Source organism: Neomonachus schauinslandi, chromosome 6, assembly GCF_002201575.2.
Source record: "Neomonachus schauinslandi chromosome 6, ASM220157v2, whole genome shotgun sequence".
NCBI lineage: Eukaryota > Metazoa > Chordata > Mammalia > Carnivora > Phocidae > Neomonachus > Neomonachus schauinslandi.
This window is the reverse complement of record NC_058408.1, coordinates 81,490,289-81,562,377: the sequence shown is the minus strand read 5'-3', so window position 1 is coordinate 81,562,377 and position 72,089 is coordinate 81,490,289. Positions and strand designations below refer to the sequence as shown.

Genomic DNA, 72,089 nt, shown 5'->3' with positions numbered 1-72,089 from the left:
TATATTCCTTTTAACTATGTTATATAAAACATGATGATTTTTTCTTAATCATTGCTCACAACTACACATTTCCCAAGTTGCAAAATTCCATAAATTAACACTCTTTGAGTGATCTGGGTTTATGCACATAGGAGAGGATTCATTTGTACCCTTGTCTCCACTGATTTTTCAACTTGTTCCTCCTTGCTCATTCTGTGAGGAATCTTGCTTTTTGGAGATCAAAGAAAAAGAAAAAAAAACCAAAAAACAAGTTTCCCCTATACTTCTGTCTTTTGTTTAGGTTACAAAATCAACATTGTTTTTTATATTTGCCCAAGATACACTATTAAAATTACTTCAAAGCCTTTTAACCAGAATGTGTACAGAGAAGCCTTGTGGCAAACTGCGGAACTATTTTATAAGAAATTAATTTGAAATGCTAGCAGAGACTATGGCATTTGCTTTCCAAAGTGACATTACTTTAATTCAGCAAGAATATCTTAGAGCCATTCTGAGTCAGAGAACAGGATGGTATTTTGATCTTAAAAGATAAGACGGTAATTCCAAATAGGTAATTATGCATAGGGTTCATTATCCTTAGTGGTAGAAGCATTAGGGTGAGTTTCCTCCATGAGTCAGTGCCAGATTCCTATCCCACTCTTACACACTATTAAACAGTTTTTCCTTCTGGTTTATACACAATGAGGTGAATATCTCTTTCCCCTGCTGAACCAGTGTTGGGTACGAAACCTATCATTACCTTCGATGGAGATGGCAGTCAGATACTCCAGCAACCTCATCTGATCCCTATAAAGTATTCAGCAGGGGAAGTCATGTTCCTCATAAAGTCAGAGGACCTGGTTTGGAATCCTAACTCTGTCACTTACTAAAATTATAGTTTTGGATAAGCTACTGAATTTCTCTGTGCCTCAGTTTCCCTGTCTTGTAGAATGTGAAAAATAATGACCGCCTCATTGAATATAATTCAGTAGGTGAAAGTACTTGGCATTAGCAGGTGCTCAGAGAATGTTAGTTTCCTTTCTCCTACAACCTAGCAGGACAAAGAGGTAGGGAGCTGTAGCTGTCAGCTGCTGCTGCATAATAAACCACACCAAAACAGGGTTCATTCTGGCACAAGCCTCTGCAAGTTGGCCGGGGGCACCGCTGTAGACTGTGAGTTGCCAGGGCGGCTCTACCTCTGTTGTCTTGTTCTGGGGCCCATGATGATGGGGCAGTCACCACCTGTTCCCATCAGCAGAGGCAGAAATGCAGGAGGGCCGACCAGAAACACATGAGGCCTCTTCTAGTTGAGGCTCAAAACTGGTGGCCGAGCCCGATGTCCACGGTGTGGTGAAACATATACACGTCCAGGGGGAGGAACTGCAAAGCCATGTGCAGAGGGCATGGACACAGGATGGGTAAGAATTAGGAAAAACATGCAATCTCTCAGAGAAGCAAGAACAGCCCCGAGACCTCATGACATGTGGACTGGACAAAGTCAGGCTAATAAAATGTCCTCCAGCCTATGAGTGGAGGAAGCAGGAAGGAGGCTTGTGTGGTCCAAAGGGACAGGGTGGTGTTAAAATGTTAGCCCTTTCACATTTACAGAGTCGAGAACAGAATGAACTGGGACAGTGAGGTTAAGACAGTATAGGATCCCCTGCAAAGTCAGATGAGCTCCTTAGTCTAAAAATACACACACAAATGAGGATGATGAAAATAACATCTGTGCTGTCACACCCATTTATCAAGTGACATTTACAAAGAGACTGGTGGTGAATATCTGTTTCCTGTGAACTCCAAATTAATGGACACACACAGATTCTGCCTCTGCTCATTTCTTCATCCACAAGTGGTGACCGGAACATCTGCTGTGTAGCAGGCACTGTGTAGAGGAATCAGCGAGCAAGGCGAAGACTAGTGGAGAGATGAGCTAATGAACCATCACGAAACAACGTGATCAGCACTATGGGAAAAGCACCACATGCAGCTGGAACATACGAGGGTTTCCTATCGAAGCCTTGGGAAGGGGACGGAAGGCTTCAAAGAGGAGGTGCGACCCCTAAAGTAGGTATGAAAGTTCAATAAAAGTTCTAGGTCATAAGAGAAAAAGGTGAAATGTTTTATGATGGTTTCAGCATCACTCATGCACACAGGAAATGAGAAAGTGATCCGGACAGAAGCTCTGACAGGCAAAAAGAAAAGGGACGCACTTGTAATATTCCCTGTTTAAATGCCTCTCGGGAAGGCAACTCCGCAGTGGTCAACAACGACGGGAAAGGGACTCTGTTTCCTGGCTACTTCTCACAGATTTAGCTCCTTTTAGTCACTGGACAAGTATTATGCGCCTGGATCCAGCACTGCATTAGGACAGACGTGGCTCCTGCCCTCGTGGAGCTCCGTCCTTATCAGAAAGGGTGCTGTGCCACGAGGGAGGGGGGACAGGTGTTTGCGAGCCTCTCGCAAGGGGATGTGACCCCGTCTGGAGCATGAGGGAAGACTGGCAGAGGAAGCAGGCACTGGGCAGGGGGGGCGGGGGCAGAACATCCCACGCAGATGGGCACAGCGTTACATAAGGAAATGCAATTCTGCCGTACAGGAAACAAGAAAAGCAAATGGGATGGGAAGCGCTTAGCTTGTGAGGCAGAGGTGGAAATGGTAAGATGTTTCAAGTAAATAACCCGTGAGACATGTTAAACAGGATGAATGAAGCACATGTGTGCTAAACATAGATAAGAAGCACGGAGCAAAGGAGAGTGTTAGTTACACACAGAAAGGGATGGAAGCACCAAGATCGACCTCCTTGATGGCATTGCCATGCCTACACTGGCCATATTTGGTGTCACCTACTCTGCCCCATGTAGGCTCTGTGCTCCAACTGCAGGTGAAAGGCCTGGTGGCTGGGCAGATCATCGGTGAGCTACACTGGCTGGGCATGCTGCCCCTTGAGTCTCTCTGAATAGGAAGTGTGTTGGATCCAGGCACTTTTCTTCTGCTGACCCCCCTGTCCAACCCCAACCCTGCTCCTCGTAACCACATCATCAGAAAGAAGGCTGGTGGGAAAACAACAGAAAAACTAGACAACCAAACACTGTTGAAGGCAGGGGCCACCTATAACCCATTCATAGTACGTTAACCTACCCTTATGCCTTCCCCCTGCTTCTTCTCGTGTCTTTTCAATTGCTCAGATAACCCACGTAATTCAAGCATCTTCAGATGGTCTGTGAGACCTTCTGTTCTGTGACCTCTGGGATAGTCTGCCTGGTGCTGAGCTCGAGGCTACCACTGCATCCGAGGTCGAGCTTCACGAGTGTCTTCTGCAGAGCTTAGAAGCCTCAGGGTGAAGGGCACCCAAAAGATGGACAGTTGGGTTTATCTGGGCTGGGGGTTCTGCCAGTGGGCTCAAAGAAAGTTGGGTAGGGGATCTAGGAAGTTGGCAAGAGGGAGGCTGACGTGATGGACACGGATGGACTTTAACTCGATTAGGGAGTGAACTGGGGGAAAGAAAGGAAGTAAGGGATGTGGGCAGGGTGTGGGGAGCGCACAGGAGGATGAGGAAGAGGGGCAAGTTCGGCTGGTATGAGCCACAAGCTAGAAGGATGGGAGGCTGTGGCGGGAGGGAGATATTTGAATGTGTGACTTCAGAAGGGATCCAGGTCACCTCTGCCTCAAGTTTGTCATATGACCTTGAAGTGATTGTGCCTTTGGGTTCAGAATCGACTTAACTGCACCTGCCTTGTCTTGCCCTTCAGTACTCAGCCCTCCTTCCCCGTCTCTGTAACGGCTGCAAATCCATGATGCTAAGAGACCCTTACATTTCCCCCACCCCGTGGTGACTAACCCAATGCACACAGCTAACCTGTAGCTTTTTGCACAAACTCGCGCCCGTTGGCAGATCGTTCTGCTTCATTACAAGACTATAAATGTCTTGACATTCAAACTGCTTACACATTTTACTACAGCGATCCTGTTCTTAAATTTAATTCAACAAGTGATCATTAAGGACCTGCTCAAGGCCATGCACAGGGGCAGGTCCTGGGCAGCAGTTTGGGGAGTGGGGGCAACAGGTATGGGCGGAGCCACTCCTCCAAGGTGGCCCGGCAGGCACAAGCCTGAAAACATCTCCTCTAGGGGATGCCAACTTTGTGCCAGATACAGGTGAAGTCTTCTTGCTCCCGTCCCAGTTCTCCTCTCCCATCCTCAGAGTTACCCAACACGGTGACTCGGGGAGTCTCCTCTGTCCCCTGCTTGTGTCTGTATGTCCATCAAAACATGGAGTATTGTCTTGCTTTTTAAATGTACCTAAGTAGTATATTTTATATATTGTTCTACAACCCGTCCTTCCCACTCAACATCTTTTTAGTATGAGACTGCACCACTGGATGACTATGCAATTCCCCACTGACAGGACATGTAGATAGTATTTCTTATCAGCCTGGCACAGTTCTACGTGCCTTCCAGATTCTCATTCACATATCCTCAAAACAGGCAGTATTACACCAGCCTGATTTTATACATGAGGAAATAGACACAGAGAGGCTAAGTAACCCAGTCAAGGTCACACAGCTACTAAGTGGTGGAACAAGGATTCAAACTCATACTATTTGTCACATCAGGTCTTCATCCATGACCCTTGTGCTATGGTGTCTCCGTCTTTCCCTATCACAGTCTTGCAACACTTATTCTCATGCCTACTACTAGATGCACATGAGTGGTTTCTCTCTGGTTTTTACTGGGAACTGGGATTGCTGGGTCCAGATGGTGTCTCTCATTGTGATGAGTTTTTATAGTGTTAACTAGACTGGAACAATTCTGAGGCTTTGAAGGAATTCAGAGCAATTAAATAGTTACTTCAATGTTTTATCCAGCTTTTAATTCCAGCCTTTTTTTCTGTCCCTGTGATCTTCCAAGAGGAGGTTAATAGAATATAAAAATACTTTGAGAGAAGAGAGAGGACAGAATGGCCTTTTTGAGTTGCTTATCTCATTCATCACAAAGGTACTTGAACCCAGCTGTGTGATGCCGTGTGATCTATCCAGGAACTGGACATTTCCTCTGTATAATTCAGCCCATAAATTTCCCTTAGTCTGCTAAACCACTTAGGGGATTCTGTATGTTGGCCTAAGCCAATAATTTTGAACACATTTTTGCAATATGATTATAGTAAGAACAGAACAGCTTTGGGTTTCACAACATTCCAGCATAATCGGTGTAAGTCTGAGAATATTTGTGGAAGTACTCTCTCCCTACTTTCTCATTCTTATTCGGGTCCGAACTACAGGATCCTCATTTGAAAAGCACCAATGTATGTGTTTCTGTAATAACCAAGGGCACTCATTAAATCCAACAAATACAGTTACCTTACAGATGAGATGTCCCCAGTGACTTTAAACGGCAAAGTGGAAATAGGAACCGGAGGGGGGGGCGGGGGGGCTTTTTGTTAACCCTCTCTGAGGGCCTTTTTTGCCCTGGCTGAGTTTGAAATAGCAAAAACACAAACCATAACATGCGCCTCAGAAACGGTGAGGGCCAGGCTTGCTCTTTCTCCCTCTCTTGTCCATTTGTGGGCCACTTTAGGGGAAATGGATATGTGTAATGCTATGGTGGAAATACTAATTTTTCAGTAGGTCGCAAGAGGCACAGTTTGGGTGAATAGTTTGATACTCCCTTTCTGAAGGGAGGACTTGTAAGTGAATTGGCACATTGACCAATGAAGTGACCCAGTGTGGAACATGGAAAAGAGTGCACCTGCTCTTGGGAGGGGGAAGGGAGGACAGAAGGGACCCTGCCCTGCACAGGGAAGGAGTGAGGGAGAAGCATCCTTGGATGACGGGACAGACGAATCCAAGGGAACTTGTAAGATCATGGGTGATGTAAAACCCTCCTCCGTCACCCCTATGAAGTCTCTAGCCAAACTGACATTGGCCACTAGTGCTTTTGGTGGGAATGGAATTCTCTCTGGAGCATTCAAAGTCATGACAATTACACATGATACAGAAGTGGTTTCCAAACTGCAGGCCAGGGTCTGCTGGTGTGTGTGAAAGCAACTTAGTGTTTTGTGCCCAGCATTTAACAAAGGAAATAGGACAGAATAGAAAAGATCAGCTTGCACAGAGAAAGGGTAAGGAGGCTTTTGGAAAATTTTGTATGTATTTTAGTCCAGCCGGACTACTATAACAAAATACCACAGGTTGGGTAGCTCATAATCTACAGAAATTTCCTCACAGTTCTGGGGGCTAAGAAGTCCCAGGTCAGGGTGCCAGCATGGTTGAGTGAGGGCCCTTTTCCTGATTCATAGCTGGTGTCTTTTGTTGTGTCCTCATGTGGTTAAAGGGGCAAGGGTCCCTCTGGAACCTCTTTAATAAGGGCACTAATCCCATGATGGTTCCACATGATTTAAGCATCTTCCAAAGGCCCCACCTCCTAATAATCATTTTTGGGGGTTATGATGTCAGCATATGAATTATGATTATGAATACAAACATTTCAGACCACAGCAGTACGTATGTCCTGAGTTATGCTATAAAAGGTGTTTCTTTTGTGGATCATGGTAAAAAAAAAAAGTGAGAAGCTCTGTATCATGTGCCAATTACAACAGTCATCTTGACAGCCCACTCAGCTCTGACAGATGCCTAGAGTCCTTATAAAAGCAGTCGTGACATCTGTTCATTGCAGCACTATTCGCAACCCCCAAGAGATGGAAGCAACCTAATGTTGAGGAGGGATGAATGGATAAACAACCTGCCGTATAGACATACAATGGAACATTATTCAACCTTAAAAAAGAAGGATCCTGTCAAAGACCGCAACATAGATGAACCTGGAGAACATTATGCTGAGTGAAATCAGCCAGTCACCAAAGGACACATACTGCATGATTCCACTGAGATGAGGGATCTCAAGTAAGCAAAGTCCTAGAAACAGAAAGCAAAATGGTGGCCGAGGGGCTGGGGTAATGGCGGAGATGGGAGTACAGAATTTTAGTCACGTAGGATGAGAAAGTTCTAGAGATGCGTTGTACAACAATGTGCATGTAATTAATACTGTTGTATACTTAAAAATTGTTAAGTGGGTAAATTCAGGTCATGTTTTCTAACACACACACACACACACACACGTCATGTTTTCTAACACACACACACACACACACGAGGAGTCCTGGCTCAAACGTGCCCAGGGTTGGGTACTAGCTCCTACCTTCCGTTCTTCCTGCTTCCTTGCTTTTAATGCCTTGCGGATCTTGTTTTGGCATCTCTGCTGAGCCCCTTTAGGCAACCCTCTTTGGCTGAGCCCACCTTGCTCAGGGGGCTGCTTCTGACTTGTGGAACTGGGCTCCACTTGGAGCCTGCGGGGCTCCCAGGTGGGAGCAGGCTTCCCCTCCCCTAGGCGGGTGAGAGCAGGAGCGCAGAGCCCTGCGCATGCGCTCATGCCACCCACCTCACTGCGCCTGCCCGATGACGGAAGCACTGGAAGGGGCCTCTGGGCACGTTTCTTCTTTCTCTCTCCACTTTCTACCCGCCGGCTGTCTTCTGGGAAGAGGCTCTCGGGCCACCAAAATGGCCGCGTGTGCCAGCCAGGGTCCTTCCTTGCTCAGAGGTTGCTCAGTGTTTGCAATGACAAGATGCTCTCAGTGGTCAAACTCTACTCCAGCTTCCCTCCCCTGACTTTTGGCCTTCCTCTTGTCTCCGCATGGTCCAGTTTTAGCAAGAATCCTCCTAAATCCGTTTATCCAGGACCCCCCACCCTCAATATCTGATCACCTTCCGAAACTGATCCTCCTCCCCATCCCCAGATGAGGTCTGATCACCCTGGCTGCCCTCAACAAGAATCACCCTACCCCTGATGTTTCCTCTCAGTGATTCCCATCCACTGCCCCCAACCCTGCTCCTCGGCTATGAATCCCCACTTGCCCATGCTGTATTGGGAGTAGAGCCCAATCTGTCTGCCCCACTGAAAGATCCCATTGCAGTGGTCCCTACGAGCCCCACCTCCCTTGAATAAAATCTGCCTAACCTCTCCAACAAGTGCCATGACTATTTTCTTTCCTTTTTTTTTTTTTTTTTTTAAGATTTGATTTATTTATTTGACAGAGAGAGACACAGCGGGAGAGGGAACACAAGCAGGGGGAGTGGGAGAGGGAGAAGCAGGCTTCCTGCTGAGCAGGGAGCCCAATGCGGGGCTCGATCCCAGGACTCTGGGATCATGACCTGAGCCAAAGGCAGACGCTTAACGACTGAGCCACCCAGGCGCCCTGACTATTTTCTTTCCTTAATAGTGCTCACGTGGGTTTCAAAGCTCAAGAGATCACAGACTCTGCAATCAACCTCCTCAATGTTTGGTCAAGGGGGAGCGCTCTTTTGTACAGACAGGAGTGAGGAGACAGCCAGCAGGACTGCTGTGGACTGAATGCAAATCAGACTGTGTCACATCCCTTCCCCAAACCCTCTATGGCTCTCTATTGCCCTTGACAAAAAGTTCAAACTCTCTACCTCAGTTTACCAAGACCTGCTTGCCCTTTACCACTCCTCCACTTCCGACTCCTCGTCCAGGCTTCCAGAACAGCGTGCAGCTCCCAGACCCTCTCTCCTGAGTTTTTTTCCCTGCCTTTGTCAAGTCCTGCTCTCCATTCCTATAGTTCTTTGGGCTGGCTAATTCCTACTTACTTTTTAAGTCTTAGCAGAAATGGAGCATTTACCATGAAGCTAACAAAGCTTAAGCTTCTGGGTCTGTGCCAAGCCTTCATACCTAATTTTGTAACCTGGGATTCCTCTTCTTAAATAGGGCCCCAAGTTGTATAAGCCTTAGACCTCACAAAATCTGAATCTACTTCTGAGTCTCAGCATAGACAATCCTGTCTCCCAAACTCCTTAAGATGGGGATCTTGATCTCACATGTGCTGCCCGCCCATCCCAACACCCCCGTGATAGCCCTGACTATGCTCCCCTGTGGGTCTATGGACTCAACAGTCTCTGCCCTGAAACTCAAAGAGAAAAGGTATTTTATCTTTGTCCCTCGGGTGCCGAGATTCAAAGTGCATAGTAGGTAGTAAATAAAAATGTGAATATATGATGCACTGCATACATTGATTTGGGGAAGCAATGTTTTTTATGTTTCTCAAGGTATTCATAAAACCTCTGACATGAATGAAGGAGTGAGCACAATCCAAGAAGGATGTTCAAAACACTGCCCTGGCCCTGTGTCTTCCTGATTCTGTCCCACTTCTTGGAGCTTGACAGAATTTGTGGCAACTTCACCAAATAAACGCAGCTTTATTGTCTGCCCTACCATCTAAGGATCTCTCTGAAACAGGACATTTTTATTAAAAAACAAACAGAAACAAAAGATACAGCATCTCTTCAAACTTAAGAGCTGTCCAATGTGTCCATTTTTCTTCCTCTGAGAGTTCATTATATTATATAATTTACTTTTCTTCCCTTTTCTTGCTGAAATCTCAGGTTAGAGCCATTGGACACTTGTCTACTCCTGACCATGACTCTTGCCCAGGTGCAGCCCAGGGAGGGCAGGTCCCCTTTCTGTGCCCTCTCTGCCCTCTTGGATTCTTGGGTGACATAGTGGTTGAGAACAGGCTCTAAAGTTGGTTTTCCTGAGTTCAAATCGCAGCTCTTCTATTCACGGGTTGTGTTCTGTGAACTTGAACCAGTGACTTAAAGGACTATTAACGACCAGTCGTTGAACTTTCAGGAACTCTGCACACCTGTCGAAGAACTTGAAATTGGCCTTGAGAGGAGTATCTACGCCACGGAAACTGGCAAATGTTGCAGATGGGTCCCTGCCCCCTTCCCTAACCTAGTTGTTGCCATGAACCAGCACTGTGTCTTCCTTATCTATAGGAGTAATAATAGTGCATAGCTCATGGAAAATTTGGGAGGGGGTTATGTTAAATATGCTTACTTGTGCATGCTGAGTACTCAGCAATTGTGAGCTACTCTGGGTGTTTCTCCCATTTCGCATGGTCCAAAGTCTTTCTGCTTCATGTGTTCCTTTCTGCCATAACATTGGATCAGCCAGATTCAGCACATACATTGGTAATAAAAATTTTAAAAATCACTTAGACTAATTAGGGCCTTAAAACAACTAGCTTGTAATTGATCGGAAATGTGTGGTCTGATGTTGTTTATGAGGCAGATGGTGATGGGATGACACATATATTATAAAATTAGAATTCTTCTAAATTTAGCCCTGATTACTTTAAAAAAAATTTTTTATTGTTATGTTAATCACCATACATTACATCATTAGTTTTTGATGCAGTGTTCCATGATTCATTGTTTGTGCATAACACCCAGTGCTCCATGCAGAATGTGCCCTCTTTAATACCCATCATCAGGCTAACCCATCCCCCACCCCCCTCCCCTCTAGAACCCTGTTTGTTTTTCAGAGTCCATCGTCTCTCATGGTTCGTCTCCCCCTCCGATTTCCCCCCCTTCATTCTTCCCCTCCTGCTATCTTCTTTTTTTTTTCTTAACGTATATTGCATTATTTGTTTCAGAGGTACAGATCTGTGATTCAACAGTCTTGCACAATTCACAGCACATACCCTCCCCAGTGTCTATCACGCAGCCACTCCATCCCTCCCACCCCACCCCCCACTCCAGCAACCCTCAGTTTGTTTCCTGAGATTAAGAATTCCTCATATCAGTGAGGTCATATGATACATGTCTTTCTCTGATTGACTTATTTCGCTCAGCATAACACCCTCCAGTTCCATCCACGTCGTTGCCAATGGCAAGATCTCATTCCTTTTGATGGCTGCATAATATTCCATTGTATATATGTACCACACTTTCTTTATCCATTCATCTGTTGATGGACATCTTGGCTCTTTCCACAGTTTGGCTATTGTGGACATTGCTGCTATAAACATCGGGGTGCATGTACCCCTTCGGATCCCTACATTTGTATCTTTGGTAGCCCTGATTACTTTTGCTATACACATTTCATTTGGCTAGATGTTAGAAAGAATTTCTTTTCTGAAATGTCTATTCTTTGTCTCCCAGTTTTAGGCAAAGACCGTGAAGATAGTTTATTACGGCATTTGGTAATTCAGTAAGCAAACATGTTCTAAAAAATTTAAATAGCTGTGTTGAAGTAAAATATGCTGAAAATTCACACGAATGATACACAGGTTAATAAAGACTTTGGTGAGGGGCACCTGGCTGGCTCAGTCAGTGGAGCATGTTACTCTCGATCTCGGGGTTGTGAGTTTGAGCCTCATGTTGGGTGTTGAGATTACTTAAAAATAAAATCTTAAAAAAAAAATAGACTTGGTGAGCAAATAAACTCTTGGCAATATATTGCTATTATCTGAGTGCTAAAAATATAATATAGAGAGACTCTGGAGGAAGATGGCAGAGTTAGGAAGACCCTTAGGCCGCCTTGCCTCACAGATACAACTAGATAACACCCACATCAGTGTATGTAAAGTATGACTCCATAGACCTAAAACATGGGGGGATAAGAGTAAGGAATGGGTTCAGACTTAAGTGACCATCAACTTAACATAGACAGCTATATGCAGAAGATGTTACATATAAACCTAATGGTAACCACAAATCAAAAACCAATACGGGATATCTGAAAAATAAAGAGAAAGGAATCCAAGTATATCACTAAAGAAAGCCAGCAAACCATGAGAGATGAAAGTTGGGAGAAGAAAGGAACAGAAAAGAACTGCAAAAAGGGGGCGCCTGGGTGGCTCAGGCAGTTAAGCGTCTGCCTTCTGCTCAGGTCATGATCTCAGAGTCCTGGGATCAAGCCCAGCACTGGGCTCTCTGCTCAGTGGGGAGTCTGCTTCTTCCTCTGCCTCCGTCTGTGCTCTCTCTCTCTCTCAAATAAATAAATAAAAATCTTAAAAAAAAAAAAAAAAGAACTGCAAAAGAGCCATAAAACAACCAAAATGGCAATAAGTACATACCTACCAATAATTACTTTGAATGTAATGAACTAAACGCTCCAATCAAAAGACCCATATGAGACTCATTTCAGACCTAAAGATACATGCAGATTGAAAGTGAAGGGATGGAAAAGCATTTCTCATGCAAATGGAAGTGAAAAGAAAGCCGGGGTAGCAATACTTAACATTGGACAAAATCGACTTTAAAACAAAGACCATAACAAGAGACAAAGAGGGACACCATATAATCATAAAGGGAACAATCCAACAAGATCTAACAATTGTAAATATTTATGCACCCAACACGAGAGCGCCCAGATACATAAAGCAGCCAATAACAAACATAAAAAAATTAATAGATACTAATCCAATAACAATAGGAGACTTTAACATCCCAGTTACATCAGTGGACAGATGATCTAAACAGAAAATCAACAAGGAAACAGTGGCTTTGAGTGACACATTGGACCAGATGGATCTAACAGATACATTCAGAATATTCCATCCTAAAACAGCAGAATACACATTCTTTTCAAGTGCACATGGAACATTCTCCAGAATAGATTACATATTAGGCCTCACTACTGGCTATTTACCCAAAGAACACAAAACACTAATTTGAAAGATATATGCAACCCTATGTTTATTGCAGCACTATTTACAATAGTCAAACTATGGAAGTAGCCCAAGTGTCCACTGATAGATGAATGGATGAAGAAGATGTGGTCTATATACAATGGAATGTTAACCATGTAAAGAATGAAATCTTGTCATTTGAAACAACACGGATGGATCTAGAGAGTATAATGCTAAGTGAAATAAGTCAGAGAAAGACAAACACCATATGATTTCATGGAATTTAAGAAATAAAACAAATTAATGACAACAACAAAAAGAGACAAACCAAAAAAACCAGACTCTAAACTCTAGAGAACAAACAGATGGTTACCAGAGAGAGGTGTGGGGGCGCGGGGGGGGCGGATGGGTGAAACAGGCGATGGGGATTAAGATTACACTTATCATGATGAACACTGAATAATGTATAGAATTTTATATGCCTGAAACTAATATAACACTCTATGTTAACTATACTGGGATTTTTAAAAAATATTTTATTTATTTATTTATTTATTTATTTATTTATTTATTTATTTATTTATTTTTTAAAGATTTATTTATTTATTTGAGAGGGCGAGAATGAGAGAGAGTACATGAGAGGGGGGAGGGTCAGAGGGAGAAGCAGGCTCCCCGCTGAGCAGGAAGCCCGATGCGGGACTCGATCCCGGGACTCCAGGATCATGACCTGAGCCGAAGGCAGTTGCTTAAACAACTGAGCCACCCAGGCGCCCCTAAAAATATTTTTTTTATTTAACATTTTATTTCTTTGTCAGAGAGAGAGAGGAGGGAACACAAGCAGGGGGAGTGGGAGAGGGAGAAGCAGACTCCCCGCTGAGCAGGGAGCCTGATGTGGGACTCAATCCCAAGACCCTGTGATCATGACCTGAGCCGAAGGCAGACACTTGACTGACTGAGCCACCCAGGCACCCCTATGCTGGGATTAAAAAAATATTTAAGTAGAAAATTGTACTCAAATACTCACCAGTTAAGATACAACTGTCATATTGAATAATCACTCATACTTTTATATTAATTTCTTTAAAAAAACCTATATTGTATAAAATGGATTTTAGCTATATAATATAATTAAGTGGAACAATGTGACAAATTAAATATATTTCAGGCACAAATAATATTTAATGGAGAGGTTTTCTTTTTTATTTAAAAATACATTCTATCAATTGTCAAAAAACTTGCTGGATACTTAAAAAATATATAAAAATAATATATATACATATCTGACTCACTTTGATTGCTAATGAATTAACCGCTTATGTATAAATATAAATATATGCCAGTAAAGCTTAAACTCATTGTTTTCTTAAATGAGTCCCTCATTTATCCCCAGTAGGTTTGGGGGGCCTTATTTTCCACTAGTCTGCATGGTTAACAGAATATGTGTATGTATATCTTAATCTAACTTTATCAGCATTTACAACTCTAGGAAGAAAAATGTTATTAATGCATAGTTGATCATAACAAAATCATGACAGATTCCATGCCCAGGATACTTTGTACTGGAGAACTCTTCAACCATGATGCTTAGAAGTTCATCCCAGGGTGGCACAGTCGGTTAAGCACTGGACTCCTGATTTCGGCTCAGGTCATGATCTCGGGGTAATAAGTTCGAGCCCCGAGTCAGGCTCCACACTCAGCATGGAGTCTGCTTGAGATTCTATCTCCCTCTCCCTCTGCCCCTTCCACTCATGCTCTCTTTCTCTAAAATAAATAAATAGCTCTTAAAAAAACCCCAAAGTTCATTTCCCTCTTCGGGAAAAAAAAATTGCCTGCCTGAATGATGTTTATAAAATGGCAGATGTCAACATGTGAGAAGACAAGGGCATTGTTGCTTGGATTGAGGTCGAACTCTGTGCCATTGATGCTCCTTCTCCTTCAAGAGGCTCTGATGTCAACAAATTCTTGGCCTCTGGGAATTCTTCCCCTTGCAGCAATGAACCTTTTCCAAGCCTTTCTCCATTACTGGGGTTGAGTCCAGTCTCAGCAACAAGTGTCAGGAAAATTAATATCAACTGGTGTTGCCCCCTCGTCAGGCAGGAAAGGACATTCCCAGAGGATGCTGGGGCTGCCCCATGGAGTTTCCTTCCAGCCTTCTCCGAGTGGGTTTCCTGAGTCCCATACCATCAATTGCAATCTATGCTCAAGTGGTACCCATAACGGGCTGAAACTCTGGAATGTTCTGACCACTGCCCACCACCTGTTCTGCTCCTGAGGCTTCTGCCCTGGAGTCTCCAGGCATGAGTTCTACAGCTTAACCTGGTTTGCAGGGGTGGGGTTCTACATTGTCTCTGCCCCAAGTTCTTTGCTGGCAAATTCTAGTTCTCTAAACAGTCCATGAATTCGGATCTTGCTCTGGCCAGGCCCATCGTGGCTGGGGCTTGGCCCCATGACCCTGTCCTGTGGCTTTGTTCCAGCAACGAAGGTTGGCAGGTTACCCATCGCCATGCCTCCTGCTCCCATGATGACTGACCACCTGTTGGGATTCTTCAGCACCACCTGCCAAATGCCCCAACACACCTCTGGTGCCCTGTTCAGCTGCCCACTAACACTCGCTTGAACCCTGAGTTCAACCCCGACTATTTCCCACCTATTCCAAGCAAAGTGGTTGAGAGCATGCCTTCTGGTATTAGAACCTCCGGGTGCCAACCTTGCCTGTTCCCACTCATGAGACTTTGGCAAGTCACTTGATATCTTTATGCCTCATTCTGCCATCTTTAAAATGGGTTTACTCCGATTCACAGGTTGTTCAGAGGACCTGTAAAAGTCATACTTGCAAAGTGTTTAGAAGGTGGATTGCCAGAACAAAGCACCACACACTGCAGCACCCAAACAGCAGACATTTTCTCATACTTCTGTAGGATAGAAATCCGAGATCAAGGTGTCTGCAGGGTTGGTTCCTTCCAAGGCCACTTTCGTTGGCTTGCAGATGGCCACCTTCTCCTGGTGTCTTCCCAGAGTCTTGCCTCTGCGTGTGTCTGTGTCCTAATCTCTTCTATAAGGACACCACTCATATTAGAGTAGGTCCCTTTCTGCAGACCTCATTTTAAGTTAATTACCTCCATAAAGACCCTAAATCCAAATACAGTCACATTCTGAGGTCCTGGGGGTTAGGGCTTTAGCATATGAATTTCCAGGGGGCACCGTTCAGCCTATACCAACAAGGAAGTAATTTGTGTAACAGCCTGACGGTGGGGACGGCAGGCAGACGCTCCGGACTAACCTAGCCTGAGCTGCAACAGTCATTGTGCAGCTCCCTGATGACCTGGCATCATATGGGTCCAGCCTTTGGCATCTTGGTCTGGCGCACATTCATTCCAAACTGTCTGAGGAAGAGAACAGATGGAGAAAAACCAACCTACTACAAAAAGATAGCACCACTTAGGAGTAGTTGAAAGTCATGTTCCAGGCAGAGAGCCCTTAATGGTTCACTTCCTTGGGTGAATACTGTGATCCCTTCAGAGACTCTGTTTTACCAGACAAATACTTTGACCTCCTCCAAATGAATGTTATCATCACCCCATCAGAGAACAATTGTGTTTTGGAAGTTTGCAAACTTACAACAGACTTGACCACCTGCCCCATTCTTGATTATCCTGAGGGCCTTCTTCCCTGCATATCATGAGATCCTCTGCTCCATGAGGTGGTTCCTGGAATGTGTGGGTCCTTGGTTGTCTTTGTGTATAATTTTGATGTGTTAAGGTTTGGGAATGTAATGGACGCCCAGTTACTGGCTGATAAGTTTTACCTTCTCTTTCTTTCAACGCATTTTGGTAAATGACAATCTTATTTTAAATTCTGAGTCTCTGTCTGGTCTTGTTTCCGCACTGATTGTGAACAGGGTAAATACAGTTTAGTCCCTATTTATCAAGCACGTGTTATATACCCCAGGCAATGTTAAATAACTACATTATTTCACCGAATCCTCTAGAGCCCCCTGTGAAACAGGTGCTGTTACCCTCATTTTACTAGAGGGAATGAGAGTTCAGCGCAGTGCAGAGCTAGTAAGTGACAGAGCCTGGATATGAACCTGAGTCCCTCTGACTCCAAAGTCATGTTCCTTGGCCCTCTGGTTTTGCTTTGCTTTGTTTTTTTTTTTTTTTTTAATCTAACAGAACTCCAGGCTTGATCCTTATTTGTCTACCAAGTGGAGTCCCACCTCTCCTCTTCCATTGTCTTGTTCCTACATAATTTTAGCTAAAGCAAGATGTGCCGGTGTGGATCTGTACTTCCAGTGTCAGGGACCAGCAAGGGCTAAGCTGAATCAAGTTCCTTGATCAGAAAGGAGGTCTGATAAGAGCAGCATCAGCTACAAAGCACTGACTTTATTGGGGATAATGGTTTCCTTTATTCTGCCCTAGGGATAGGCTTATTCTTGAATTGAGTTGGACGAAGTTTAATCTAACTTAAAAGCAAAAGAGAAAAGAAAGTATAATAAAAAATGTAAAAGTTCCAAGTAAATGATACAAATTTTGCCAAATAATTTGGAGAGAAAAGTCAGGCAATTAATACTTGTGCACACACCTGGCCATGGTAATAATAGGTTGCTTTTCTCACAGAAACACTTGAATACCCCCTACTCCCAACAATGGGCATTGGGAGTGGAGTAGGCTGACTAATGTGACCTTAATGGTTCATGGGATAATGTTTCCTTCCTTTTCAAGCTGTTCTTCCCTTGCTTACCCAGCCACAGCCCTACCCTGGCCTTAATAACCACAACGAAAGCAGTGTTCAGATACGCAGGGTGAAGGCGATTTTACAGCACGCAGGTGCTGCATGGTTTTTAAACAGCCACAAAGTGTGACCCTGTCGTAAAGTCAAGAGTTCGCATCATCTTTTCCTAGTGGCTTTTATTTTTTCAATGTGGGGTGGAGGAGAGGAGAGACTTGTCTCAGAGGCTCTTGGTTTGACTCCAGGCGGTAGTATAATGGAAAGTCAGGAGCACCGATTGGGATCACATTCACGCACATAGATCTTGTCTGGCTTTGGGCAAGTTCCTTAATTTGATTTAGCTTCCTCCTATACATACAAGAAGTACATATCTACAGAATGAGGGTCTTAAATCTTACACCACCATTGTTGCGAGGATTAAAAGGCGAGCTCCTTTGCTTGGTGCCTAGCAGAGGTAAACACTCCACAAATAATAGTTTCCCTCCCTCCTTCCCTTCACAGGGCCTTCTGAGGGTTCCTTCAGGGGTTAGTAGCTTACAGAGAACCCCAACAGAGAAGCGCTTGATGTCGAGAAATGACCAGCAACGACTTTCACGTATTTATTTGGATAATACATACTGAGTATGAGTATGAGCATGCCTCGCCTTCATGGAGTTTACAGCGTAGTCGGGGGAACAGATGGGGAACTGAGTGATCACATATACAAATGTAAAATTCCAACAATGACAAGCGTTGTAAGGAGAGCTTCACTGTGCAGGAAGAATCTATAAACACATTTGACTTGGTCAGAGAAGTCAGGGAAGGCGTGAACCCTCAGTGATGTTCGAATTGAGATCTAAAACGTAAGCAGACGTGGCAAAGAGAGGAGTGAAGAGTGTGCTAGGCAGAGGAAGCAGCAGGTGCAAAGGTCCTGTGGCAGCAGGGAACAGGGTGAGTGAGGTAGGCTTGGATAATGGCCAGGGTGGATGAACACAGGGCTTTGAGGGGGAGTGAGGTGTGAAGGCAAGTCTAGGGAATATGTGGGGGCCAGAGCAGGCAGGGCCTGGGAGGCCACTCTGTCAATGGTGAATCTTTGAAGGTAAGTGGTTAGAATAACAGCGGTATATGGTTAATTACCATACGTGGGCTTGAAAATTTTACAAGTTAGCAAATGACTTATAGCTAACACAGAATCAAGTGTAAGGGTTTTATCAGAAACCGGATGGGATGGCCGGTTCTGACCAGTGGTAGTCGACACTGGCTCATGCACACTTATCTCCAGAAACATTGAGACTGGGCAGATGCCCAGCTTATTGTCCCCCACTGCTGCTCTTGGCTGTGCCTCCTGGGGAGGGCAGAGTGGTGTGCTGCTCAGGAGACGAAGCTCCTGGGGACAGGTTAGGGAGCATCATTCTGGTCCTCCATAAAGGCCACCTGTGATCTGGGGTCTTTTCTCCACCCTGACGAGCTGAATGAAATGGAAGTGTAAATAGAGAGTCTAAACTATCTCCACAGTTCATATTCTTTCCAGGTCAAAATATTACTTGTTATTATTATTATTTTCATCTCAAATTTGTACAGTCATCAGAACAAAATTCCTTCAACCTGTGGCTTGCTCCCCTCCTGTGGTTCCCTCGGAGGGAGGCTGCTGACAATTCACAGACTCACTGTGGCGTTTCATGGGGGCTGGAGCTCAGAATCAAACGTAAGACCTTTTGACTCATGTAGCAGGAGTCCCAGCGTGAAGCTACTCTGTGATCAACCTGGGATTCCATATTCACTCTCTGCAAAGAGAGTGGCCACGTGATAGCTGAGAGCAAAGGAGACAGCACTGCAGGACCCTCAGGAAGGATCAGAGGCTTGGAAGGGGGCCTCGAGCCCCTGGGAGTGGGAGTGTAGTTGAAGAAGTCATGTCCACCTCCAGGTGTCCGTGGGCTGGGTGGCCAAGAGACCAGGGCTGCATTCAGAAGATGCACCAGCATGGAGCCAGCTGGTGCTTTTGCTGTGGTTTCTTCCTTCAAAGGTGGTCTGTGATTATAGGGTTTTGTGGCTGGCCACCCCCTCCGTTCCCTCCTGGCCAGGAGGCAGGAGGGGCTAAGAGGAGGTCACCTGCCTCATTTACAGAGAGGCTGATCCAATTGGGAAATCCCAGCAGGATTGCTAACTCTTTTCCCAAAAGACACAGATCCCACAGCATGGCACTCCCATATCCTGTTCCCAGGGATCTGCCTGCATTCTGCTGAAAGCCGATTCTCTGTTCAGATAGCTGTGGATTAGAAGTATTTCAAATTTCAAAATGTTGTCAAATACACTCTTAATTGCTCCATTAATGATGTCCTACCTAAAGAGGAGTAAAAAATTGAGCTAAGCATCCCCCAAAAGAAAAAAAACCCAGTAGGATTCTTGATTGCTAGCCACACAAACCAACTTTTATTGAAGTATAACATACATACAGAAAAGTACACAATCCAAAGTGTACAAAGAATTTTCACAAACTGGACACACCCACGTAACCAGCAACCAGATCAACACACAGAACATTCTAGAAGCTCCCCTTGTGCCCTTCTGGTTCCCATCCTCCAAAGAGTAACTAATATTCCCTACTTGCGACAGCATGGGTTAGCTTTGCTGAGTTTGGCCCTTGACATAAATGGAATCACGTAGTATGAACTTGCCCTATGTCGTGAGCCTCACACCATGCTGTGGGGTCGAGCTGCAGGATCGTTATTCCCACTGCTGCCCAGGATTTCACTGTGTGAATACACCAGAATTTGTTTATCCATTCAACGTGGGCACTGGAGTGCTTTCCGGCTTTGGGTTATTCCGAATAGCGCTTCTATGAACACTCTAGTACTTTTCTCTTGGTGAACACATATACACATTTCTGTAAAGTACGCACCCAGGAACGGGGTTTTAAGATCATATGATATGTACATCCAACCCAGGCTATTTCATGGAATAAGAAATTTACTGGATGGAGCTTGGAGGCTCAAAGAATTGACAGAAAGCTAGAAAGAAAGAGACCTAGGAGGATGTGGGGGGTGGGGCAAGATAGCTAGTGGGGCCGAGGAATGGACCGGGAATGGTCTACTCAGCACTCTGCCGTCCCAGGTCACTGTTAGCCATGGGCACAGAATCCCTGCCGCCGGCCAGGCTTAGATGTCTCCCCTTCTGGGCCAGTGCAGCCCCTGGATCACCGCAGCTCCCATAAAACCAGTCTCAGCATCTTCTCATTTCTCGGCCACTTGCTCCAAGCTCATAGGTCCAGGCCAAGGAGTCCAGGCAGTTCACATCAGGCCACTGGCCCCTCCTTGGCCGGCCTGGTGCTGGAAAGGGGGTACACCTGAGAGACAGGGAAGACCTCCCCCTTTCAGCATCCACAGTGAAAGGGAGTACTATTGCATCCCACTAAATGTACATGTAAGGGATGATTCCCTCCCCGTAGGAAGGGGGGGGTCAGATGCTGGACAGCCAAACTGCGAACACAAAGTGACAACAGTCCACAGCGGGTGCACCCACTTTGGTTCACTTCCTAGTGAGTGGCTAGCAGGGCGAGGGGCTCATCTATCTGTTTGGGTATCTTGGAGCCCAAGTGCATGACCTTGCCTTTAGGAAGAGGGCAGTGAGTTCAGGGACACTTTAGAAGGGACAAACCAAAAAGACGAAAAAGCATCTCACAGAGGAAGGTAAGGGAGAGAAGAGGAAAAGGAAAAAGCGAGGGACAGAGGGGAGGGACAAGAAAAGTGAAAACCAAGGAGAGAAAGTCTGGAGGAAGGCGGGAAGCACTGTTTCTTCCTGATCTGATTTAGCCAGCTTCCGTGCTGTCCCACTTTCTCGTGTACTCTGATGTGCTTTTATGAATTGTGCTTTGCTTAATCAGGTTAATGATGTTGACATGGACCACAGAAGAAAGAGCTCCTGGTCATCAACCGAGACGGGGAAGGGTTTGAAGTCTGATGATCACACACAGCCACACAATTCTGCTCTCATTAGAGCATACAGCTTCCTAACCTCACTGGTGATACCTGTGAGCTTTAATGAAGTGAAGAATCGCTTCCAACAAAAGAGGCAGAGAATAAAAATGCACTAAAACCATTTGCAAGGTGGCAAGTTATTAATTGATCTGAAATTATATTTGGCTCCTTGTGGGCAATTCTACATGAGTCCTCCAACCACGGTGTCTTTGAGGTCACGCATTCCTGCCAGTGTTATATTGGAGCTTTTAGCAATTTGTTTTAAATGATAATCAGAGCTTCCATCTATGCACACCTCTCTGTGGCCTCCCAGAGAGAAAGGTGGGAGGGGTAATTACCATTATCCCCAATTAGCAGGTTAGAACATTCCAGGCCCACGACGGCTTGTCCCATACCATGCAGCTAGCTGCTGTGAGAGCCAGGGAGGACGCCAATGGAAGGGCACAAACTTGGACAGGGAGCTCTCTGCCCCCGTGGTTTACTCTCTTTCATCATTTTTGTTTTAGGCGGGGCGTGCAAATTGGTCTCAGAAAACCCAAGGGCTGTCTAGTCTTCCACTGGGGCATCCACGTATCTGTCTTACCGTTTTCCACAAGCTATTTAGGCCCAACGTGCCTTCTCCTGGCAAAGATGAGGAGAGAGGTGTGCTGCACTTATTTATACTAGAGAGAGATAGAACGAGCAAGCGGGAGAGGGAGAGGGAGACTCTCAAGCAGCCTCCCCGCCGAGCACGGAGTCCGACACGGGGCTGGATCCCAGGACCCTGAGATCACGACCTGAACCGAAATCAGGAGTCGGCGCTTCACCCACTGAGCCACCCAGGCGCCCCTCAGTTTTCCTCTCTTTAAAACAGACAGACCTACTCTCGTGATAGTTATTAATTGCTGGGGCATTAAATTAGTGAATACGGTCAATGCTCAGATCATGGGTGGTGCAGAGAGATTTGCTGCCCTGTGGCTTGCTCCTCTGGGGCAGGAACCACTCTGGTGACACCCCACGGGGCGCCGTGCTGCACCCAAACAGGTCCCTACTAGTGCACCCAGGACAGAACTATGGAGGAGTCAGAGAAGGAGAAGCAGGAAGACGGGACATGTGGAGGGGGGACAGTGCCCTTGGCTGGTGCGGCCGGAGCGCACAGACAGCTCCCATGGTGTGCACGGACAGTGCAGCTTGCTACAATATTCCCCCAACATCGACATTTGTAGAAGGACCCTCTCCAAAGTGGTCGAGGGTAATCAGTGGGAAACAGGGACCTGTGACCTTGCCGAAAAGACACACATTGGGAAAGCCGTCTGATGCTGTGGATTATTTCCTTTCTAACAGGATGACGGAAGAGCAGGAGATAGAGAACTTCCAGATGAAAACGTGATCCACACATCTCAGTGGGTCCAAATGCTCTAATTTGCTACTGAATTATTGGGAATGGGGGGAGGAAGGGACCTAGTTTTTCTTTCCCATAAATTAGTCACTGAAATGTATGAGCTCGATGTCCTGAAGAGGGAATCGATGCTTTAAAAAATTAAACCCTTAACCCCATACTTATTTTTACTTGGCACGTGTTAATTGGCTACGAAAATGTCTATTTGCCAGTGATGGAAATGCCATGAGAATGAAAAGAAGGCGTGACATGGAACGCAACTAAGAAAAGCAGCGGAGGAAGGTGGCCCTGGCCATCCCGGTTGGGGAGCGGGGCGGGTGGCTGGGACTCCCTACGGCTAAGAGCATGCGGTCTCTGCCAGGGAATTATGGACAGAAAAAGAGCCACGTCATCACCAACGGAGTCAGAGGATGGTACAAAAGAACTTCTTCTCTCGGAAGGGGTTTTCCGACGCAGGCACTGGTATGATGAGAGGGTCTTCGCGCACGTGAGCTTCACAGTAGGCCAGGAGATCCGCGGCTGCCTGGGAGACCTGCAGGGGACACAGCAGAGGTACTGGGTTAAAAGCCAGTTCACGGTGGGTCCAGCACAGAGGTGTCCGTGTGGACACGGCCAAGGATAAGGCCATTCCCAGCCTGGAGACAGGGTCTGTGCAAACCCAAGGAGACAGGGTTTGAAACATGCCTGGGTGGAAAGAGGTCTGGCCTGGGGGTGCTAGATCAACCTCCAGAGAGGAATGAGAAGGTCCAGACATCCTTGCTCTACTCTCAGTTGAGTGATGAGTGGAGGCTCCAGGCCAGTAGCTTCACAATTACCCTGCTAAACCATGTCTAGATGAATAAAGCTGAGAACTGGGCCCGGCCAAACCAGTGATTGTGTTTATTATTGTTATTAATTGTTTGACTGCAATCCACTCTCATGACCAGCACAGAGAGACACTTCATTCTCCCCAAGAGAACACATATTATTAGCATATTATATAGATTACATACATGAGCTATGTACTCTCAGCACGTGTCTTAACTCACAATGGCCATTCCCCTGTGCAGGGAGTTGCTGCTGACCAGAAATCTCCTTCCCCTCCATTTTCCTTCCAGTCTTACCTGAAGCCTGAGGATACATGGTGGTGGTGCCCTGAAATATCCTCCTCGCTCAAGCCCAGGGGTTCTAGAGGAGGAGCTGGGTGGGAGCCGGCAGAGGGCCGAGACGCCTTCCCTAATAGGAAAATGAAGTTACCAGCTCGCTCCTTTCACCCGGGGTCTGGGTCATGTGCTCGGCAAATGAATGGCCTGTGCATTAATGCATCCTGCCAATTAGGTTGTTCTGTCTGCAAGGGCTTATTAGAGGCTACAGCGGGGGTAAGTATACAGCAGTCAAATGAGATCCTTTCGGTACATTCAAAGTCTAAATCTTCCCTAGAATGTTAGAAACATTCCACAAATGAATGAAAAAATGTCTTTGAGCCTCCAGTGTATACAAGTCACACACATTCCCTCCAGGTTTTAAAGACTGACCTATCTTCCAAAATTTCCCAGAAATTCTTCTGATTTCCAGCCCAGACCTATCTGATTTAGCAGTGGTTGGAATCCTACAAATAATTCTGGTAGAGATGTATAAGACATCCTCCCCACCCCCAATAAAACTAGAGGTTGAACAGATGAGGCAAGCTCGGAGCGCCTGGGTGGCCCAGTCCGTTAAGCGTCTGCCTTCAGCTCAGGTCAAGATCTCAGGGTCCTGGGATCAAGCCCCGAGTTGGGCTTTCTGCTCAATCGGGAGCCTGCTTCTCCTTTTCCCTCTCAAATAAATAAATAAATCTTAAAAAAAAAAAAAGAAAAGAAAAACTCTAATATACCTCGGTTTACCTTTTGACATGATCCAGCTGGCCCAAAGCTAGCTTGCTAAATTGTAATTGCAGTGTGACCCTTCCCGCGGGCCACACTTGTTCAGATGCTTAACATCCTTCATGGGTGGATTTGAATAGTTCCATTTCCTGAGAGCGACCGCAAGGGGGTGCCCCACTGGGCGCTGCTGCACGGTGACCAGGATGTCAGACCAAGGCATTGGAAGAAGGGGCCCCAAAAATGTAGCTCTGGAGGTGCCAACCTCCAGTTATAAGACAGTCACAGGGATGAAAAGTAAGCAAAGCGTAGGGAATATAGTCAAATAGTATTTTAACAACACTGTATAGTGACAGATGGTAACTACACTTACTGTATTTTGTAATGTACAGAATTGTGGAATCACTGTTTGTTTCACACCTGAAACTAATATAACACTGTATGTCAGCTACAGTTCAATTTAAAACAACAATGAGGCTTTCTAGGACGGCTGGGCGAAGGAGAGATGGGGCTGGGCTGTCCCGGCCTCCCATCCGTGTCTCTGCTGCCCACACAGCTCTGAGTCTATAGCACCCGAACAACTGAGCTGTTTGTGTCTGGCCTTTGCTAGTTTTCAGCAGATCTAATCTAGGGAATTTTCTATCACCTCTAAAGGTGATACTGCACTTGGTTCCACAATTTTTCTTTCAGGAAAATAGGCTGTTCTTCGATTGCCTCCTTTTGCTGCTGGTTTTAGGATCGCAGATGTGCTTGCTGAGTTAGAATGATAGTCCTCTGGACGGTGGAGTCCTGTCTGGTCACCTGTACAACGGGAATGAATACCTAATGGGGACTGTCTTGGTGCCAGGTAATAAGAGCCCAATTTAAGACCAAACGGGCAGATCTGGGTTGGTTCCATGCAATATTTATATCCTAGATGCCCTCATTTTGTTGAAACAACACTCGAAGAGCGCGTAAGTCATCCTACAATCAAAGAATCAAGGGAGGTTTCCAGCTCAGCCGTCAGCCCCCTTATTTCACAGAGCATGCGATGTTCCTTTATTTCCTGCATAAACAGAGTATTTGGATAACCCCCAAAGTTTGTTGTTATGTGATCTGTAAGGATAAATATAAGTAATGAACATCTTAATGAGTCTTACACATGAAAGGTGACATCCTGACACACAACTTAAGATCCAGGCATTACTTAACCCAAACCTGCTTGTTAGGTTGCGTGGGAGGTTTTTCTTAATCAGTCCTAGATTGATTTTTATAGTTGAAAGTTTCCTTCCACGCATATAAAATATGGGCTGCAGGCTTTGCCAAATTGCAGAAAACATCTGCCATCTTTGAAACAAAAAACATATGATTTGCTTTCAAAGAGAAAATTTTATTTGGGTTGGAAATTTAAAACTCCCTTACTGTTTACGCTTTCTCATCAAGCCTAAAGTCTGCTTTACCTAAAGACCTCTGTTATGAAATGCCCAGAGCCTCTCTGCCTCTGCTCCTTAGTATTGAACTGTTAGAAGACAACAGATGTTGAAAAGAATTGGCAGCCTGGGAGCAACTGTGGAATTTTACCATTGTATTTCAGAGTAAAAGAGGTGATTAAAACAGCCCAAGTTAGCACATAATCCTGTTAGTTACACTATAATTACAAGCTTCAATGATGGGAAAAAATGTTGCAATTACTATAGTCAAACTCTTCGACAAGACAGATGACATAATTACTATTCTGGCTGTGACACCCACTGCATTTATCCTTTGCATCTAAAGTAGAGCAACTCACACCTATTTCCCAGCAATCCTGGTCTATTTAACGATACTACTCGGAATCAATTTCAAGCATGTTTGATGGTTCTGCCTGTTCCTCCCTCCACCCCAAGAAAACAAAGCAGGATTATTGTCGAGAGCACAGCCAGGTTGCAGCCCCCGTGGTGCAACAACAGTATCTTTTACAAGGTCAAACTCGGTCCACGCTCCCAACAGAAGTCATATGCTGGTTTTCCCCAGTGGAACCCTCAGGACATTACAGGAATTATACCTCACCTCTAAAGTCTGAGCAGATGTCACAGGGTGAATCCTTGTGCATTTTTTCTTTCTTCTAATGTCAGGAAGTATTCGAGATCAAAACACCAGTTTCTAAGCACACGCTCAAGATACTTGCTTATTATGATGCCATGAACCAAATGTTTGTGTCCTCCCCCACCCTAATCCAAACAGGGAAGCCTAAATCTCAATGTATTTGGAGGTGGGGTCTTTGGAAGGTAATCAGGTCATGAGGGTTGAACCCTTATGAATGGATTAGTGCCCTTCTAAGAAGAGACACGCGAGAGATCTCTCTCCATCTGCCATGTAAGGTGGGAGAGATCTCTCTCCACCTGCTATGTAAGGTCACAGCAAGGAGGTGGCCACCTGTAAACCAAGAAGAAAACTCCCACCAGAACCTGACCACACCGGCACCGTGATCTTGGACTTCCCAGCTTGCAGAGCTGTGAGAAATGAATTTCTGTTGTTTAAGCCACAGGTCTGTGGCACTCTGTTATAGCAGTATGAGCTAGCTAAGTAAACATTTGGCTTCTACTGGATCCCAGCAACTACTCTGTATGGATACAGATCAATATAGGCAATTTTCAATCATTGGGTCCTAGGCCACAGATATAGCAGCTAGTTGGGAGTGGGGAAGGTTATCCCTGGAGGATACAAGGTGGGAGGGGGCTGGAAGATATATGGGAATACACGAATAATATAACAGAGAGTCCCTCTCTGAATTCTAAAGTCAAATGTTCATAATGGTGGATTAGCTATCATTGCATAAGGTTTTTTTTTTTTTTTTCCCACATGAGAAGTTGACTGCACAATGAGCGGTAAATCCAAGATACTTGCAAGAGAGTTTAGTATCTCCAGTTAACCTAACTAAGAGCTGATATTACATGGCCTTCACTGCCGGAAGAGCTAAGCCCTCACTGAGCTTGATTAGAATGATTAACCAGATCCACTGTGGACCTCAACCTAACCAAACCCTTTCAACAGGTTGGTACATGTCCTATATGATTCTGACCACCTCTTAGTTTTGACATATCCCAATTTTCCACAAAGGAACCCCTAATTCAATCATTTTGCAAGTTTACTGAAAAGAGTAATTTATTTGGTGACAAGAAGTAGTGAGTCACTCAAGAGGTTTCTGGGGTTTACTTAAAGGTGAAAGATGGATGTAACAAGAAGGTTCTAGGCTCCAGGGATTCTAGAAAGCCAGCGGCATCTCTTAGAGAGGAAGCGTTGGATTGTGAGTCAGGAAACAATGTCTCTGACCGAGCTGCACTCAGCTCTAATGAGCTGTGTCATTCTGGGCAAGACAAACACTCGGGCACTGAGCATCAGTCCCGTCAACGGGAATAGCAGTAGCTGCTGGTCTGTGATGAAGCGACATAATGGATGCTATTATATATATGGCATATTATTATTTCATTATTCATTTGGCTCCTTTCTGGGAGGGCGTTGAGAAACAGACATGAGGAAGTTTCTCAGAAATTATTAGGGCAACTGGATGCCCACAGTGCCCCGAACCCAAATCCTCATGAATTGGAAGTGTCCCTCACCTTTTTCAAACGCACCTTTTGTCTTCTTGTTTTCCTGCTTATGTTCTCTTCTTTGATTTAATTCAAAGATTTTTCTCCTTTGATCTGACAGCTATTCTAGAATCGCTCATTCCTAGCCCCGTCTTTGAATTTATTTCTAAATCTGACTGTAGACAGTTACCATCTGAATCGGTCTGGGTGAGAGCTATGAACGTTTCTGGGAGAGGATGAGAAACCGAAGAGAAGGTTTAAATTGCTAAAGTAGCAGAAGGAGCAACGAAGGGGTGGGACCTAGAGTTCAGACTGGACACGTCGGAAAGGCAAAATCTGTTTGCACTGCCTTGACCTTGGGCTGGGTCACAGGATGTCATTTATATTTATTTTCTTTTAGACATGTCATTCTTTCAACCTTCACATCATTTATCATCTTGATTATATCCCTTCCCTGGACTTCTCCAGACGCTTTTAATTGGCTGTGAGTGACCTATCAGAACACGACGGACTCCCTGATTTTGTTCTTTTTCAATTTTCCACAGGAAACACCATGATATTTGAGCCTCACTCATCTTCTGTTTTAACAACAAGTGGCTTTCACTTTAGAATCTTCTCGTTTGGCTTCGGAAAACACAGCGTGTTTTATCTTGTAGAGAAATGAAACCATAAAGAACACATGTTGTTCTTTTAAAAGAACTCACAAACTGGCAGCACTGTCATGACTCTTAGAACGGCTAGAAAAAAAATAAGGGTAAGACACGTGAAAGACTTATCTGTGAGAAGAATATGAGGAAGACTGGTTCAAATATAAATGTGAAGCAAGAGCCAAAAGGCTGACCCCCAAAGGTCTGTCCCAGCAAACTTCTGCACACTTACTATTCGGTTCCACTCAACAGCTTGTGTTATCCATGCTGATGGGCAGAACCAGTAGAGAAGATAAACCTGACCTCATTTACACTTAAATTTGGAATATAATTTATGATTTTTATGCAGTGTGTTTCCATGAAAATATGGTCATATTTTGCGTTTGGCTACTGGTCCCTAAGGGAATGAGGAGGAAGATATAGATTGTATACAAAATGGACAGTGTACATGCAGATAATGTGGGGGTGAGATCCTATGTGGGAAGGACAGAAAGGGTCTCTTTTTCTGCTTACTATACCACATGGTCACCTCGCATGGCACCCTCTTCCCCCTTCACGTATCATCATACCATATAAATGATAATAAAATCAGAGGAGGGAGTGAGTAATTGGGTCCTCAGGGGATGGTGGCATCTCTGTGGAAGAGGTGATTCCAATGAAGAACTTTAATTTTGAAACAGCTTTATTGTCTTTACAATAATAATCCTTATTTATTTGTAAAATTGCCAAAAAAATTCAAAGCTGGAAGCAAAAATCAACTGCCACTTGGAGACAGTGCTTTGGTGAACATCTTTTCCGATATCTTACTATTCATCTTTCTACATACAATTTCATATACCGTTCTGTAACGTGCTTTTTTGTTAACTCAGTACCCACAGATGTGTGTCATTGTTTAGGATGATAATGAAGTGTAACACTGTCTCTACCTAACTTACTTAACCAATACCTATTGATGGACAGTCGAAAATTACAATTTGTCGACATTATAATAGGGCTCTGATGAAATTCTTACTTCCCTTCATTATTTGTGAGATAGTCTCTGGATAAATTTCTAGAAGTGAGAATACTGGGGTCAAGAGTATGCACAATAAACATTTTGATACATACCCCAAACTATCCTTCTGGAAGACTATATCAGTGTCCACTCCAACCATCAAAAACCTCTCACTTCACGGCCAATGAATGACAGTGGATTTCATCAAAGATTAAAAACATCAACAGTCTTACAGTAGCCAAGATATGGAAGCAATCTGAGTGCCCATCAATAGATGAATGGATAAGGAAGATGTGGTATATATATATATATATATATATATATACCTACACAATGGCATATTCCTCAGCCAAATAAAAGGATGGGATCATGCCATTTGTGACAAGGTGTTTGGACCTAGAGGGTATTATGCTAAATGAAGTAAGTCAGACTGAAAAAGACAAATACCACATGATTTCACTCATATGTGGAATAAGAAAAAGCAGCAGAGTCAACGAGAACAAACTGATGGTTACCAGAGGGGATTGGGCAAAATGGATGAAGGGGAGTGGGAGATTCAGGCTTCCAGTTATGGATTGAATAAGTCAAGGGAATAAACGGCAGAGCATAGGAAACATAGTTAATGGTACTGTAATAGTCTTGTATGGTGACAGATGGTAGCTACACTTGCGGTGAGCACAACATTACATATAGAGAAGTTGAATCACTATGTTGTACACCTGAAACTAATGTCACATTGTGTGTCAACTATACTAAGACAAAAACAACTGTATGGGTCTCGATGTGTGTGTGTGTGTTTTTTTAAGCAGATCTTAATGTTGTTTTGAGCATAATTCTTTTATTATTTATGGAGGTAAATGTCCCTTCATATATTTAACCATTTATATTTCTCCATTTTAAACTGCCTAGTCATTTGTACAGTTAAAAAAAAGAGGATCTTTTCTTATTGACTTTTCAGAGAAATTTCAGAGAGGTTTAGAGAAATTAACCCTTTGTTACACAAGCGCAAATGTATTTATTTTGTTGATTGGAAATTTTTACCATATTGAATTTTTTAAAATACAGTCAAAACTTTTATGTTATGAACTGTGGAATTTGTGGTATATCTGGCCTTCCTGAATATTTATAAAAACAGTTGTTCCTATTTTCCTAGTACTTTTATGATTTTATTTGTTATATTTAAATCTTCGATCAGGGGCACCCGGGTGACTCAGTCTGTTAAATGTCTGTCTTCAGCTCAGGTCATGATCTCGGGGTCCTGAGATGGAGTCCTGTGTTGGGCTCCGTGCTCAGCTGGGAGCCTGATTCTCCCTCTCACTCCACCCCTCCCCTCCAAATAAATAAATAAATAAAATCTTTTAAAAAAATAAATCTTTGATCAAAGTTAGGGACTGAACCATGTCCCCCAAACTCGTATGTAGAAGCCATAAACCCTAATGTGACTATTTGGAGATATGGCCTTCAGGGAGGTAATAATTAAGGTTAAATGAGGTAAAAAAAAAAAAAAGGGGGGGGGGGATTCCCTAATCTGATAGAATTGGGTATGTTTAAAAGAAGAACAAACACCAGAAAGCTCTCTCTTCCCCTGAGCACAGAGGGAAGGCCATGTGAAGACATGGTGAGAAAGACAGAGGCCTCACCAGACATCAACCCGACTGACACCTTGATCTTGGACTTCCAGGCTCGAGAACTGTGAGAAATTAAATTTCTGTTGTTTAAGCCACAGAGTCTGTGTTGTTTTGGTAGCCCAAGCAGACACATACAATCCATCTGAAGTTCTCTGTATAAAATTAGTGATGTATGCAGCTTTATTTATTTTCCAAAGGGCTAGCAATTTCCAGCAACATTTATAAATAATGTGTTCTCCACTGATTTGAGATACCATCTGGATCATATTCCAAATTCCTAGTACATTTGAATCTATTTAGGACTTCCTATTCTGTTCTATTGATCTAATTATAAAACTTTAAATACTCTGATTTTATAATAAACTTTAATACCTCACAGGAAATTTCTACACATCTTCTTCTTTGAACACAGATATTTAAAAAAATTCCTGGATACTCTCACACATTTATTCATCCAATTGAACTTTAGAATAGTTTGAAGTTTGCTTTCTCCAAAAACAGAAATAGAACTTTGATTAGATCTGTGTTGAATTTATATATTAATTTACAGAGAATAGACATTTTTACAATATTGACTCTGCCTATTCAAGAAGAAGGTGTCCACTTTCCTTTATCCAAATTGTCTCCACCTTCCTTCTTTCAAGTCTTTTATGCCCTTTTATGTTTTGAGTGTTTTTTAAAAAATACACGTCTTACACATTTACATATGGCATTCTCAAAGTCAATTTCATTGTTTAAGAGATGGTTTAAAAAGGATACTGAGGGGGCGCCTGGGTGGCTTAGTCGGTTAAGCGGCTGCCTTCGGCTCAGGTCATGATCCTGGAGTCCTGGGATCGAGCCCCGCGTCGGGCTCCCTGCTCAGCGGGGAGTCTGCTTCTCCCTCTCCCTCTGCCTGCCTCTCTGCCTACTTGTGCTCTCTATCTGTCAAATAAATAAATAAAATCTTTAAAAAAAAAAAAAAAAGGATACCGAGGCTGACATTTACTCATACTATTACTACCATTTTACTGCACTATGGTCAAGGAATGTGGTATGAACCATTTCTACTTTTTAGAATATATTAAAATGTTCCCTGATTGGTACCTACAGAAAAGTGTTCTTATTATTTTCTGGAAAAAGATATATGTCCCATCATCCATCTACCTATCAATCAATCAATCAGATCAACCTAATTAATTTTATTATTAGTATATGCTTACCTCTCTTTTATCTAGTTGATCCACCAAAGACTAGGAAAGACATGCTATACTCTTACACAACTTGTCCATCTTGACATTTTGTGAGATTTTTCTTTGTCTATTTTTGTTACAATTAGATCGAATGGTAAGACTATGTTTAGCTTTATAAGAATCTGCCTTCCAAAATGGCCGTACTATTTTGCATTTCCACCAGCAACAAATGAGTTCCTATCCCTCCACATCCTTGTCAGCATTTACTTTTGTCAGTTTTTTGGATTTTAGTCATTCTAATAGTTGTGTAGTGATATCTCATAGTTCTTTTAATTTGTAATGCTCTAGGGGAATATGATGTGGAGCATCTTTTCATATGCTTCTTTGCCATCTGTATATCTTCTTTGGTGAGATGTCTGTTCAGACCTTTGGTTTATTTATTTTTTTAAGATTTTATTTATTTATCAGAGAGAGAGAGAGCACACAAGCAGGGGGAGCAAAGGCAGAGGGAGAAGCAGGCTCCCTGCTGAGCAAGGAGCCCCACACGGTACTCAATCCCAGAATCCTGGGATCACGACCTGAGCCGAAGGCAGACGCTCAACCAACTGAGCCACCCAGGCATCCCCTTTGGTCTATTTTTTTTAATGGGGTGGTTTGTTTTCACATTGTTGAGTTTTAAGAGTTCTTTGCATATTTTGGATACCAGTCCTTTATCAGATATGTGTTTTGCAAAGGCTTTCTCCCAGTCTCTGGCTTGTCTTCTCATCCTCTTAACAGTGTCTTTCACAGAAAAGTTCTTAATTTGAATGAAGTCCAGCTCATCAGTTTTTCTTTTGTGGATTGTGCTTTTGGTGTTATAGCTAAAAACTAATTGCCAAACCCCAAGGTCACCTAGATTTTCTCCTGTGGCTTTCCTCTAGAAGTTTTATAGTTCTGCCTTTTATGTGATCCATTTTGAGCTCTTTTTTGTGAAAAGTATAAGGTCTGTGTCTAGGTTTATTGTTTTGCATGTGGCCATCTAGTTGTTCTCACAACATCTGTTGAAGAGACTATCTTTTCTCCATTGTATTGCCTTTGCTTTTTTGTCAAAGGTCAGTTGACTATATTTATGTGGGTCTATGTCTGAGCTCTCTATTCTGTTTTATTGATCTCTTTGTCTATTCTTTTGTCAATATCACATTGTCTTCATCAGTGTAGCTTTATAGTAAGTCTTGAAGTTGGGTAGTGTCAGTCTTCCAACTTCCTCTTCTTCAATATTGTGTTGGCTATTCCTTTTTTTTTTCTTTTTTTCCCTTCTCCATATAAACTTCAGAATCAGTTTGTCAGTATCAACAAGCTTTTTTATTGGTAGTGTCCTGAATCTGTAGATCAAGTTGGGAAGAACTGACATCTTAAGAATATTGAGTCCTCCTATCCATGAACATGGAATGTCTTTATTTATTTAGATTTTCTTTGATCTCTTTCATGAGTTTTGTAGTTTTTCTCATATAGATCTTGTACATATTGTAACCAGTGGTTAAAAAACGATTGATAGGAGATGGTGAAGGTGAGTGGATTGAATCTGAAGCAATAGTTGTAGACCCTGAAATCAATTGTGTTGAATTCGATGGAGAGAAAAGTTGTGATCAATGTGGCTTATGATACAGGAAAGAGGGTGGGTCCTATTTCTGTTAGAGTTGGACCTGTGATAGTTGCAAGTTAATGCACAGCATAGTAGCTCTGGAGAAATTTGGGCCAGGAAAGTGGACTATTCAGTTGAAGCAGCTTAGTCTCAAATAACACTTGTCCCAAGTGATATTAATATAATACAATCTTGCAAACCAAAGCCCATTGGTAACCTGCGCTTGAGAAGATGGTTTTCTTTCTAGGTAGAATTGTATGATCAAACTAAGATTGAGTTTTTCTTAAACACTAGAATGCCCAAAGCACCAATCTAATGAAAAATACACAGTAATGACTAGAAAAGCCCAAACTTTGAGAGTAGAGAAAAGAACACCACAATGGGCTGGTGTAAATTCTTTGTCAGATTATGCTTGCTTATATTCAACCCATGTTAGGGTCTAACTTTTGGAATAAAAGGTCATGTTGAAGGAAGTAGACTCTCAGGTCATTCCTATGGAAGAGTTCACCCTCTGCCTCACTGGTGACATTCACTCTACAAGACACCTAATATTCTTTTTGCTGCAGCTGTTGTTGTTTATACATTCCATGAACGGACACAGATGGGCAGAGATCTCTTTAACCATTTGGTACCTAATGGAGTAAAAATGTCTGATGCCCAAATCTGAAGTCTATAAAGAGTAAAAATTGAAAAGACTGATGACCCTATTGTACTAACAGATAAAGAATCCAGAAGAATTCCAAGACTGAATTGATCTAGAAACCGTAACCTGGTAAAGACTTTGGATACCAGTGATAGCTTCCTGAGGCAGATGACCTTTGGAGTGATGGCTCAGAGAGACTTTCTGTGGTGAGTGAAGTGCCTGGCTCTCACTAGTTTCTAAAAGATGGGAAAGAGAGACTGGGCAAAATGGCACTATCCTAGTAATGTTGAAGATCTGGGTGTGAGTGGTGCTTTGACAGTGCCTACGAAGAATGCATCAAGTCCAATCTTGTGCAGATATTAGAGGGCATGCCAATATTTATTCCTGATGGACATGAACTCCTCTAGCATAGCAGACTCAACTGTACTAAAGCTTGTTGGCTCTGAAGATTCTATGGTGATTGAAGCTGGATTGGAAGCAAACTTTGTATTGAAAAAAAATTTGTTAAAAAAAATTTAAATTTTGGTAAAACGCACATAAAATTTACCATCTTAACCACTTTTAAGTGTACAGTTCGGTATTAAGTATATTCACATTGTTGTGCAGCCTACACAACAGAACTCTTTCATCTTGCAAAACAGAAACTCTGTACCCATTAAAAAACAACTCCCCATTCCCTCTCCCCCAGCCCCTGGCAACCACCACTCCACTTTCTGTCCCTATGAATTTGACGATTCTGGGTATTTCATATAAGTGGAATCATACAGTTTTTGTTCTTTTGTGACTGGCTTAATTCACTTAACATAATGCCCTCATGGTTCATCCGTGTTGTAGCCTGTGTCAGAATGTCCTTCCTTTTTAAGGCTGAAAAATATTCTATTGTATGGATATACCACAATTTGTTTATCCATTCATCTGCCGATGGACACATAAGTTGCTTCTACCTGTTGGCTATTCTAAATAATGCTATGAACTGAATGTACAAATCTCTTAGAGACCCCGATTTCAGTTCTTTGGGATATACACCCAGAAGTAGAATTGCTGGATCATATGGTAATTGTATTTTTAATTTTTTGAGGAACTACTATACTATAGCTTTCTATCACGGCTGCACCATTTTACATTCCCACCAACAGCGCACAATAGTTCCAATTTCTTCACATCTTCACCAACACTTGTTATTTTCTGTTCTGTTTTGTTTTGATAGTAGCTATCCTGATGAATGGGAGGTAATGAAAAAGGTTTTTAACACTAAATGTTGTTATTCTAGTCCCCTCTCTCCTGTGGTAGAGCTCGTTGCTACAGCTGGGACCCTTAGAACGCAAGAGAGAGCCCAAAGAGACAGCTGGATGAAGTCCACTGAAGTGGCCCTAGCAGCTCAGTACAAAGTTAGGGACCTCACAAGGCAAGAGTTTGGACATCCGCCAAAAAGCAGGGCCTTTGTTTCATAGCCCTGATCAAAAAAGGTGCTCCTGCAGGTGTTGCTTATTTGTGATGTATGAGCCAGTGTTTATAGCTGTAGGTTTCCTATGCCCTTTTGGGGGAACAAGGCCTGTGATGCATGGTCTGCCTCACATGACCCTGTTTCTATGATACTGATTTGTATCTCCTTTACTGAAATCCAATTATTGGAAATGAAATAATATTGCTAAAGAAGCACACATTTTACATTATATTTGACTTTCTGCATAATTGGGAATAGTATTTCTGTTGCCTAGCACAGAAATGACCCCTTGGCTAGTAGAGAATTCTTTGCAGAACTTTAGAATTTTTACATAATCTTAGGCTGGCCACTTCTGAACTGTGTGATGCATTGTTGTCCAGACTGATATTTCTGCCCTTTGTAGGTAGGGCACTGTGGTTTAATGATTAGACTCGAGGTTCGGGGTTGGTATCCCCACTTAATCACATAACTGTGGGCCTAAGTTTTCTTGTCTGTGAATTGTGGTATGAGCAGCACCAATATCTTAGGGCTGGGGTGAGGATTCAAGCACTTAACACATATTGTTAGGGGCATGTGTCCCAAATGATTACTTTCTCTGCCTGCATATTTAATGGGCTTTTCCTTTACTTTTGAGAGTAAGGAACCTCAGCAGGTATATGTGTCTCAGGGCTTATTATTTTCTATTATAGTCCTTCCTGGAACATGATGAGCTGTTTGGATCTGCAGATTTAAGTCTTCCTTTATTTAATGAAACCTTTTTTATATTCTCCCCTTAAGAGTATTTTTTATTCCATTTGTTCTCTCTGCCAGGAACATCAGCATCCAAATGTTGGACTGTTGCTGCCAGTCTTTATTTCTATCACCCTCTCTCTAACTGCTTTGATCTGACTGTTCATCTTTTCTTTTGCATTATGTATGAGTTTCTGAAGCCTGTGCCCCATGTCATTAATTTGGTTTTCTAGAGCATATGTTACACTCTTTGCTCCTTCTAATGAGATTCCCCATCCCCCCTCAACTTCTTTCCTTAGTTTTCCACCTCCCTTTCTACCTCATTGTTTTATCTCCTCTTTGAGCTAGTGTTTCATAGATTCTGTTTGCTTTACATTTCTGGAGACTCTAAAGCAGTTACCTAGTTTTCTTTGGTTTTCTGGAAGACAACTTTTTCCTAAATGAATGCTTTTCTTTGGTTTTCTGGAAGACAACTTTTTCCTAAATGAATGTGTCCATCGGCAGATGAATGGATAAACTATTCTAATTCCATTTTTCTAAGCTTTTTGGCTTATTGGTCTTTTATATGCTATAGTCCGATTCTTGATTTTTTTTGGCAGTATGTTTACATAGGTCCATAAAATTTGTATGGAACCACAAAAGACCCCGAATAGCCACAGCAATCTTGAGAAAGAAGAACAAAGCTGGAGGCATCACAATCCTAGATTTCAAGATACTTTCAATACTACAAAGCTTTGGTAATCAAAACAGTATGGTATGGGCACAAAAATAGACACGGAGAACAATGGAACGGAATAGAGAGCCCAGAAATTAACCCACACTTAAATTATTAATTAATCTATGACAAAGGAGGCAAGATTATACAATGGAGAAAACACAGTCTCTTCATCAAACAGCGCTGGGAAAACTGGACAGTTACATGCAAAAGAATGAAACTGGACCACTTTCTTACACCATACACAAAAATAAACTCAAAATGGATTAAAGACCTAACTGTGAGACTCCAAACCATTAAACTCTTAGAAGAAAACATAGGCAGTAATTTCTTTGGCATCAGCCATAGAAACATTGTTCTAGATATGTCTCCTGAAGCAAGGGAAGCAAAAAGCAAAAATAAGCTGTTGGAACTACACCAAAATAAAAACCTTTTGCACAGCGAAAGAAACAATCAATAAAACTAAAAGGCAACCTACTGAGTGGAAGAAGATATTTGCAAATGATATATCTGATAAGGGGTTAGTATCCAAAATACATAAAGAACTTATACAACTCAACACAAAAAAACCCCCAATAATCCAATTAAAAAATGGGCAGAGGACCTAAATAGGCATTTTCCCAAAGAAGACATACCAATGGCCAACAGACACATGAAAAGATGCTCAACATCACTCATCATCAGGGAAATGCAAATTAAAACCACAATGAGGTATCACCTCACACCTGTCAGAATGGCTAGAATCAAAAAGACAAGAAACAACAGGTGTTGGCGAGGATATGGAGAAAAAGGGAACCTTTGTGCACTGCTGGTGGGAATGCAAACTGGTGCAGCCACTGTGGAAAACAGTATGAAGTTTCCTCAAAAAATTAAAAATACAATTACTATATGATCCAGTAATTTCACTACTATTTACCCAAAGGAAACAGAAACACTAATTTGAAAATATGTATGCACTCTTTGGTTTGGTTTTGTTTAAAGGATTTACTTATTTATTTGAGAGAGAGAGAGCAAGAGAGAGAAAGCAGGGGAAGGGGCAGAGAGAGGGGGAGAGAGAATCCCAAGCAGACTCATGTTAAGTACAGAGCTTGATGTGGGGCTTGATCTCATGACCCTGAGATCATGACCCGAACCGAAATCAAGAGTCGGATGCCTAACCGACTGAGCCACCCAGGTGCCCCTGCTGTACTGCTTTTAAAAAGTAATACTGCAAAATTGGAAATAAGGGAAATGCCCCAAGGATAGGAGATAGTTAAATAAATTATTGTACATCAGGTGATGGAGCAAAAAGATAGTAAAAATGACATTTCAGGAGAGTATTTACTGATCTGGATATGTCATCACAATATACTATTTGGTGATAAGTCAGGTTGCAAAACATAATCACCACAATTTTATAAAAAGAAAAATAGGCAAATAGCTAGATGGAAAAAACATGGAAATGTAGTAGTTATAAATTATTTAAATTTTCTTCCTTACACTTTTATTTTCCAACATTCTCTAAAGTAAATGAGTACCATTTTTATGAACAGAGAAATAATGTTATTTTTAAAACAGGAATTAAAGCCCTCAGAATAGGGTACCTACTTTCTTAGTCTCACTCGAAGCTTCTGGATGTTCTCTCTCTCTCTGTACAAGCCTTACTCACACTACATGCTTCTAGATAAATCCAACTTACTCTCGTATCTTTATGGCTTGAAAAAAATTCTAAACAGAATAAACAGAGTATACGTAAAATATATCTTCAACACTTGCAAATTCAACTCTTGTGTCCTTGCGGTGTCTGTACAATATTTCTTGATCACGTATTCCCTTTTCTTTTATTATTTATTAAAAGATTTTATTTTTTTATTTGAGGAGGGGGGAGGAACAGAGGGAGAGGGACAAGCAGACTCCGTGCTGAGCGCGGAGCCTGATGCAGGGCTCGATCCCACAACCAGAGCCAAAATCAGGAGTCAGAAGCTCAACTGACTGAGCCACCCAGGTGGCCCTGATCATGTATTCTCTTTTCTTTTAAACACCAAATCACAAAACCTCAATGTCCAAGAGTAAATGGGAGTAATTCCTTTTTTTTCTAAGGCTATTCTGTCCCTTTTAAAACCCTTTTCTCCAAATTGTTCTTAACTGTTATGGAGAAGGATTGCGAGCGACTGTCATTATTTGTCATGATATGATTTCTTTTCTTCTACGTCAATAACTTCCCACACTAGTCTACTTCTGCTGCTGTCTCTTGGGCTTTAGCTTTTAGAGCATTCATCAACTGACATTGTTCTTTCTGCCCTCATTTTTTAGTAGTCTATCGAATGCAAGTTGATATAAAACTGGGTTGATCTATCTGTCAGCAATCAGCATATGAAGCCCGTGTTGACAAAATTAGTCTCAGCCGAATGACAGCCCTATTAGGGATTGTTAGCACATCCCACAGCTGTTTGAGTCATCTGCCACAGGCCTTAGAGCAAATAAGAGAGAGAGAGAGAGAGACTGAGCATAGTTGCTTGGCAAGTCTGTCAGCGGTTTCCTGGTCCCAGCTGAGAGTTAGGTTTGCTAAAAGGCGTGGTCCCCCTGCAGAGCCCACCAAGTCACAGCCCCTGGGACTGGCCCAACGTCAACAATTCCTCTTTCCCTGGGGCAGGAGAATCAAAGCACACTCAGCAGTGCCCAATAGAGGTAGGTTCCATAAGCCTTCCTGGGAGCCTGTGACCTGGCCCGCTCGGGACATCTGTACCTTCGCCACAGGACAACACCTTCTCCACAGCTGTTCTCCTGTGGGGCGGGGGGGGGGGGGGGAGGTGAAGGCGGGCGGGGACAAGCCGGCTCCGCAGACCATTTTCTCCACTTAAACCTCTTATGCTTTGCTCAGCTCATATCTGCCGTAACTGTTTGACAAATTTTCCCTGTTCGGTGATCAATGTCATTTATGTACTTTCCCAGTAGAATTTTATATAGCTCAAGCCTCTCATGGGTGAGAAAAAGAATAAGGCTCTGGGTATTCTTTTCCTGTGCACCAAAATAGTTGCCACGATAGTCATCTCTATGTGTTCTTTGTTTCTTTTTTAGGATCCTGAGTATTATTTTCCCAGCTTTTTGCTTTTTGGGAGGCCATATGGGTTCTATGTGGAATCTTCTTTGTTCTTATGATACATGGCAAATATTTACTTTTTTTTTTTTAGCAGCTGGTCTAGGTTCTCAAAGAGAGCCCCCGTCTTGGCTGGGAAATATCCTGAGAAGCTTCTAGGCCGGACAGAGAAGAATCCCATGGATGTTGCGAAGCAGGTGTGAGCTGGGGGAGGTACCCAACAAACATTAAATGCATATAGGGAGGATGCTGAGGTGGTGGGGAGAGGGTCTCGGAAACCCAACTGTGTGTGGGCCTGAGGCCTGGCTGTGGGCTACGCGTAAAGCCTCCCTCCTACGTCCCCTGCAAAATCTGGGACAAAGCCGATGTCGGCGCTGGTAGTTGTGTGCAGATGATGTTTTGGGGGGACAAACGGGTCTTCAAGACCATAGTGGACATTTTGGCTCCATCTTCCCTCCATGAACTGTCCAGGCCTCTCTGAGTTGACCCTATTCCTTTTTCCTACCTTGGCAACCCGAACAACTGCTTCATGCAGTTCCTTTTTTTCCTCTTCTCGCCCCCTTTAAGAGTCATCCCCTTTATTCTCATGAACTGCAAGCTGCATCCTTCCCTTCCCTCTTTCCATGTTGGACACTCTTCTAGTCGTGGTAAACTGTGAAGCCCAGAGGTGGGCTCTGCAGCTGGCTACGTACCTTGCCAACCACAGTCCCTTCTGGTTCCGACACCTTCTGGTGTCCTGCCAGTGCCGTCCTCCAGCCCCCACCTGCCGTGCTCCCACCTGGGAGCCAGCTCTGTGGGACTCGTACTTGCACAGAGCCTCCAGATGTTTTCCCACAGCATGCTCCCCCGTCTCTCCAGGGCCCAGGGAAAGGCAGGACGCACGCATCTTTCCCATGCAACAGCCTGTCCTTTTCCCCCTCATTCCCATCACTTTCCGTTTGAGTTCAGTGAATTCTAGGAACTGCTCCTCACCTGCCCTCTGTCATTGACCCTCCAGGCTCCTCTTTTCCCTCCTCCTCTCCTGCAGTGACCTCTCACCCATTCTAGAAAGGCCACTTCTCCCTGGTGACTCTCTTCCTCTCTCCTCCCTCCTCAAGGTCCTTATTAAGGCCAGTTTGGAGTGTTCTTGATGGTTTCTCTCTCTCTCCAGCTTCTGTTTTTATTGTCTGGCTAAATGATAACAATACACACCTCATTTTGCCAAAAGCTGCATCAAATAGATTTTCTTCCCCAAAGCCCTGCTGTGCCCCAAAGCAAGAGGTGTCGAGCGCTTAAACGCACACGTGAGCTTCGCAACCGGGAGGATGGCTATTATACAAAAAAATAAGTATTGGTGAGGATGTGGAGAAAATGGAACCTTTGTGTCTTGTTGGGGGATATGTAAAATGGTATGGCTGCTATGGAAACGTGGTGGTTCCTCAAAAAGTTGAGCATAAAATTGCCATATGATCCACCAATCCCAAGTCTGGGTATATACCCAAGAGAACTGAAATTGGGGACTCCAAACACTCGCACACCCATGTTCATAGCAGGACTGTTCACAAGAGCCCAAAGGCGGAAGCAGCCCAAGATGATGAACACTATCACCATGTGAATGAGTAGGTAAGAGGTGGTACATTTGATGGAATATTCTTCAACCATAAAAAGGAAGGGAGTGCTGACATACGCTACGGTGTGGCCAAATCTTGGGGAAGATGTGCACCAAGTGAACTAAGTCACATGAGAAAGGACAAACACTGCACGATTCCTCTTGTTGGAATGAGGTTCCCAGAATAGTCACATGCATAGCAACAGAAAGTAGACTAGAGGTTGCCAGGGAGCTGGGGGAGCTAGGAATGGGGGGGTTGTATGTCTGTTGGCGATCAGGACAAGTTCCAGAGATGGGTGGTGGGGACGATGACTGCACAATACTGTGAATGAACCTCATGCTACTGTACGCTTAAAGATGGTTACAATGGCAAACTGCATGTTATGTGTATCTTAGCACATTTTTTTTTAAAAAAATTAAGAAATGTTCAAGGTTTTGGGAGCAAGGGGGAAAAACCCCACATGTGATCGCACAGCTCCAGCGGGGATGTGGTCCCTTGGGGCCACCTCTCTCCTCAGGACCTGGGTCATCTCTTCAAGGACCAAACTCTGCCCACTCTGAACCACACCTGATGTGGCCGTCAGCGGCCTCCTCCCCGGAATCACCACAGAGTCTGAAGATGCCTGCAGGAAGCCCTCTCCTGGGGTCCAGGAGCCGCATTTCCATCACCCGGTTGCTGCAGGAACAGGACGAACTACCCTTCTGAATACCATCTAACGAACTTGACTTTGAGTTGGTTTATGATTTCTCCTTGTTCTTCTAGAGACATTGCATGGGACTTTAGTGACTCTTGAAGAGTCCTTCATTGTGGGGACATCTGGTGACTGTCACAGGTGAGGGTGGTAGTGGTTGTCACAGGTGAGGGGTGGTGGTGACTGTTGCGGGTGAGGGTGGTGGTGAATGTTGCGGGTGAGGGTGGTCGTGACTGTCGTGGGTGAGGGTGGTGGTGACTGTCGCGGGTGAGGGTGGTGGTGACTGTCGCGGGTGAGGGTGGTGGTGAATGTTGCGGGTGAGGGTGGTGGTGACTGTCACGGGTGAGGGGTGGTGGTGACTGTCATGGGTGAGGGTGGTGGTGACTGTCGCGGGTATAATTTAAATAAATTACAGAATTTATCTTCCTTGTTAGACTCCTGGCACAGTGTCTGTCCCACCGCCAAGGCTGGTGCCCACTGTCTTTCCAGTCTCTGGCCACGGAGCTGGAGAGTTGGGCTCTAAATCTTTCTCCCTAGTGTCTCCCACACAGACTCTCTGAGTCTGCACCCATGTCTTGGTGTGTCTGCCTCTCTGATCCCAGCTCTGGGCTCTGCTTCTCTCTACGCCTGTCTCTGTGGCTTTGGCTGCCTCCTGGCCTCTGACAACTTCACTCTTGCCGGCAGGTCAGTGCGTCTCACAGTCCTGGCTTCACACTTCGTCATCTGGATGCTCTGCGCCTGTGTACCCGGCACCCCCAGGCTGCCCAAAGTGGCCTTCCTGGCAAACCCGCAGCTCTTCTGTCAAGCCCACCTGCTCCAAATGAGCCATGCTCAGCTCGCGCTAGCCTTCCCTACCCTCCGATACCACCTCAGAACCACTACCAGCTCCCGGCTCCACTAAGCCTTCTCTGAGCAAGACGATGCGGCAGCCCACGCGTGTTTGCATTCCAGCACCACACCTAGTACAGAGCAGGTCCACAGGCGTGTTTATCAAAAGAGCGAGTCTCCCCACCATCCTCATCCTCTCAGCAAATGTCTGTCCTCTGGATCTCATTCTGAGATCCATGCCTATACTGCTGGGGTCTCCCTCCTTTATCTCTTTTTAAAAGATTTCATTTATTGGGCACCTGGGTGGCTCAGTTGGTTAAGCGACTGCTTTCGGCTCAGGTCATGATCCTGGAGTCCCGGGATCGAGTCCCGCATCGGGCTCCCTGCTCAGCAGGGAGCCTGCTTCTCCCTCTGACCCTCACCCCTCTCATGTGCTCTCTCTCTCTCATTCTCTCTGTCTCAAATAAATAAATAAAATCTTTAAAAAAAAAAAAAGATTTCATTTATTCATTTGAGAGAGAGAGAGAGCGAGCATGCACACATGCACGAGTGCGGGGAGGGGCTGAGAGAGGGGGAGAAGCACACTCCCTGCTGAGCAGGGGCTCAATCCTGGAACTCCGGGATCCTGACCTGAGCTGAAGGCAGACAGATGCTTAACTGACTGGCCACCCAGGTGCCCCTCTCCCTCCTTTAGAATTGTTTAGTTCCTTGCTCTTTGCTCTAGCCTAGAGATCAAGGAGTGATGTCTAATTTGTAGCTGGTATCAGTACTTGCAAGATAGAGACACCTGAATAATACTGGTGCACTTACGGCAATTTCTAACACGCTGTATTCCCTCCTTGCTTCATATATCATTATGTCACTTTCTGTGCTCGTTTACTGCCTCCTTGGATAGCTCAAACCCCAAAGCCCCAGTGTTCCCACAACTGTCCCGATGGAGGCAGGAGCTGCTGCTCTCTGGCAGTAACTCCAGCAGGAGGGGAGGGCTCGGTGCTGGGAACCTCGGGGAGAGACTGTCCACTCTGCCAGCAGAAGGCTTTAGGGTTCACCCATTACCCCCCTAACCCGTCCTTTTTGAATCCCAGATGCCTGGGTGAGACCCCTGGTTCTGTGTGCCCAAAGGCCACTGGACTTGAGTTTCCTGGTGTCAGACTCCTGACAGCATTCCAGCTCTATGACAGCTGATGAACCCAAATGGTATCGGAGAGCCCCATGCTTTGCCTGGCCCCCTGCTGGCTTCTGAGAGCATCTGGAGATGAGGTGGCTTCATCCTGCCTCAGCCCTCCCAGCATGAAGAGAGCTAAACTCATCAGAGGAATGAACATGGTGGGAGGTGACTGGTGCCTCTCTTCACATTCCCCAAAGGAACATTTGAAAACACGGTGCACGGTTCAATGCTTCCCTCCCAACAGCACCCCTGTCAAAATACCCAATGTGGTCTAACCTCGAAGTCGCTGCATTGGGCAGGAAAACGATGATGGATCTCACTGTTAAACCCTCTCCCTTATTGGCATGACAACAGAGCAAAATAGAGCTGAGATGAATACGAGTCTATTTTTGGCAGCTCCTTACGGAATTCATGCACACTGTGTATTTTGCATCATTTGAATCCTTGAGCACACTTGGAACTTGGAGGCAAACACTCATTTGTAAATGTTACAGCTGCCAAGGTTGGCTGGCAGCTCCGCTGGGTGACGTGTTAACTCTCACAAGGAAATAGGGGGAATGCTTGGAGCTGGGTTTTGGCTGGTGTGTGCTTACCTTGACCCGGTCCATACAGGCTTCCATCTTCAGCTGCTCTACAGCCTTCCTGGCTTGCGAGATGCTAGTGGTGCTGTTGTTGGACATGACTTCTTTCATTCTGCTGTCCCTGAAACAAGCGAAGTTGAAGGGTTGGAAAAGGCTTACCCTCCTCACCGTTCTCCCCTCTCCTGCCACCTATAGCTTCTCTGTCCGAGCCAGGGAGCGTTTGTGAGTAAACCCTCCTGGGACAAGAGAAGGAAATGCTTCACTAGAGTGATGGGAGCAAGACCTTCTGCTTTTGTTTGGCAAGACCTTCCCAGCCATGGGTATACCAGATGGTCCCAGCCAGCATTACTTTACTACCCCCATGACCACAGTAATGCCTTGACTTTTGTGTAGCACTTTGTTAATAATAAATCATTTTCCTACACATTTGTTCATTCATTCTTCTAGCAGCCCTGAAGGTTGGCAAAACATATTAAGTTCTGTTTAGTAAGTAAAGAAAGTATAAAACTCAGAAATTAAGCCAACAGCTAAAGGTCTCACAGCCAAACTTTGTGGATCCAGAATCCAAACTCAAAGCTTTGAAGCCTAGTGAAGGGTTCTTTCCATGTTTTCACGTGGCCCTCCGGCAATCTACTGCTTTAAGTACACATCTCCCCTGGAAACAACTGTTTTATTATTAATTTTAATTTGCTCTCATTCCAAAAATCTTACAGACTCTATGCTGGCAGTTTGTTTTTATTTTTATTTTATTTAAAGATTTTATTTATTTGACAGAGAGAGACACAGCGAGAGAGGGAACACAAGCAGGGGGAGTGGCAGAGGGAGAAGGAGGCTTCCCGCTGAGCAGGGAGGCCGAGGCGGGGCTCGATCCCAGGACCCTGGGACCATGACCTGAGCTGAAGGTAGACGCTTAACGACTGAGCCACCCAGGCGCCCTGGCAGTTGGTTTTTAAACAATAACACACACACACACATACACACCCTATCCCAAGCATTGATTTTTTTTTTTTCTAGAAGAAGGAAGAAATTCTCCCTGATCTGACATGGAATGCTGCCACAGGACTAGGAAGAAACCACTATAATGCTAACTCTTCCACAAGCAAGCATAGATTTCCACATAGATGCTGTAGGTTTCAGTTGCCCCAGCTAATGACAAACTACTTGGAAGGGGCCTAATCATTCAGCCTGAGAGCTGAAGGTGGGCCACACAGGAAGCGATGGCTTCCAAGGGCACACAGGGAGGAATGAGGAGGCTTGGCCAGATGTTGGCACACAGGCCACTCTCTGAGTTTTTCACACACGCGCTAACTCTGTGGTCCAGGTGAGGTGTGGCAGCAGCTTCATTTGTCCACAGGCAACTTTTCAAAAAATAAAAGTCTCTCATAAGATACAGATCAGCCGCCTAAAACACAGTTTGACAGGTGTGTGTTCCTGTCTTGGTTGGGAACTTCTACTCAACCAGAAGAGAAGGAGAATCAGGAATAGTTGGGGTTTAGAAACCCCAGGGGAACAGACACCTACACCCGGCCATGTAGAGACGTGCTTGCATTTCTGCACGTGTGTTCAGGTCCGTGTGTGTCCCCGTGTGTGTCCACATGCCTGAGGTGCCTGCCCCGTGCCCGTCCGTGCGTGAGTGGCTGTTCCCCTATGGATGTGTGTGTTTATGTGTATCCACGTGCCTGTGTATCCCCACAAAAGGAAGGAGGAGACACACACAGACACACACAGGGTTTCCAACCCTCCCCAGGCTGATGCAAGTCAAAAAGGACCCAAAAATCATTTCCCTCAGATCCTGATCCTCCCTTCCCATTCCTGAGCTTATCCTCTTTCCTCATCACTGACTTTGGGCTTTTAGGAGTTGGGGAGGTCACTGAAGGAGGGGCACAGGGATGGCTGAGGAGAAGGTAGCTGAGGCCAACATCAGCAGGGGTGAAGAAGGAAGACATAGGGGAAGGGCCTGGGGGCGGGGCTCTGCACCGTGAATGTGTGGGTGTGGGGGTGAGGAGGGGGTAAGTGGGAGTAGGTACATCTGCACAGGAAGTGTTATCAGCGGAAGAGCCTTGGCAGACCGGAAGCGGCCTTCTCCCTCCCTCCAGCCCCTGACCGGCTGCACTGAGAGCACCTCGATCCCACTCAACTAGTTTCTCATTCTTCCCCTGTTTATAGAGAGGCACACATTTTCAACATACTCCACTCTGCAGCACAGAACTCCGGCTGATGGCTTAATCTTTGGAAAAGATCCCACTGAGCTGTGTTTGGCTTCTTGTGTCTCAGAGATAGAATAAGCCAGCAGGTTGGGGGCTCCAGCCCCTGAGATGCATGGACTCTTACCCCTGTCTCATCCTCTCTGTGTCCCCTCCAGATGGGGACCACTGTCCACATCCCTAGTGTCACCTAGTGTCACAGTCGCCTAGCGGACAACCCCATGGTCACTCCCTCCCAAGACCTGTGTCTTTCCTTTGTCTTCCCTGCCACTGGTACCATGATGCACAGGCAGCCTTTGTGGGTCCTCAAGGCTGCCCGCCATCCCACCCCCAGCCCCAGTCACCCCCTTGTTTTCCTTCCTTGTCAGGGCACAAGAGGAGAAACCCCATCTTTGGCTTCACTGACTGGGTCTTGCCATACTGGCCACTGGGGACTGACCCAGGGCAAAGTCAGGAGATGCATAGGGCAACCCACCCAGAGCCCCAAGCCGGATGTACCCTGGACAGTCCACCTCTGATCCTCGACACTGAGAGAACCTATTCTTCATGGTTTGGGCCACATCTGTTGGGGCCTCTGGCACTTATGGCTGGAAGCACCTCTTCATCCAAGGCTGATACTTCACGTGTGGTGGACCTGTCCCCCCTCAGGCTCTGCCCTATCACTCAGCTCTCTTTCTCCTGTAATGTTGGTGTCCCTGGGTGCCCTCTCCTCAGCATATACAAATATATTTATGTCTTTTTCATCACCTTCAAACACATAGACAACAATACAACAGAAAAGCCATGCTCCCCCTAGTTTCCACTCTTACTTAAGAAAGAAGGGATAAAGGCGCCTGGGTGGCTCAGTTGTTAAGCATCTGCCTTTGGCTCAGGTCATGGTCCCAGGGTCCTGGGATCGAGCCCTGCATTGGGCTCCCTGCTCAGCGGCGAGTCTGCTTCTCCCTCTCCCACTCCCCCCTGCTTGTGTTCCCTCTCTCGCTGTGTCTCTCTCTGTCAAATAAATAAAATCTTTAAAAAAAGAAAAAGAAAGAAAGAAGGGATAACTACGGATGCCCTTAGAAGGACCCCCTACATAACTCGTGGTGGAGATGCAAAAAATAAGGACAGAGGGCACTCTTCCTGGGACACAGGATGACACGCCTGCTCCACTCCACCTCTTCTGTCTGCTCTGCTGCCCCTCGGTCCTGTCAGACCCTCTTACAGGATGTTACTCGTCTTATCATCCATGACCCGTACGGTTTCATGTCTATATGTTCATGCTCTCCCTCCAAGTGGCTGGTAAGGTTACTCAATGCACATGTACCCAGGACCTAGACTGTGAGCCCCCAGACCTGGATGTCTGAAGTTCACAACCTCCTGAGGTGATTCTGGCATGGACCACAGGTGGAGAACCGTGGCTGGCTATAAATCACTTGTACTCCATTGTTCCTTTGTGTTCACCAGATGACCTTGAGAGGAGTTCTAAGCATCTTCAGGACCTAAATCAGTCCTTTAAAACATTTAATGGGGGTATGAATCCCTGGGGATCTTGATAAAACAGATTTTGATGGAGCAGTTTGGGGTTTGGTCCAAGAGTGTGCATTTCTACACAGCTCCCAGTTGCTGCTGGTCTGAGGACCACACATTGAGTAGTGAGGCTCTGAATGAATCACTGAATGTTAATATTGAAAGGGAACTTAGAGGTCCAGGTCCAATCCCCCTACTTTTCACATGAGGAAACATATTCAGGGAGGTTAAATAACTTGATTTTGTTGAGCTCCTTCATGGAAGTGGAAGGAAGCTTTTCCCTAGTGTGGCTCCCAGCCTGTCGCCCCTCCTGGACCTCGTAAGGCATTTGGGACAGAATTAGGGTCCCCCCCGCCACCTGGTCTATCCTGCTCTCCCAGGACAGACTCACCCCTCAAGTGAACTTGAACTTTGCCTAATTTGGGACTGAGATGGCAGGGGGCTTCCCCTGTGGGAGGCAACACAACCCTAGGAGACCAGCTGGTGCTTTTGCCAACTGGAGCTAACAGCAACTGAGTCTCTTAAAGACGACCCACAGGAAGGTTCGTGAGGCCCTCCCCTCCCCCACTGGCCAGGTAGCTCTTAGGTTCCATCTGAATAACATCTCTGCCCTTTCAAGGCTATCCAGGCACTGTTCTTGCATGTGAACCAATGGATGTCTCTCCACATGCCTAAGTGTGTATGCGGACCCCACCTCGATCCAAAAAGAAAAATGGGAGTAGAGACGAAGTGCATATGGAACAAAGCTAATGGTGCACGCTGGCTGTTGGAGGACCACTAACTCGACTCTCGGCTTTTGAGAAGACGAGGCAGATGGGAAAATGAACCAACTGTTCGGAGAATGGGCTCTGTCACTGCCCTGGTCAGGCAGTCCTTTCTGCCTGGGTACACAGGAACCCCCTCACCCACAGACAGGTTTCACAGGGAGAGTCTTTCGGGCTGCGTCCTGCAGTGCGTAACTCAGAGTCAGGTGGGAGGGGGTGGGCAGTGTAAGGCTCACACAGCTTGGTTTCCCACTCAAGGTCCAGCAGCCCATGGAGATGGCTCGATTCCCCTCCCCTGTGTCCCCCAACGGGGGGTGGGGAACATCCACTCACACGGGGGATGATGTGAGGTGGTGGGCAATTTGTAAGACAGCCTTCATAAGGGCCCTGCATCCACTGTGGAAGGAGCAGAGGGGGACAGGACGGGGACAACTGCTAGAAGAAAGTGATAGTGTGAGCACCCGGCCCCACATCAAGGACCCTGACAGCCCAGCCTCCCCGCGGGCCCACACGCGCACCGCTGGCAAAGAGCTGCTCTCCATGGATAACCCACCTTCGGACAGGACACATCACTTCCTCACCTGTTGAGAGGCGGCGCAGTGACAGGCTGGTGGCCAAGCGGTAGCAGCTGACAGTTGTCAGATGAGAGGCTGATTCGGGGCTCCTGCTTTGAGGCTCACCTGAAAACACAACCAGAGTTGGGTCGGCAGGTGCAACAGAAGCTGGGTGTCCCCTGAACCGCCCACCTCCCAGAGGCCTCTCGTCCTGCTCCACGGCCGCCTTGGTGAGCCCGCGGAGTCTCGTGGCAGACCACACGGGAGATGGGGAGCTCCAGGCAGAAAGAGGAGCCCCAGTCTGACACCGCAGAGTAGGAGCATCTCGAGGCCACAGGCTGCCCTGTCTCTCCCTTCCCGGCCTGGATGCCTGGACGCCGCCCCCAGCCCCCCGCGCCATCCCACTTCCAGCCAACTTCTGCCAAACAGAAACAGTTTAGAGGTCTTTTCTTATTATACAAAGCTAGGCCAATTGTAGAAAAATGGGAATAGAGAGAAAATGACAGCAAAGAAAATGAAAACCGAGGATAATGCCTTTTCCCAGAGATGACCACGGTTATTCCTACGCCTATTAGAAATAAGCTGATTCCAACCGAAGGACATTTAGCACAGAAGAGATGACTCGACCGGGTGGCTTTAAAGACTTCTTTAAAGTCAGGAACTCTCCGCGGACAAATAGCTTGTTGCTTCCCTCCTCTGGAGAGGCTGACTCTGGGACAATGGGCGCGTCCCCCAGGGGTGTCGTGAACACCCCACCCTATAGCATCCATGTCCCGGGGATCCCAGGGACCTTGCAGCAAAAATAAATGCAGGCCAGGAATGGGCTGGACTTCGGGGAAGGATGCGAGCAGTCGTGCTCAGTGCATTTTCCCCAGCCCATTGCGGAGGATATAGCACTTCCCCACTGTGAGTTTCCCTCAACCCCACCATCTTCCAAAGGGAGATAGACAGACAGACAGACAAGTCCTCGAGAGGAGGCCTGCTGTCCTGCAGAGGCAGAGCCTAAACCCCGCCTCCTAGCCAGATGACTTTACAGCCGGGCTCCAGGAGTCTTCCCTACCCATCCTCTGGACAGACATGACCCCTGGTGGAGGGGGTATGGGTGGGGGGCTGGGGAACAAGCCTCCAGACCAACCCAAGTCCCCCTCCGCTCCCTGACTTCTGCTTCCTTCGGTTATCTAATCTTTATTCTTTTCTTTCTTTTTTAAAGATTTTACTTATTTATCTATTTGAGAGAGAGAGTGAGCGAGCGAAAGGGAGAGCACAAGCAGAGGGAGAGGGAGAGGGAGAAGCAGACTACCCGCTGAGCAGGGAGCCCGATGCGGGGCTCAATCCCAGGACCCTGAGGTCATGACCTAAGCTGAAGGCAGACGATTCACTGACTGAGTCTCCCCGGCGCCCCTCTAATCTTTGTTCTAAAGTCAGATGTGCCCAGGGGAATGCTCTCTACTCTCAGTGTCTTCATCCTTAAAAGGGAGGCAGACAGACGTTCCTCTGAGTGGGTGTCACATCACAGTTCCCCGCAAATGTCCTATAAGAAATGCTACAAACAGGATGAGAAAAGCCAGGCGAGAACCAGAACAATACACAGAGGATGTCGACATTTGCTTTATGAAGTAGATTAGGCATTTTGTCCCTGGACACATCCTCTCTTAGAGGTCTGAGGATTCATGCAGCAAATGCTCTTGCCTGGCTCCATGAAAAGGTTGCCTGGTCCTAGAAGTTGGTCATTCTTTTGCTCCTTCCTTTGGAGGACCACACCGCACACCAGCACAGTGAAGACTTGTGACGAGTCCTTCGGTGAAGAAACCTGTTTACTCAACCCGCCACTCCTCAGATGATTGATTCGGGAACACCCCAGGTTTTGTTTTTTTCATGGAACGATGCATCTCATACGTTTTCATCACACACACTGGGGTGTGTGACCCACGGAGACAAGTGGCTACGGCAGCTCTGGCTGCCCAGAGGGCTGATGGGATGGAGGACAGCAGGGCACCTGTGCACCATTCTCCAGGCCCCTGCCCAGACCCATCGTGGGCAGGTCTCCCTCTACCAGCGGTCCCTGAACTGGCTGCTATCAGAATCACCTGGGAGCTCAGTACCACCGAGGCCTGGCCCTATCCCACTTCAATGACCCTGGGCCTCTGTGCTCTTTCTGGGCTCTCCAGGGACTCTGACACCTCAAGTTCTCAAACGACTGCCCAGGTCTGTCGGTCTGAGACTCTGCTGTGCGTCTGAATCACCTGGGGCATTTAAAGGTGAGATGCGCGGGTCACACCCCAGACCACGGAAGTCAGTGTGCAAGCCACATCTGAAAAGACACAGCTCTAGTCTGTGTCTACGCTGGTGCTTGTCAAACTCAGATGTGCATGTGATTCACACGGATCTCAGGCTCTCATTCAACAGACCCAGGTGGGCCTGGGATGCACCTGCCTCTACAGCCCGGGAGGTTGTTACGGATACATAATCGGGTCCCACCCAGACCTTCGGAACTTAATCTGCATCTTAACCTGAGTGATTCATCTGTAAATTAGAGTTGGAGGGGTTCCATGCTGGAGCAGGGGGCCCAGTGCCGCTTTATTGGAGACTCTGAGCCCAAGGTGAAGAGGCTTTATTGAAGACACAGGAGTCAGTAGGTGGGGGATGGTAGAGTCGCTGTTCTCCCGACCCTCGTGTTATTCACACTCCCACCCAGCTTTTGCACGTGATTTAGTTGCTTCTGGTAGTTCTTGGAGAGACCATACATTAGGAAAAGACTCAATTTCTCCTCGTCCACTTGGCATCTGCATAGCATTTTCCATCCAATGCTTGGGGCATATTTCAGAAATCAACCCACCAACCTGCCTTGGGCCCCAGGAAGAGCTTTAGACACTTTCCCAGGACCACTACTATTTCTCAAAGTGAGACAAATTGTTGGCGCTGACAGGAGCTTAGCTTCTGACTGGCCTCCTTGATCTGCTGCTAAAAAACACTGCTTTTTAATAGCACCCAATATGCTGCCATGATGTTTTCAAAAGCCACCAAACAGAAAAAAACATACTCCTCTGCACACAAAATGCTGTGGTCCTGTTGTGAAGGCCTAGAAAGATCCATCATGGGACCACCAGCTGGCTGGGAGGCTCTCAAGGGTAGAAGCTGGTTTTACTAATGTCTGTGTCCCCAGGACCAACCCAGCACAGGCCCATGTCCATGTTCATATAGATGTGACTCACATAGGCATGAAAGAACTAACTGGGGCTTCATAGCAATGGCGTTAATTCTCCATGACTGCTGTTATTTCAGTTCTTGAATGGAGCTAATTCAGCTTCCAGTTGTGAAGTGTAATGCCCTCAAGTCCTTTCATATTTGCTGATGGTGTGGTGCTGGGCCTCGAGGAACCAAAATCACGGTCTCTATTCTCACAGAGCTTACAGTCTGGTGGGGGGTGCCGCATATTGTTCAAGCAATCATGCTGATGAATGATGGAGGCACGCAATTCTTAGTGGGTCTCTAACCAAAGAACCTGACCTGGCCTGAAGGTCTATGTTGGTTTCTATGAGAGATTCTGAAGCTGTGAGGAGGAATGAGACTTGCCTGCCCTCACAGAGCTCAGTGTCTGAGGGGGAGAAGGTAAATAAGTAATGGTCATGGTGTGATAGGCGTATGTGGGGCTGAACCCATTCTCTCCTTTTCTCATAATAACGTAACTATGGCCCATCGTGAGGGGAAGATGGCGGAGCAGGAAGATCATGAGGTTACCTCCTCCCGTGGACACATCAAGGCTGCAACTACATATAGAGCAACTCTCTCTGAGGATGACCTAAAGACTGATAGAACAGATCTTCCACAGCTAAAGACATAAAGAAAAAGTCGTATTGAGAAGGGCAGGAGGGGCAGGGATGGGGTCTGATCAAGAACCACACCCCAGGCCTGGTAACCCACAAGCAGGAGGAATATCACAGGCACAGAGGTCCTCCCTGAGGAGCGAGGAGTTCAAGCCCCACATTGGGCATTCCCTGCCCTGGGAATCTGCACCTCCAAGAAGACAAGCCCCCAATACATCTGGCCTTAAAATTCAGCTGGGGGAGCTGGAGTGCTACAGGAAACCAAGACTCTGCCGTTAAATCTCTCACTCTGAGAACCAGGACTTTGAAAAGTGCCTAGGTTATATGTGAAGGAGACTTGTTTATTAATTTTAGGGCATGTGCCAACGGGACAGGAATCTGTAGGAACTTTCTCTGGGAATGGATGTGCTGGAAGGTGGCATATTTCTTGCCCTCCTTCAGCCTAAATGGCAGCATGAGAAAAGAAAACAGTATGTACGAAGGAAACCTCATAAGGCTATCAGGTGATTTTCCAGCAGAAACTTTGCAGGCCAGAGAGAATGGCATGATATCCTCAAAGTGCTGAAGGGAAAAAAACCTGCAACCAAAAATACTCTACCTGATTATTCTGATTATTATTCAGAACTGAAGGAGAGAGAGTTTCCCAGACAAACAAAAGTTAAAGAGTTCATCACCACTAAACTGGCCTTATAAGAAATGTTAAAAAGGATTTCCTTAAGCAGAAAAGAAAAGGCTATAACTAGAAGTAAAAAAATTATGAAGGAAAAAATGAAAAATAAAAAGATGTAAAATATGTTATCCAATATATAAGACATGGAGTGGGGAGTAAACACGTAGTGCTTTTAAAGATTTTTTTTTTTTATTTGAGAGAGCGAAAATGAGAGAGAGAGAGCGAGTACATGAGAGGGGTGAGGGCTAGAGGGAGAAGCAGGCTCCTCGCTGAGCAGGGAGCCCGATGCGGGACTCGATCCAGGGACTCCAGGATCATGACCTGAGCCGAAGGCAGTCGCTTAACCAACTGAGCCACGCAGGCGCCCCAACATGTAGTGCTTTTAGAATGTGTTTGAACTTACGCAATCATCAACTTAAAACAGACTGCTATATCTCCATAGAGTGAACATATGAACCTCATGGTAACTACAAACCAAAAACCTATAATAGATACACAAAATATGAAGAGAAAGGAATCTGAGCGTAAGACTAAAGGAAGTCATCAAGTCACTAGGGAAGAGAGCAAGAGAAAAAGAGAGGAACAGAGAAGAACTACAAAAACAACCAGAAAACAAAGAACAAAATGGCAATAAGAACATAAGAATCAATAATTACTTTAAATGTAAATAGACTAAATGCTCCAATTAAAAGACACAGAGCGAATGAATGGATGAAAAAACCCCAAGTCTCATCTATATGCTACCTACAAGAGACTCACTTCATACCTAAAGACACATGCAGCCTGCAAGTGAGAAAATATAAAAAGATATTTCATGCACTGGAAATGAAAAAAAAAAGGCTGGAGTAGCAATACTCATATCACACAAAATGGACTTCAAAACAAAGACTGTAACAAGAGACAAAGAAGGGCATTAGGTAATGATAAAGGTATCAATCCAACAAGAGGATCTAACAATTGTAAATGTCTACACACCCAACATGGAAGCACCTAAATACATAAAGCAAATACTAACAGACATAAAGGGAGAAACCGACAGTAATACAATGATGGTAGGGGATTTTAACACCCACTTACATCAATGGATAGATCGTCCACACAGAAAATCAATACAGAAACCAGTGGCTTTGAATGACACATTAGACCATATGAACTTAACAGATATATACAGAACATTCCATCCCCAAAAAGCAGAATATACATTCTCTTCAAGTGCACATGGAACATTCTCCAGGTTAGATCACGTTAGGCAACAAAACAAGTCTCAAAAAAAATTTAAGAAGATTGAAATCATTTCAAGCATCTTTTCTGGCCACCATGCTAAGAAACTGAAATGACAAGTTTCATTACAAGAAAAAAAAAACCTGGAAAAACACAGACACATGGAGGCTAAACAACACGCTAGGAAACAAGCAATGGGTCAATGAAGAAATCAAGGAGGAAATACAAAAAAATACCTTGAGATAAGTGAAAATGAGAACACAATATTCCAAAAACTTTGGGATGCAGAAAAGCAGTCCTAAGAGGAAGTTTATAGAAAAACAAGAAAAATCTGAAATAAACAATCTAACTTATACCTTAAGGAACTACAGAAAACTAGAAAAAAAAAACCCCAAAGTTCACATTAGCAGAAGAAAGGAAATGGAAATCAGAGCAGAAATAAATGAAAGAGACTAAAACAAACAAACAAAAACCAATAGAAAAGATCAACAAAACTAAGAGCTGGTTCTTTGAAAAGATAACCACAATTGATAAACCTTTAGCCAGATCCATCAAGAAAAGAGAGGACTCAAATAAATAAAATCAGAAAGAGAAGTTACAACTGGCATCACGGAAATGCAGAGGATTATGATTTTTTGTGTCTAATTTTTACACAAAATTATACACCAAAAACCTAGAAGAAATGGATAAATTCCTAGAAACATACAATCTTCCAGGACTGAATCAGGAAGAAACAGAAAATCTGAACAGACTGATTAGTAGTAATTGTAATTACTAGCAATGAAATTGAATTGGTAATCAAAACTCCCAACAAACAAAAGTCCAGGACCCGATGGCCTCACAGGTGAATTCTACCACACGTTCAAAGAAGAGTTAAGACCTATTCTTCTCAAAGTATTCGAAAAAACAGAAGAGGAAGGAAAACTTCCAAATTCAGTCTATGAGGGCAGCATTAACCTGATACCAAAACCAAAGACTACAAAAAAAAAAGAGAGAGAGAGAGAGAATTACAAGCCAATATCTCTGATGAACACAGATGCAAAAATCCTCAACAAAATATTAGCAAACCGAATTCAAAAATACATTAAAAAGATCATTCACCAAGGGGCGACTGGGTGGCTCAGTCATTAAGCGTCTGCTTTCGGCTCAGATCATGATCCCAGGGTCCTGGGATCAAGCCCCGCATTGGGTCCCTGCTCTGTGGGAAGCCTGCTTCTCCCTCTCCTACTCCCCCTGCTTGTGTTCCCTCTCTCGCTGTGTCTCTCTCTGTCAAATAAATAAATAAAATCTTAAAAAAAAAAAGATCATTCACCAAGATCAAGTGGGATTTATTTCAGGCATGCAAGGATGGTTCAATATTTGTAAATCAGTGTGATACACCACATTACCAACATGAAGGATAAAAATCATATGATCATCTTAACAGATGCAGAAAAAGCATTTGACAAAATTCAATATCCATTCATGATTAAAGCTTGAAAATACTTTCAAATCTTGACACAAAGGCAGTAATTTAAGAAATTCTATTTGGAAAACCAAATATGAAGCATTAATTATAGCGAGGATTCCACCTTATGAAGCCATGTTCACTTCTAGGGGTTTAATAGTTCTGGGCACAGACTGGTGGGCTACACCTGCCAGATCCCACATGTCCCCAGGAAAGAGCGCACTGCAGACAGAGCCCGACACACAGCCCTGAGTTACTAACCATACCTTGGTCTTGAGTCACTATTTCTAATACCGCAGGGTACCTATCATGCAGCTTTGCTCTTTGGTCCAATCCCCACAGGTTAAGGGGGCTACGAGTAGAAATGTAAGGATGTTGCTCTTTTCACCCTAAAATCCTGTTAGATACTAGGGCCTCAAAGTGGCACTGCTTTGGGCATAAAAACTGTGGAGAGGTTCTCCTAGCATTCATAGCAATCATTTATTTAAGATACATTGGTTTTGAATTGCCACAAAGATTTTATGCATCGAGTCAACATGTGGGAGTGCCCCCAATAATGGAGCTTCAAAACAAGGGGGAGGGATATTTCACCAGAAAAGTCATAACCATGTAGTAGCAAAGGCACAGACTTTCTGTACATGTAGAAGCCAAAAGTGGTACTTTAGCCTCCCAAGAGGAATTTTGCTTTTTTTCTCACAGTCATGCCAGGGTAGAGCTGAATATCCTGACCCCTGAGCAGAGAATCAGATGCTGTCACACCAGGCTGCGGTGGGAGCATGGTCCCCTCGGTTAGGACAAGGCCATGGCCATCCCTGCTCTGGCTTGAACCACTTTACAATGTAAACACAATAATAGTTGAGCTTGACACATTTTACAATCTGAGCCTCCGTTACTCAATTTACATCTTTATTGCCTGATAGCATCTGCCCGATGTGATAACAGCTCAAAACCAGCACAGGGATAAGGAGCTTTCCATGTGGCAAGGATTGTAATGGACCTGAGGGACAAGGGGATTCTTAGGAGAGCGCTCTGGGTCTGATCGGAGCTGGAGCCTGCTGGTCACCAGTCACCAGGTGACCACCCTCCTTTTCTGGCCCCAATTAAGGTCAAGAAAATTAGAGAAGGTTGGCAGACCAGCTGTTATATTTGAGGGCACTGGACAAGTTAATGCAGAATAAATAAGAGAAAGAGAATCCAGGTCCATCTTCTGTGGGACCCTTAACACTTCCCACTCTCTCACCTATATGGCCACCCCCAGACATCCTCTAATTATTTCTTTGGCTTTGCAGATAAGAGTCCAAAAATTTTATGCGGCAGGAATAAGCATTAAAAAATCTTTTTTTATATCATACAATCATATAAAGATTGCTGTTTCTACATCAGCATTCACAGAGTATGAAGTTAATCCTTTTTCTGCCTGCTGGGTTAAATGTTCATTATGCAAACTGGACCATGCCGTTGACCAGGGTGAATACAGTGAAGAAGAAAGACTCATGTCCTGTGTGTGGTACCTTATAGTGTATAAAGAGATACTTTTCATTTTTTTCAGGGCAGGTCACTCAGTGGATAGGTCACTGCACCAAGGAAGAAAAGACAGTTGAGAGGTGATGTGGCTGGGCCTGTGTACTGGCTTCCTAGGACTACCAAACAAATGACCACAAACTTGGTGACTTGAAACCTGGTATTATGTATTCTCATAGTTCTGGAGGCTAGAAGTTTGAAGTTAAGACCATTAAGACCATGCAGGACCCTGTTCTTTTTGAAGGTATTAGGGAGAGGATCTTTCCTCTCCTTTTCCTGGTCTGGGGGCTCCCAGCAATCCTTGGCATTCCTTGCCTGTAGACATATCACTCCTATCTACACAGCCCCCTCTTCTCCACGTTTCTGTGTCCCCTTCTTTTCTTACAAGGGCACCAACCATGTACTGGATATGAGGCCTTCCCTAATCCAGTATGACCTCATCTTAACTAATTACATTTGCCAAGACCCTATTTCCAGATAAAATCACATTGTGAAGTTCCAGGTGGGTAGAAATGGGGGGGCACTATTCAACCCAATATCACCATGAACCCAAGATTGTGGCTATAGGTCTGTGATTGTTTCTACAAAGCCTCACATATGTTTTGCTCTTTGTAAGACCTGTAAGAAAACACCTCTCTGAGGGCGCCTGGGTGGCTCAGTTGGTTAAGCGACTGCCTTCGGCTCAGGTCATGATCCTGGAGTCCCGGGATTGAGTCCCGCATCGGGCTCCCTGCTCAGCAGGGAGTCTGCTTCTCCCTCTGACCCTCCCCCCTCTCATGCTCTCTATCTCATTCTCACTCTCAAATAAATAAAATCTTTAAAAAAAAAAAAGAAAACACCTCTCTGAGAATGGCATGGTGTTTCATAGCTGAGTGAAAGAAATTCATCTTAGGGTGACGGGAACATGGGCTGAGAAACAGTCTACACAAAAGAATTCATAACCTATACCCATCTTAATTTCGCCACTTTACAAATGAAATAACTGAGGTCTAGCATGTTATCTCCCCCCAAAGTCATTAAACAGCTAATTAGTGGAGAAAATATGACGAGAACCCCACGTCAATCACCTATCATTCATTTATTTGACCCTTACCACGTCAGGCACAGCGCTGAAGAAATGAGGGAGTGACACAAACACGATTGTCCCCCTCTATTTCATGTGGGAGACAAATCTCACAGCAGTATATGCAATCAGAGATCCCAGGTGCCATCATGGAAGTCTGTGAAGGGCAGAAGGGCCAAAGAGGAGAGGACGGATTCTCTTGGGGTGGGCAGGGTGGTAAGGAGAAGAGTGGGAGGGCTTCGTACTCAAGCTGAGCCTGGAAGGTGATTAGGAGCCCACCAGGCAGAGGAAACAGCATGTGTGAAGGTAGACAAACTGCACACAAGCCTGGCATGCTCTAAAAACTGCATACTTCTTTGTTCCTAGAGCCTGGGAATGCAGGGGCCAGATCACAGAGGGTCTCGAATGCCACTCTGAGGGGGTGAGACTTGTATCAAGCAGGCAGTTATAATCAATTGAAGGATATCTAGACAGAGAGGTAATAAGATTGCTTCTACATTTTAGAAATCACTTCAACCTAGTGTGCAGAATGTACCAGAGGTGAAGGAGATAAGCAAGCAGACCAGTTCAGAAGCTCCACGAGTCTAGATGAGAGACTCCCTGTGTGCAATGGGAGCTCTGGCAGGGAGATGAGGTGGAGGGTGATGGGAAGCTGGTATGGGGACGGAAGCACAGAGAGGATGACATTAGGATCTGAATGTTGGGGAAGGTGGGGAAGGAAGGCTCCTGGCCCATTGTCAGGGAGACAGTGCCGTGCCACTCACCAGGCTCAAGAAGAGAAAGTGGGGTTTGCAGGAGTGTGCAATGAGTCCATGTGGGGCAGGCTGCACTTACAGTGACCTTAGGACACTGAAGAGAACATGCCCAGCAGACAGGCGGACTGACAGGGAGGCAGCTTAGAAGTGAGTTAGAGCTGAAGATGGCAGAATTGTAACTCATGACTTAGGGGCACCAGAAGTCCACTCGAGGAAGGGCTCAGAGGAGGAGGGAGCGTGAACCACAGGGCAGGGCCAAGCGAAAGGGAAAGAGGAAGGAGACCCCATGCTCATCCCTGCTCCATTTCCTTGCTCTTCAGTCTGCATTTTCAGAATTGTAGAAGTAAAAGATTCAATACCGATAAAGCCAATAAATTATTGGCTAGGGTCGAGACCAAGATGGCTGGGAGACATGCTGCCTTCCTCGAGAATGCCTGGGCCAAGGAGGCGGTGCTGGTCATGTCCTTCACCACTGGGGGTCTTGATATAATTCTGCCCCCCCCAGCCCCTTTACCAAATAAGCCACCACGATCAACCAGGCCAGCCCCTACACATATCCAGGGCCCCCAAGATGATGGGAACATGCCCTGTGTGCCCAGCCAGCCTGAAGACCCCCCCAGAGTCCAAGCTTGCAGGGGCTGAAGAAACTGTGAGTGAACACCTCTGGTGACAGGGAGGAGGGCCCCTCCCCTGAGGCCAATAAAATGTGAAAAGTGAAAAAAATCCCCTCCAAAACATAAATTATTCTTTATGGACCAAATGGCACAAACTTGCTAGGACTATGTCTGAGCTATTGGCCATCACCATTGCCAATGGTGTGGAGCTTGCTCTCGGGGAGACACCTGCCTGCAGAGGTAACCATGCAGACTCTGAACTATATACAGTTGACCCTTGAACAACGTGGGAGTTAGAGGTGCCAACCCTCCATGCAACCAAAGATCTGCATATAACTTCTGACTCCCCCAAAACTTAACTACTCATAACCTACTACCCACCGGCAGTCTTATCAGTAACATAAATAGTCTATTAACCCTTATGTTGTATCTTAAAGGTATTTTATACTGTATCCTTACAATAAACTAAGCTGGAGAAAAGAAACTGTGATTGAGGAAGTCATAAGGAAGAGAAAATACATTCACAGTACTGTTCTGTATTTATGGGGAAAATTACCCACGTCAGTGGACCCTCACAGTTCAAACCTGTGTAGTTCAAGGGTCAACTGGACACTGTATGTCAGAAACTATGTAGTCAGAACATGCCAGCACACATTCAGTGGGTCATGTCCTTTGATTGGGGAGAAGCGGTTCATGCCAGTTTGTCTGTCTGCCTCTCCCAGCAGGATCCCTTTCACCCCCTGGCAGTTTTCAGCCATCTTGCTCGGGTTCAGGGGCAGCTTCCAGTATGAGAGCAGAGTAAAACCAGTGGCTGTCACGAGTCTGGATGCACTGTCTCTCTCCAGGAGGGTTCCTCCTGTCCCTCAGGGCAGCCCTCTCCCCTCACTCTGGTCGCTCACTTGAACGTGGGCTTCAAATGCCATGGCCTGAGCCCTGTTGGGAAACCGTAGTCTTGGCAGACAAATGGACCAAGCTAACCAATGAAGACAAGATGGTTCCATTCTCTGGGACCAGTTCCAGGAAACCCTGTTTCAAAAGACACCCCTGCTGGCAACTGCATTTTATCTCTTACCATTTTGTAAGGCAAATTTACAATGAAATGCTTGAATTTCTAAATAAATTTGTTGAGGTGACATTCACCTGACATAATGAACTATTTTGAAGTGAACATTTAGTACATTCACGATGTTGTGCAAACACCACCTCTATCTAATTTCAGTACATTTCCATCACTCCAAAATAAAACTCCGTACTCAGTGAGCGGTTCTCCCCAGAGTCCCTAGCAACAACCAACCTGTTCTCTGTCTCTATGGATTTGCTTATTTGGACATTTTGTATAAATGGAATAATTCAATAGCTGCTCTTTTGTGTCTGGCTTATTTCACTAGCATAATGTTTTGGGGTTATATCCACCTTGCAGCATGCATCAGTGCTTCATTCCTTTCTATGACTGAGTAATACTCCACTGTAAGGATATACCACAATTTTTTGTGTATACTTCTTTTGATGGACATTTGAGCCATCTCTACCTTTTGACTATTGGGATTACTGCTGCTTTGACATGCACTTGTTTCGAACCATTTTACATTCCCTCCAGCAATGTAGGAGGGTTCTAATTTTTTCACATCCTCACCAACATTGTTATTTTCCATTTTGGGGGGATTATCGTCATCCCAGTAGGTATGAAGTGGGACCTCATTGTGGTGTTCATTTGCATTTGCCTCATGACCACTGATCTTTTTGAAAGTCTTCTCATGTGCTTATTGGCATCATTTACTTTTCAAGAATGGTCTTAATGTGGGGCACCTGCCTCTTGATTTCGCCTCAGGTCATGATCTCAGGGTCATGAGATCAGGCCCTGCATTGGGCTCCATGCTCATTGTGGAGTCTGCTTGGGATTCTCTGTCTCCCCCTTTCTCTCTCTACCCCTCCCCTCCCACTCGTGCTCGCTCACTCTCTCTAAAATAAATAAATAACATCTTAAAAAAAAAAGAATGTCCTTAATGTTAAACTTAAAATTTTCTAACAATCTCAAGTTCACAGAAAGGTTCCAAGTACAGCACAAAGGATTTTTCTCTGAACCACTTGAGCATGAGTTGCCAACCTGAGTCCCTATTACTCCTCAATACCACGGATCTCCTGAAAACAAGGACATTCTCCTATGCAACCACAATATGACCTTTAAAGTCAGGACAGTGTATACTGATATATCCCTATCATCTGATCCTCAGACTCCATTCAAGTTTCATAAAAAGTACCAATAATGTCCTGTATAGCAAAAGGAAACCAACCCTGCCAGCACTTTGGTCTTGGACATCTGCCTCCAGAACTGTGAGAAAATAAATTTCTGTTGTTTAAGCTGCCCTCCCCTGTGGTCCTCTGTTTTGGTAGCCAAAGCAGACTAATACAGCTCCTCATTGGTTGTAAGAGGAAAGCCAACCACATTCGTTCAGTGCAATGTCACGGACTGACCAAACACTCAGACTCGCACGACTACAATAGAACACAGACCCATCTATTCAGAAAGATGAGGACAGAAGGCCCGGCTGGTCAGCAGGACAGTGTCAGGACATCTCATGAAGAGGCCTTCAGAAGTTCTTACTGCGGTTTATATAACGTCCAGGAGTTATCTTATCCCCAAGTGGTGCAAGGAGATGAGATCTACGTGGGTAAGTGTGGAGTCCACCTTGGTGCAAAAGACCCCTGCCCACAGAAGCAGTATCTCTTCAAAATAGCTTCGAGGGCCCCACAGGGACATGCCACTTAGAAAAGTCACCAGAACTCGGGAAAGTCCAAAGTGTAGTGTCTACATTAGGTATTTGAAGTTCATTCATAGTTGCTTGCAGTCCATAAGTAATTTATCAATCGGGGGACATCCTGACTATAAGCAATGTCACATGACAATACAGTTTACACTGTCTTATCTGGTTTCCAAGGTGTCTTAGGTAGGCAGAAAATTGGCTTCCCAAAGATGCTCATGTCCTAATTCCCAGAACCTGTAAATAGGTTATGTAACATGACAAGGAGAAGATAGCAGATGGAATTAAGGTTGCTAATCAGCTGACTTTAAAATAGGGAGGTTAGTGGCACCTGGGTGGCTCAGTCATTAAGTGTCTGCTTTTGGCTCAGGTCATGATCTCCGGGTCCTGGAATCAAGCCCCACGTCGGGCTCCCTGCTCAGCAGGGAGTCTGCTTCTTCTCTGCTCCTCCCTCTGCTCGTGCTCCCCTCCCCCACAAATAAATAAATACGATCTTTAAGAATAAAATAAAATAGGGAGGTTAACCTGGATTATCTGGGTGGGCCCAATGTAATCACAAGGGTTCTTATAAGAGAAAGAGGGAGGCAGGAGAGTCAGTGTCAGAGTCTGAGATTTTAAGATGCTACACTGTGGGCTTTGAAGATGGAAGAGGTCCATGTCTCAAGGAATGTGGAGCCTCTGGAGGCTGGAAAAGGCAAGAAAACAGAGAGAAACTCGCTTCTGCCAACACCTTAATTTTAGCCCAGTGAGACCCTTTTCAGATTTCGGACTTCTAGAACTCTAATGCAATAAATGTGTTGTTTGAGGCCACTGATTTTGTGGTAATTAAGTTACAGCTGCAATGCATGGTAACAGAGCCAGGAGGTTAACAAGTGTTGGGGGGTTGGTTTCTTCTGAGGTGCCTCTCCTTGGCTTACAGATGGTCGCCTTCTTGCTGTGTTCTCATGCGGTCTTCCCTCTCTGTGTGTCTGTGTCCTAATCTCTTCTTATAAGGACACCAGTCCCGTTGGATTAGGGCTCATCCACCTGACCCCATTAATTACCTCTTTCAAGGCCCAGTCTCCAAATAGGGTCACATTCTGTGACATTCTGGATTTGGTGGGTGACACAATTCAGCCCATAACACTCCGCCATCTGGACCCCCAAAGTTCATGTCCATCTTTTATTTATTTATTTACTTATTTACTTATTTATTTATTTATTTGACAGAGACACAGCGAGAGAGGGAACACAAGCAGGGGGAGCAGGAGAGGGAGAAGCAGGGGGAGTGGGAGAGGGAGAAGCAGGCTTCCCACGGAGCAGGGAGCCTGATGCGGGGCTCGATCCCAGGACCCTGGGACCATGACCCGAGCCGAAGGCAGACGCTTAACGACTGAGCCACACAGGCGCCCTAGTTCATGTCCTTCTTACATGAAAAGTAAATTCACCCACATCCCAACAGCCCCAAGTCTTAATCTTATTCCAGCGCCATCTCTAAATCCAAAATCTCATCTAAACCAAGTGTGGGTGAGAGGTGAGGTATGATTCATCCTGAGGCAAAAACTCCACTCCAGCAGAGAACCCGTGAAATCAGACAAGTTATCTGTTTCCAAAACACAATGGTGGCCTACGATAGACTTTTTCATGCCAAAAGGGAGAGATCAGAAAGAAGAAAGGGGTCCCGGGTCCCAAGCGAGTCCTTTGACAGTGTAGTACTTCAGACTATGTCAAATCCCATTTTGATGTGACATTATTTCAACAGAAAAGCTGTTTTTACAAAGCGGGAAGTATCTGACTGTCAGAACAAACTGACACATTTGAATTTTCCATGTAACTTTTGAGAAAAGGATAACTGTTGTCATATTTCAGTGCCTAACATTACTCAAGAATAATGAATTTTCTATAAACATTCCTCGGCAAGCCACTCATTTGCACATTCCTGGAGAATTAATCTTTTTAAGAAATAACATAATTTTGTTCCAAAGAATCATGTGTGCGTCTGTGTGTGTGTATGTGCGTGTGTGTGTGTGTGAGTGAATTTCCTTCCCATCTAATTTGCTTCCTACGGTGTTTTTAGTAGTAAGACAGATCACATAAGCCTTCTCTGCTCTCTTTGGCTCCATCCCGATTCCCTCTCACCTCCAGCCACCTGTTATTCGTCTTGGTCAAGATGGCTATTTGCAAACAAGCTCCTAAACATCAGAGGAAGATTGTTAGTAAGTTGCAGCTCTTGGAAAATCTGTCACACACTGCTGACTTTCCTGAACCTGGGCAAGAGCTGACTTTGAAAGTAGCTCCCAGGAGGACCCCGGAGCCTGCTGAGGACCCAGCGTGGGTGGAGCTGCCAGGCTGCTGAGGAAGGAATTACCAGAAGGCAGGTGAGGGCCCCATGTGGCAAAGGTATCCGGGGATCTTGGCGAAAGGAATGAGGCGTGATACTTCTGCGGGATGATCCTGTGACCTCCACAAAGCTACAGACAAGCCTTCACTTCCCTTTCTCTCTTGCTCGGGACACTACTTCTCTTTCCCACCTTCCCAACCTTCTCTTGCAACCTTCTCAACCTCTTAAAAAAAATACTTTATTTTTCAGAGCAGTTTTAGTTTCACAGCAAAACTGAGTAGGAAATAGATTTCCCCTATTCCTCCTGCCCCCAGGCGAGGCATGCCCGCTATCGGCACCCGCCACCAGGCACTGATGCACCGTTATCACCCAGAGCCCATAGATTACGTTGTAGTTCATTCTTGGTGCGGTGCATTCTGTGGGTTTGGACAAATGTATAAGGAGAGGTCGAGCCATCATTATAGTGTCCTACAGAATAGATTCACTGCCCTAAAAGTCCTCTGAGGAGCAGGTATGATTATACCTGCCACATGGCACAGTTTTGAAGATTAAAGGAGGTAATGTGAGTGAAGGGTCTAGAAAACTGCGCAGCACAGTGTGGGGGCCGGCAGTAAGTGGCAATTATCAATACGATGGAGGCACACGGGAGCGGGCTGTGCCAGGGGTCTTGTGATATGGACCGTCTGCTCTCCCCAGGACTTTGCCGGGAACCGCAAGCCTTCCGGGTGTGCTAACATGTAAGGGACAGGGGCGCCTGCGGGGCTCAGTTGGCGAAGCATCTGCCTTCGGCTCAGGTCATGATCCTGGGGTCCTGGGATCGAGCCCAGCATCGGGCTCCCTGCTTGGCGGGAAGCCTTCTTCTCCCTCTGCCCCTCCCCCCCGTTCATGTTCTTTCTCTCTCGCTCACTCTCTCAAGCTCTCTCTCTAATAAATGGATGGAATCTTAAAGACAACAACACCAACAACAAACATGTAAGGGAGAAAGCTAGGCCGCCTGGAGTAGAGTGAGGCCTGGAAGAAACCCCAAATCCAAACCTTCAAACACATGTGATGGGACGGCGCTTACAGCTGTTGACCTACACCTGAAGCAAAAACTCCACTCCAGCATCGAACCCGTGAAATCAGACAAGTTATCTGTTTCCAAAACACAATGGTGGCCTACGATAGATTTTCCATGCCGAAAGGGAGAGATCAGAAAGAAGAAAGGGGTCCTGGGTCCCAAGCGACCTGCCCCATTCTCGTTCACGTTCAAGGAGAGACAGGTGTGGTAGGTTAAGCAGCAGACACGCCCAAGAGTCTGTGGCTTTTGATTCCAAGGCCTAAGCCTCACGTGGGAAAGAATTCAGGGTTTAGGGGAAAAAGTGCCTTGGCCGGAGCAGGAGGAAGGGTGGAGTTGCCCCAGGACCAGAGGGTGACCCTCTGCAATAGCTGGGGTGGCTGGGGGTGGGGGCGGGGGACTGCAAAACCTCCTTGGGTGGGGCATGGTGGGGGGGCGGGTGGCAAGACCCCAGAAGAAAATGTTGCTCTGAGGCAGAGGGGGTCCTGGAGAAGAGTGTTGTGCCCCCAGGCAGGACCTGAGACCACCAAGAGCCACCAGCCTCAAGGGCCCATACCCAGCTGATGGGGTCTCATGGGTCTTGAGGACCAAGGGGGCACCTCTCCCACGCCCTGGACCTACATTCGTTCTGGGGGATCGCAGGGAGGCGGGGGACACCTGGTCAAGACCGAGACTAAAGTCCCCTGCCAGCCAGAGGGATCCATGCTTCAGTGAAAGATGAGTTACAGGAAAATTAGAAGAATTGCCTTCCTCCCCCACACCTGAGTCTGTGGACGGGGATTCACACCAGCATTGGAGGGTGGCCCGGGTTAATGACGGCTTGCCAGCAGCAAGCCCAGCTTCCCGCCCTGCCTGCTTCATTCAGCTGCTTGCCTCCACGTTTGTGATCCGAGTCCTCAGCCTCCTTTGATTCTGCGGCCTCCATGTAAGTCCCGGGTCAAGGGCGCCTGGTCTCAGCATCTCATCTGGCTCTCTGTAGCTCACTAGTCATTTATGACCAGACCACCTCTTTGAAGGCTTGTTTCATTGGAATCTTTGTGACTGATCGTGTGGCAGCCAGAGGGCCCTCTAGGTAATTACTCCACTGGGCCCCCCACAGCACGGAGCAGGACCAGGAGACAGCCGTGCAGTCCCTCTCTGTACGGAACTGGCATTTGCTCTACTTGGAAGTGCTGAAGTTTAACACCTGCTTGATTTTTCATGCAGGAGCTAATGAGTAAAACTGATGTTTATATAAGGCAAGAAAAAACAGAGGGTCGGATAAAGCCATTATTTTATTTCTGAAACCACAGTTAATGTAATGGTGCATGAATTCTTCTCAAATGTCAAATATGTGAGAGGCTTTTAAAAAATTGGTACCAAACTTCCTCCGTATAATATTCAAAATGAAATAATTCCAATCCCAGCTTCGAGTCGGCTGCCTGAGTTGACTCTTAGGTGCCTTTCGCTATTTTGTTTATTTGCCACCCCAACTCTTCCCGATAAAAGCTGCTTCTGCTCATTTTCAGGGTCTCATTCAGACGCTATCACCGTTTCAAACAAAACTTTCTTGTGCTGGCTTGCCCCCGTGGTCCCTGGAGCTAAGCGCCACGGTCCATCACTGTGATGCTTCTAGGCTTTTTGTTGCCCTCACCGCCTTAGACCTTGTACTCTTGTATTCAAATAGCGGTGAAGGTGTGTTTTCTTTCTTTCTAGACTGCCGGCTCTTTTGAGAACAGAAAATATGTTAGGTTCGTTTTTATTTTAAGATTTTTATTTATTTATTTGAGAGACAGAGAGAGCACAAGCAGGGGAAGGGGCAGATGGAGAGGGAGAAGCAGGCTCCCCACGGAGCACGGAGCCCGATGCGGGACTCGATCCTAGGACCCCAGGATCATGACCTGAGCCGAAGACAGACGCTTCACCGACTGAGCCACCCAGGCACCCTTTCCCTTTCTTTTAAATAGGATGACAACAGTAAAAACATTCCATGTTCATGGACTGGAAGAATAAACATTGTCAAAATGTCTATGCTGCCCAGAGCAATCTACACTTTCGATGCCATCCCTCTTACAATACCATTGGCATTTTTCAAAGTGCTGGAACAAACAATCCTAAAATTTGTATGGAATCAGAAAAGACCCCGAATCACCAAGGGAATGTTGAAAAAGAAAAACAAAGCTGGGGGCATCAAGTTGCCTGACTTCATCCTATATTACAAAGCTGTGATCACCAAGACAGCATGGTACTGGCACAAAAACAGACACATAGACCAATGGAACAGAATAGAGTGTCCAGAAATGGACCCTCAACTCTATGGTCAACTAATCTTCGACAAATCAGGAAAAAATATCCAATGGAAAAAAGACAGTCTCTACAATAAATGGTGCTGGGAAAATTGGACAGCCACATGCAGAAGAATGAAACTCAACCATTCTCTTACACCATACACAAAGATAAACTCTAAATGGATGACAGACCTCAGTGTGAGACAGGAATCCATCAAAATCCTAGAGGAGAACACAGGCAGTAACCTCTTCGACCTCAGCCGCAGCAACTTCTTTCAGGACACGTCTCCAAAGGCAAGGGAAACAAAAGCAAAATGAACTTTTGGGACTTCATCAAGATAAAAAGCTTCTGCACAGCAAGGGAAACAGTTAAGAAAACTAAGAGGCAATCCATGGAATGGGAGAAGATACTTGCAAATGACACTGCAGATAAAGGGCTGGTATCCAAGATCTATAAAGAACTTCTCAAATTCAACACCCAAAAAACAATCAAGTCAAAAAATGGGCAGAAGACATGAACAGACACTTCTCCAAAGACATACAAATGGCTAAAAGACACATGAAAAAATGTTCAACATCATTAGCCATCAGGGAAATTCAAATCAAAACCACACTGAGATACCACCTTACACCAGTGAGAATGGCAAAAATTGACAAGGCAAGAAACAACAGAGTTGGAGAAGATGTGGAGAAAGGGGAACCCTCTTACACTGTTGGTGGGAATGCAAGTTGGTACAGCCACTTTGGAAAACAGTGTGGAGGTTCCTCAAAAATTTAAAAATAGAGCTACCCTATGACCCAGCAATTGCACTACAGGGTATTTACACCAAAGACACAGATGTAGCAAAAAGAATGCACATATGCACCCCAATGTTCACAGCAGCAATGTCCGCAATAGCCAAACTGTGGAAAGAGCCGAGATGCCCTTCAGCAGATGAATGGATAAAGAAGATGTGGTCCATATATATACAATGGAATATTACTCAGCCATCAGAAAGGATGAATACCCAACTTTCACATCAACATGGATGGGACTGGAGGAGATTATGCTAAGTGAAATAAGTCAAGCAGAGAAAGACAATTATCATATCGTTTCACTCGTAGGTGGAACATAAGGAATAGCATGGAGGACGTTAGGAGAAGGAAGGGAAAACTGAAGGGGGGGAAATCAGAGAGGGAGACAAACCATGACAGACTCTGGACTCCGGGAAACAAACTGAGGGGAGACGGGTGGGGGGATGGGGTAGCCGGGGGGTGGGTATTAAGGAGGGCACGTGTTATAATGAAAACTGGGTGTTATACGCAAACAATGAATCATGGAACACTACATCAAAAACTAATGATGTACTGTACGGTGACTAACATAACATAATAAAAATAAAGTTTGTTAGTCTAACTGAAAAATAAATAAATAAATAAATAAATAAATAAATAAATAAATAAACAGGATGACAACAGTAAGATATTTGAGGCCCCCGTTCCTTCATCATCACCTCACATAAATCAAGCACAAGCTCATGAAAGACACCGCCACTCTTTATTCAAGAAATTTAAGAATTCTCTTGTGAGACTGTTTCAAAATGGTCCCTGGATCACCAGCACCTGAAGGCGGTCAGATACACACCTTCAGAGCAGGCTAAGTACCTGACTTTGCTGTTGAGCGCAGAGGCCGCAGTCAGTCAAGACCGGCAGAGTGGTGTCTGCACAGCAGAGGCCCCATCAAGGCAGAGCCAACAAAGCCAGGTGTTTTGTTCATCCTGGGAATTCTGGGGAGAGCACAGGGAATTCTGATGGCCCGAGATGCCAGTGCGAGGGCCGGGGGGGCCACCCGTCATACATGAGGGCCACCCTGAGCGGTGTGGGTGCAGCTCTGCACCCCTTAGGAAGCCTGGTCCTCCCGTCGTACAGGAAAGGAGCTCTGATTGCTGTCACAGCCAGTTGTCCACTGCTCTGTGGACTGGAAGCCTCTGGCACCAACCCTCCTGGACGCAGCAGTCCTGAGCCTGACGCTCACAGCGCCCCCTCCCCGGGGGAGGCACCGCAGGACTCTCAAGAGACTTCCGACTTCACGCTGCCTACACCTCCAGCATAATTACTTTCTTTTAA

At 45.3% G+C, this 72,089-nt stretch overlaps 1 protein-coding gene and 1 pseudogene across 1 annotated transcript; one reads left to right on the top strand and one right to left on the bottom strand.

The window, feature by feature from the left end:
- Window positions 1-22,931: 22,931 nt before the first annotated feature.
- On the bottom strand, window positions 22,932-45,548 carry GNG4 (G protein subunit gamma 4). Its single transcript, XM_021696198.1, has 2 exons — window positions 45,450-45,548; window positions 22,932-23,060 (listed from the first exon to the last, which is right to left on the bottom strand). Exons 1-2 carry the CDS (start codon window positions 45,546-45,548, stop codon window positions 22,932-22,934), a joined length of 228 nt encoding a protein of 75 aa, XP_021551873.1.
- A 15,817-nt stretch (window positions 45,549-61,365) lies between these two features.
- Window positions 61,366-61,619, top strand: LOC110586060 (annotated as a pseudogene).
- The last annotated feature ends 10,470 nt before the right edge of the window (window positions 61,620-72,089 follow it).

Coding starts and splice junctions, on each gene's coding strand:
- GNG4 (XM_021696198.1), bottom strand. CDS start 45,548: ATGAAAGAAGTCATGTCCAACAACAGCACCACTAGCATCTCGCAAGCC. Junction 23,061..45,449: donor CCTGTATGGACCGGGTCAAG/GTAAGCACACAC, acceptor TGTCCCCTGCAG/GTCTCCCAGGCAGCCGCGGA.